General features: G+C 42.5%; 2 protein-coding genes and 1 pseudogene across 6 annotated transcripts in view; 1 reads left to right on the top strand and 2 right to left on the bottom strand.

The window, feature by feature from the left end:
• Positions 1-18,478: 18,478 nt before the first annotated feature.
• LOC128602546 (uncharacterized) lies at positions 18,479-18,575 on the top strand (annotated as a pseudogene).
• Positions 18,576-24,682: 6,107 nt separating this feature from the next.
• On the bottom strand, positions 24,683-40,393 carry LOC128602391 (FERM domain-containing protein 7). Its single transcript, XM_053616156.1, has 9 exons — positions 40,384-40,393; positions 39,435-39,549; positions 38,387-38,534; positions 38,189-38,284; positions 30,254-30,417; positions 29,053-29,121; positions 28,873-28,948; positions 27,800-28,801; positions 24,683-24,820 (listed from the first exon to the last, which is right to left on the bottom strand). Exons 1-9 carry the CDS (start codon positions 40,391-40,393, stop codon positions 24,683-24,685), a joined length of 1,818 nt encoding a protein of 605 aa, XP_053472131.1.
• A 20,334-nt stretch (positions 40,394-60,727) lies between these two features.
• The window catches only part of LOC128602194 (FERM, ARHGEF and pleckstrin domain-containing protein 2-like), a 22,098-nt gene continuing 10,736 nt past the window's right edge, over positions 60,728-72,089 (bottom strand). Inside the window, exons 4-7 of one of the 5 annotated variants that reach the window (XM_053615840.1) lie at positions 66,392-66,576; positions 65,114-66,276; positions 62,662-64,033; positions 60,728-61,947 (exon numbers count right to left, since the gene is read on the bottom strand). In XM_053615840.1, coding sequence (XP_053471815.1) covers positions 66,155-66,276; positions 66,392-66,576 — 307 coding nt within the window. In that variant the 3' untranslated portion in view covers positions 60,728-61,947; positions 62,662-64,033; positions 65,114-66,154. Of the gene's footprint in view, positions 64,034-65,113; positions 66,277-66,391; positions 66,577-72,089 lie in introns of those variants that run through there. The other 4 variants (XM_053615839.1, XM_053615837.1, XM_053615836.1 and 1 more) reach the window with 4 other exon arrangements.

Genomic DNA, 72,089 nt, shown 5'->3' with positions numbered 1-72,089 from the left:
GTTACTATTATGCTAGGGTTAGGGTTATGCTAGGATTACTATCATGCTAGGGTTAGGGTTGGACTAGGGTTACTATTATGCCAGTGTTAGGGTTGGGCAAGGGTTAATGTTATGCTAGTGTTAGCGTTGGGAATGGGTTACTATTATGCTAAGGGTTGGATAGGGCTAGGGTTACTATAAACCGATGGTTAGGGTTTGGCTAGGGTTATTATTGTGCTAGTGTTAGGATTGGACTATTGTTACAATTGTGATAGAGTTAGGGTTTGGCTAGGGTTAATATAATGCGAGTGTTAAGTTTTGGCTAGGGTTACTATTATGCTAGTGTTAGGATTTGGCTAGGGTTACTATAATGCGAGTGTGAGGGTTGGGCTAGGGTTACTATTATGCAAGTGTTAGGGTTGGGCTAGGGTTACTATTATGCTAGGGTTAGGGTTTGGCTAGGGTTACTATAATACGAGTGTTAGGGTTTGGCTAGGGTTACTATAATGCAAGTGTGTGGGTTTGGCTACGGTTACTATTATGCTAGTGTTAGGGTTGGGCTATGGTCACTATTATGCGGGTGTTAGGGTTGGGCTAGGGTTACTATTTTGCTAGTGTTAGGGTTGGGCAAGGGTTACTGTTATGCTGGCGTTAGCGTTGGGATAGGGCTACTATTATGTTAGTGTTGGGCTAGGGTTACTATTATGCTAGTGTTAGGGTTGGGCTAGATTTACTCTTTTGTTAGTGTTTGGGTTGGGCTTGGGTTATTGTTATGCTAGTGTTAGGGTTGGGCCTGGGTTACTATTATGCTAGGGTTAGGGTTATGCTAGGCTTACATTTGATGTAAGCCTAGCCCAAGCTTAACACTAGCATAAGCTAGTTTTAGGGTAGGGATAGGCTTGCATCAAATGTGCTCTGACAATCAACTGCGTGATGTGCTCCAGTATGAAATTTTTCATATGACATTTCTGACGTAAAGTGATACGTAAATATGATTATTATCATGTTATAGATTATAATGTAATCAAAGTTAGAAAAGGTGAAAAAAGTGAGAATTGAAGTGAAGAAAGGCAGTTTTCATCACATGTGCTCTGACAATAAATTGCCTGACATGCTCTAGTATGACATTTTTCACATTATGACATTATAAAATACTCTGATATGTTTCACATTTTCTGACATAAAATGATACTTACTATGATTGTTCACATTAAAATATAACATGATAATACAGTACGAAAAGGTGATAAAAGTGAGAATTGAAGTGAAGAAAGGCAGTTTTCATCACATGTGCTCTGACATTTGGTGTTATCATTTGTCCTGTGTGTGCATATACAAGGATGCGCTTCATGCACTGAAAACGCTATACAGCGATTTTCAAGCCGCTAGGCACAAACGAAAATGATTTTTCTAACAAACATATATATTGAATTGCGTGACGTACTCCAGTATAACATTTTTCACATTTTTATATAATAAGATACTGTAAGAAATAATGAAGAGGATGTCGAAGATCTCAAAGAAGAATAACTTTATTACAGCGTAGCAGTGACAAAGTACATGAAGCACTTCGGGTTCATCGGAGTCAAAGTGAACCCCGAATGATATCAACACACACATTTTTATACTGTTTCCAACCAGGTTTCTCTGTATGTAATGTAAATGAAGTTTCATTCTAAATGTATATCACGGATAGCATTTGATGTGATCACTTTCCACTCTCACAGTACGGATGTTGTTACAGGTGTGACCCCAAATGGTGAGGAGATGGGATTATCGAGACAGACATGCTAATTACGGTCACCTAGCCCTTTGTTCAGGGATGGTTCTTGATGTCCCATTGCCGCTCCCATGCTAACTGTGTGAAAGTCACTTTAGATGGTAAATATACACATATTGCTGTGACCCAGATAAATTGTCCCTTTGATAATTCAGCCTTTTTGGGGAACAAGCTTGTCCTAACTAGTTCGGGTTGGAATCCGCTGAGAGGCAGTCTGTAATTCTTACAATACTCTGACATGTTTCACATTTTCTGAGGTAAAGTGATACGTAATTTGATTGTCCATCCATCCATCCATCTTCTACCGCTTACTCCTTCTTCAGGGTCGCGGGGGAACCTGCGGCCTATCCCAGGGAACATCGGGCACAAGGCGGGGTACACCCTGGACAGGGTGCCAGTCATAATTTGATTGTTTACATTAAAATCTATAACATTATAATAAAGTGCGAAAAGGTGAAAAAAGTGAGAACTGATGTGAAGAAAGATAGTTTTCATCAAATGTGCTCTGACAATCAATTGCGTGACGTGCTCCAGTATGACATTTTCACGTTATGACATAAGATACTCTGACATGTTTCACATTCTCTGACATAAGATGATATGTAATATAATTGTTTACATTAAAATCTGAGGTCAGAGGGGGAGCAAAGTTCTCCGTGCGGCCAGAGGGGGAGCAGTGTCCTCCATGGAGCAAGAAGGGGGACCGACACATGGTGCAAAGCAGAGAAAAAGAGTGATGTCTTCAGAGGAGCATGGAGGCAGAATGACAACCTCAAAGTAGCAGGATGGCAGAGCGACGTCCTCAGCCGAGCAGGTTGGCGGAGCTATGTCCTCAGCTGAGCAAGAAGGCAGAGCGATATCTGAAGAGGAGCCTGGTATAGTCAAATCCGAGGCGGAGCAGGGAGGTGAAGCGGAGTCTTAGTTGAACCAGGAGGTGGAGCAACACCTTCAGCTGAACAGGGAGGCTGAGCAGCATCCTCAGTTGAACAGGGATGCTGAGTGAGATCTGCAGTAGGGGAGGGTGGGTGGGGAAAGATCTTATGCCTGGCTTGGGAGGCTGTCTTGTCAGCCTCAGGCCAACAGCCTCTAGAGTTGAGGTTGCCACGTTGACCTCTGGTTGGAGCTTGGCAGGAGAAACTAACTCATGGGTCTCAGGCTGGAGATCTGGAGATGAGGTCACCATATTGACCTCTGGCTGTAGTGCTACAGGAGAGACCACCTGGCCCTCCCCAAAACTTCCTCCAAATCAAACTGAAAGTCTGCGTTATCAAAAATTAACCTCATGAGGCACAAGAACTCAGCCATGCTACCCAGGCTGAAGTTGCCCGTGCGATTAGGAGCCCGCCCACTGGCGGGCTGTGCCCATGAAACAGGACAACATGAACCCCAGCTACTGCTTCTCTTTGGGCTTGGGGTTTAACAGGTTCTCAAAATAAATTTGGCACTTTAGAAAAAAATCCATTCAGAAATCTTTCAAAGCCCTCTAAGGGAGCCAGAACATCCAGGTGAGTCCACTGGGGAAATTGTACTGAATCAAATGCTGGCATGGTTATCTTGGTCTCCCTGGGGTGAAATCCCCTCTGTTTTCCTGCTGCATCCTGTCACGTCATGAGACGTGTAGAGTACGGAAGCAGGTGCAGGTAAGGACATTAACTAGTACTATAAACTGGGAGCCAAAAAACCAGCGTGGACTAATGAACTAATCTAAAGTGTAAACTAGCTCAATCTATCAAGGTAACTTAAACAGCGTATCTAACTATACTAACTATATCTAATACTCCGCCCGTGTACTGGGAGACGCACGGTATATAAGCCAATGACAGAACAGGGAGGAGACAGAACAGAAACAAAACAAATGCACATGTCCACAGTAAACAATGTCACAATTGTCAACATCCGAAGAGCATGCGCTTGCTGAGCACTCGTGCATGTAGCTCGTGCATGCGTGCGCCCTCTCATCTCTCCGAGCGCGCTGCCAGAAGGGGAGATCGTGACATAACCCCCCCCAAGGGCGCATCTCCCGGAGCACCTCAAAACACTCCTCTCCATTGGCAGTCCTGGCCCCCTGGGCAAAATGTCCCCAGCTGAACCAGGAGACTGCGCAGCATCCTCAGTGGAACAGAAAAGCAAAGCGACGTCCTCAGCAGAACCAAAAAGCAAAGCGATGTACTCAGCAGAACAGAAAAACAGAGCGACGCCATGAGCGGAGCAGGAAAGCAGAGCAACGTCCTCAGCGGAGCAGGAAAGCAAAGCGACGTCCTCAGCGGAGCAGGAAAGCAGAGCGACGTCCTCAGTGGACTCTGCAGGCTGAATTTGGTTGGCTGTGTCAGCAGATGTCGGCGTGAGCAGGACTTCATTGGTCGTATCTACAGACTTAGTTGTGAGCAGAACTTGGTTACCCGTGTCAGCAGACTCGGGTGTGAGCAGAACCTGGTTGTCCGTGTCAGCAGATTTGGGTGTGAGCAGGACTTGGTTGGTCGTATCTACAGACTCTGGCGTGGGCATAACTTGGTTGGTCATGTCAGCAGACTCGGTCGTGAGGGGAACTTGGTCGTCCGTGTCGTCGGTGTCAAGCGTGAGCAGAACCTGGTTGTCTGTATCAGCAGACTCCGGTGTGATCAGAGCTTGGTTGTTCGTGACCACAACTTCAGGCATGAGCAGAACCTGGTCGGTACTGACTTCGGCACCGACCTGGGACAGGAACTTGGCGTGAGCAGGGCCTGGGTTGGCCATCTCTTCAACCTGGGTCAAGAACTTGGCATGAGCAGAGCTTGGGTTGGTCGTCTCTTCGACCTGGGACACTAATGTGTCCTGGGAGGCCGTCTCTTTGACCTGGGACAGGAACTTGGCATGAGCAGAGCTTGAGTTGGCCGTCTCCTCAACCTGGGACAGGAACTTGGCATTACATTGGAATTCTGGGGCTGAGACCCCCTCATGGGTCTCAGGCTGAAACTCTGGGGATGAGGTCACCATGTTGACCTCTGGCTGAAGCTCTGAAACTGAGACCTCCTCATGGGTCTCAGGCTGCAACTCTGGGGTTGAGGTCACCATGTTGACCTCTGTCTAGAGCTCTGAGGTCATCATGTTGACCCCTGGCTGGAGCCCTGAGGTCGCCATGTTGACCTCTGGCTGGTGCTCAGCGTGTAAGACTTCCTCGTGGATCTCTGGCTGGAGCTCAGGTGCTGAGACCTCCTCGTGGGTCTCAAGCTGTAGCTCTGAGGTCGCCACATTGACCTCTGACTGTAGTTCAGGTGCTGAGACCTCCTCGTGGGTCTCAAGCTGGAGCTCTGAGGTCGCCACGTTGACCTCTGACTGGAACTCGGAGCTTGCCACATTGACCTCTGGCTGGAGCTCAGCATGCGAGACCACCTCGTGGGTCTCGAGCTGGAGCTCTGAGGTCACCGTGTTGACCTCTGGCTGATGCTCGGCGGGTGAGACCACCTCATGGGTCTCAGGTCTGGTTCTGAGGTCACCACATTGACCTCGGGCTGGAGCTCTGCAGGTGCTTTCTTATGTAGCCGTCTGTGTTTATGCCAACTGCTCTTGAAGCATTGCTGAGAGCAGAAAAATGATTCCTGGATACCTAGTTACGTGCATATAGGACACCGCAGCGGAGCCTCTTTCCAGCACCCCTCAGCCATACAGGTCGGTGCCACCTCCACCACGTTGGCCGGCACCTGAAACGAAGCTGCGGATTCTGCCATGTCCATCCACTTATAATATAGGTGAAATAGCGGGTCAGCCTGGGTCATCCCATTGATGCTCCACCCCAGTAAATCGAGGCCATGTAGCTGCCCTGGCTGCGTGAACTCCAGAAAAAGTTCCGCAAACCGAGTGTCATCATTGAGGACGGTGGAACCTGTACGTACCAGCTGATCCGCCCAGTCACAGGCCGGGCCGCAAAACCCGGACACTAAGAACCCAAGCCACTGTTTCTTGTCAGGCTTGGGATACGCCAGGCTACAGAAGTACACTTGGCAGTGGCACAGGAACATCATTGGGTAGCTCTCTAACCCATGTGTCTCAGGTGGGAGTTCAGGGGCAGTCCTCTGGGGAAACTGCACTGATAACAATCGTGGCCAGTAATCCGTATATTGACTGCCGTGATGCTCTCCTCGTTCTCCTGCTGCTTCCATGTTTTGGGCGGAGTATTCTGTCACGCCCGAGATGTAAGGGAGTAGAGTACAGAAGCAGGTGCAGGTAAGGACGTATTTATTTTAGGGCAGGCAGACAAATCCAAATCATAATCCCAAAAACGTAGTCAACACAGGCAAAGAGTCGGGTGATCGGCAAACAGGCATAAACGGGGCAAGGCAGGAATCAAAGTCGTGGTCTCTGAAAACAGGGTCAAAAACACAAAACAAGAAACATTAACTAGTACTATAAACTGGGAGCGGAAAAACCAGCGTGGACTAATGAACTAATCTAAAGTGTAAACTAACTAATCTATCAAGGTAACTTAAACAGCGTATCTAACTATACTAACTATATCTAATACTCCGCCCGTGTACTGGGAGGCGCGCGGTATATAAGCGAACATAATCATTGTTAAGTGCTGGAGACTGACACCAATCTAGACACACCCTCGAACAACAGCCAATGACAGAACGGGGAAGAGACAGAACGGAAACAAAACAAATGCACATGTCCACAGTAAGCAATGTCACAGTTCTCAACATCCGTAGAGCATGCGCTCGCTGAGCACTCGTGAATGTAGCTTGTGCATGCGCCCGCCCTCTCATCTCTCTGAGCGTGCTGCCAGAAGGGGAGATCATGACACATCCATTGTAGAGGTGAAGTAATCTGTCACGTGGTGGAAATTGCAGGTATGCATGCTAAAAACGGTGTTTATTAAATAATCCAGACAGAAAAATCCAAAGGGTTTATAAACAATAAACAGGCAGTGGTGAGGTCATGAACAATCAGGCTAAACTAGACAAGGCACAAAACCGAATCAAAGGGCAGAAACAAGGTTTAAAACAGTGAAAGGCAAAGACGAGAAAATCAAGGTTTGGTACCAACAGAACACAAGGTAACTGAGCCTATACTACACCCCAAACAAAGGCACACAAGGGTTTTAAATCCTAAACACAATCAAGGGGATAACACAAAACAGCTGAGACATTAGGAAAAAATCAATAGCATGACGGGGTGAAGACAGGACAGAAACCAAAACAAAACACACATGCCACAAGTAAACAAAGTTACTGTCATGACAACCAGTGTAACTCTACAAGTAACTTTACAAGTTACTCAAAAAAGTAATCCACTACATATTACTAATTACTTCTTTAAAATTGTAATCTGATTACATTACTAATTACAGCATGTAAAAAGTAATCCGATTACCAATTACTTTACTTTCACGTTACTTTCAAAGCCTATCAAACCTACTGTTACGCCACAGCCGGCAGAGGCACTGCAGCGCAGCTTCCAACAAGACACGTGACACTATTGTTTTGGTTTCGTTCTCTTCCTGCTTGGACATTGGCTGGATGTACGAGGTTGTAGCTTAATTTGAGCCAGGTGTTTATGTTTAGTGTAATTATGTTGGCTATTTAAACCCCTCATGTGGCTGCGCACTTCGCGCAGTATTATCGGTTGCAGCGTTAGTAACATTTGTAGTGTTTAGCACGTGTGTTAGTTCAGTAGTGAATGCGGGTAGCATGCTACCGGTCTCATGTCCCTGTTCCGTTCCCGAGTAATGCCTAGACCATAGTCCTGTTCAACCTAGACCGCATTTCTTGTGTTTGTTTGTTTGCTTCTTTGTTTATTAATAAAGACAGCGCTCCTGCACTTACTTCCTGTCCATCCCTGTGTTTCGTTACAGAATACTGCGCCCAGAAATGGAAGTAGCAGGAGAGCCCGGAGTCCGAAAATTTATTTATTTTTGGAACTTCCCGACAATGGAGGAGTACTACGCCTGGCAGCGCAAGCAGCAGGAGGAACACCAAGCTGCGCTATTGAGGCAGCAGGAGGATTTCCAGCGGAAGCAGCGGTTGGAAGAAGCAGATCGGCTGCTCCGGGGCGTGGAGGAAGCGCTTCGCTCCCGTCTCGTGGAGCGGAACAACTCGCCACCATGCTGCCCTGCTAAAGATCCAGTCACGCTGCCCAGTCCGGAATTGAAGGCTGGCCCAGAACTTTTTTGGGGGGGGCAACGACGACTGCAGAGCTCCAGCCTGAGACCTACGGGGAGGTCTCAGCCGTGGAGCTCCAGCCAGAGGTTAACATGGCAACCTCTGGCCCCCCGTCTGAGGTCAACTTGGTGGCCTCAGAGCTCCAGCGTGAGACCTGCGGGGAGGTCTCAGCTGTCGAGGAGGCCGTCCTGCTGTCCTGCCCAGCCGAGGAAGCTGTCCTGCTGTCCAGCCCAGCTGAGGAGGCCGTCCCGCTGCCCTGCACAGCTGTAGAAGCTGTGCTGCTGTCCAGCCCAGCTGAGGAGGCCATCCTGCTGCCCTGCACGGCCGAGGAAGCTGTCCTGCTGTCCAGCCCAGCCGAGGAAGCCGTCCCGCTGCCCTGCACAGCCGAGGAAGCTGTCCTGCTGTCCAGCCCAGCCGAGGAGGCCGTCCCGCTGCCCTGCCCGGCCGAGGCAGCTACCCTGAGCTCCAGCCCTGCTGAGGACGCCCCTCAGAGTTCCAGTCCCGCCAAGGGTGCCGCCCAGCCTTCCAGCATCGCCGGGGACATTGCCCATCATTCTCATACTGCCGGGGGCGGCACCCAGCATTCCAGTGCTGTCAGGGGCGGCGCCCAGCGTTCTCGTGCTGCCGGGGGCCGACGCCCAGCGTTTCAGTGCCGTCGGGGGCGGCGCCCAGCTTTCTCATGCCGCCGGGGGTGGTGCTCTGCCAGTCTGCTGCCCAGCGGAGGCCACCTCATTTTCTGTGGCAGTGAAAGACAGCTTTCCCAGGGGCCCAGGACCCCCGTTGGAGGGGGGTTTTTGGCAGTCCGGGAGTGGCGCCTTTGGAGGGGGGTTCTGTTACGTCACGGCCGGCAGAGGCACTGCGGCGCAGCTTCCAACAAGACACTTGACACTATTGTTTTGGTTTCGTTCTCTTCCTGCTTGGACATTGGCTGGATGTGCGAGGGTGTAGCTTAATTTGAGCCAGGTGTTTATGTTTAGTGTAATTATGTTGGCTATTTAAACCCCTCGTGTGGCTGCGCACTTCGCGCAGTATTATCGGTTGCAGCGTTAGTAACATTTGTAGTGTTTAGCACGTGTGTTAGTTCAGTAGTGAATGCGGGTAGCATGCTAGCGGTCTCATGTCCCTGTTCCGTTCCCGAGTAATGCCTAGACCATAGTCCTGTTCAACCTAGACCGCGTTTCTTGTGTTTGTCTGTTTGCTTCTTTGTTTATTAATAAAGACAGCGCTCCTGCGCTTACTTCCTGTCCATCCCTGTGTTTCGTTACACCTACAAAAATACACTACAAACTTATAGACATTTACACACCTTTTTTTCCTGCTCAGCATCAGAGGATGTCACTGTTTCCGTTTCAACCCGTTTACTGTTTAAAAAAAAAATCAGCATATATCCATTTTCCCTCGAACTGACTGTAAGGTAGCGTTTGGCAGAATTGAGAGCTGTCAGCCAATAAGACAAAAGTAATTTATTTCCTCGTATTTTCCTGTTACCCTGTCTGACTGGTCTCGACTGTTCACTGAAAAGATAAAATTACAGGCGGTCTTCATTTATTGACATTTGTTACGAAACACGACTGGGACAGGAAGTAAGCGCAGGAGTAAAGTCTTTATTTACCACTAAAGTCAAGGTACTATGAGGCAGGAAACAAGGTCTCAACATAAAACTAGAGCTGACACAAGAAACATGAACTTAACCAGGGCATGGAAACACTACCACTTTTAACTAACTTAAACTTCTATCAAAGAAGAAATGAGGCATGAAACACAAAACTTAGAACAAGACTATGACATGAAACTCTCGTTTAACTATGGCCTGCAACTTTATTTTTTTGAATTTAAATATAAAGAAAAACCTTGCAGAAGTTTTTTGTTTGTTTTGTCTAGCGGGATCCAGATGCACATACTTAGTGTGAAGCTGGCAAAAAAAGAAACAAATATTCATTTACAATTTAGGTTTGTATTTGTATTTGTTTTGGATGCATTATCTGTTCAATCCAAATAATGTATACAATTATGCCCCTAATATGAAATGGACACTGATTGTCACATCCATGTCATGTCATTTGCTCAGCACATCAGAACTCTGGCTCCAAGTGGTGTGTCTGAGTTCCCTCCCTCTCCTCTAGCTGCTTCAGTTGTAGCTTGTCATGCTCTTCTGTGTGGCTGATTTTCAGATGTTAGCAGTAATGATGGGAAGTTCGGATCATTTTACTAACTCAGCAAAAAGAACAAATCATTTTTCGAGTCATTTTATTGATTTCAGCAGCATATAATTAAAATGTTACATGCTAAATTTGCCAACACATCTAGTACTTACACAAATGTTGATCACATTTGGAATAAAAAATACACTATAGGCATATGCAGCCAAGACCAAATTATGAGAAACAGAAATGATTCATTAATAACTTAGCTGGGTCTTCAGACTATGCAGTCTGTTAGTTCACCTCAAGTCGTTCTTTTGTTACATCACATTTGTCATGTCTGTTCCTTGGAAACAGAAATGATAAGTTCACCTCTTGAGACTTCAGGTTCGAGTCATTCGTTCATCCCATGATCGTCCCATAGGCTGAATGCAGTGGGACTGTGAGGTGATGAACGAGCAACACGAACCCGAAGACTCGAGACATGAACTAATAATTTCTGTTTCCGGTATTGCATGGTGCATTGCCTATGGGGCGGTCACCGTAAGAATGAACGACTCGAACCTGAAGACTCGACACGTGAACTAATCATTTCTGTTTCCTGTACAGAACCTATGGGAATGTTGCAGCGCATGCATGGTCAAAAATGAACGAATCACTCTCTGAGACAAATCATTGTGTGTATGTTAAGGTATTAATCGTTTGGCATTAAGGTAAACAAATAATGTAGGATCACAATCATTTCAAAAGCTCAGGTTGGATAATGTGATCATGTCCCTGCCTTCATGTACTGATGAATGAGAGGATGATGTGACAATGTGACCTCAGATAACCTACTGTAACATGTTTATAGTGAACAACTATGACAATATACACACAAAGAATTCTTGTTAAAGAAACAAAAACAATCGAATTAAAATCAAACTCTTACCAGCTTTATCTTCCTTAAGAGACAGACATTTTATTTACCGGCTGTCGTTTTGTACCTTCTATGTCTGTTATTTTGCATTCATTTTGCACCATTATTTTGCAAAATCTTATAAGAATTGAACAGAAAATAAAATCCACTACTTGTGAATTTGACCCAATCTTTACTGCCTTTTTAAAAGAAAATTTTACTCTGTGTCTTGTATGATGTTTTAGATACTGTGAACTTCTTACTGTCTTCTGGTGACTTCCTGAATGCCCTGAAGATAGTTATGATTAGACCTTAACTTTAAAATCTGCTTCGGATACAGCTATTTTTAGTCATTTTAGAGCTATATCTAACCGACCATTTTTAATTAAAACTTTAGAAAAAGCTGTTTTTATTCAGCTTCATGATTTTCTTATTTTGAATAATGTCTGAAAAATTCCTATCAGCCTTTTGAGACCACCATTGTCAGAATTTTAAATGATGGGCTAAGTGCCAGTTCCAATCACATTTCCATTTCCACATTTCCTATTTGACCTGAGTACAGCTTTTGATACTGTAGACCATGATACTGTTCTACACAGACCTGAACATTGGGTAGGACTCTCAGAAGCCATACTAAGCTGGTTTAGGCCATACTTGTGTGGTAGACAGATTTAGCTTAAATAGGGAAGTCACACATGAAGACAATATGATTTCATTTGGAATTCCACAAGGATCCATTTTAGGACTTGCTTTTCTCACACGACATGTTACCTCTTGGTAGACATGAAGTTTTCATAGTTATGCAGATGACACAAAACTTTATATATCAATGTCAACGGGTAATTAAGAGCCAATTAACAAATTAGTTACATGCTTGAATGAAATATCTAACTGGATGTCACAGACCTATCTACAGTTAAACCAGGATAACTGTAGGAGATAAACAAAAAAGAGAATGCTTATTTAACAAGCTGAGTTCTCTCTCTTTATTGATCAAAACACGGGCTAGAAATCTGGGTGTAATAGTTGACTTTGATGTCAGATTTTTTCCTCACATTAACAATATCTCTAAGGTTGCATTTTATTATTTGAGGGACATTACAAAAGTTCATCCATTTTTTGTCTAAAGAAGATGCAGAAAAAGTCATCCATGTATGAATAAATTATATTAAATTACTGTAATGCTCTCTTTTATGGACTTCCCAAAAACACTATTTATTCATTACAGTTAGTACAAAATACAGCTGCTCAGCACCTAACACAAACTAAAAAGAGAGACCATATTACTCCTATTCTAAAGGAACTGTACTGGTAACCTGTGACATCCAGAATCGATTTTAAAGTGCTCTTATTTATTTTTAAAACTATTAATGGCTTTGCATCTGTGTATTTCGTAGAATGCCAGATGGATTACACCCCAAGTAATTTTTTAAACAAATATAAGATTAACAAATATAAGGTTCAAAAGGTTCCTTTTAGCAGAAGGCGCTTTGTGAAACTGCTTTTAGTATCCATGCTCCCAGGATGTGGAACTCACTCCCAGCCTATATCCATCAGTCACCGTCACTAAATATATTTAAAAAGCAGCTTAAAACACATTTATTTACCTTGGCTTTTAATTAGTCCTCTTGTTTTTATGCATAAACTGCTTATCTCTTAATGATTTTCATCGTATTTTATATTCTGTTTGATTACTTATTTTTTATTTCTTAAAGCCTTTTTAACTTTTAATATAACATTTTTATGTTGTCTTGCATTATTATTGTTTTATTATTATTTTATCATTTTATTATATCTTTTTGTCACGATTTCCCCTCGAGCTAGCGCTTTTGGGTCTTCAGTGACATTGATTACTTCAGTGACAGTGTTTACTTTCTACACGTGCTTTTGCTATGGTTTATGTCCTGTCTCCGCCTCTGAATTGTCATTGGTTGTTTCCCGTAGGTGTGCCATCATTGTTCTCAGCTGTCTTGTGTTTCACCCCTGATTACATTTGTCATTTAAACCCCTTGTGTCTCTTTACTAATGTTATCACAGTAACAAGCATTTATACGTTGTTCCTCGTTTTGTTTCATGGTTCTTGTTTCTCTGTCTCGATTCTTGCCTTGCCTAGTTTATGCCTGTTTGTAGATCGCCTGACCCATTGCCTGTTTTTTTTCGACCACGCTATTGTCTCATGATTTGGATTTGTCTGCCTGCCTCTCTTTATTAAAAGCTCTTTCTGCACTTGCATCCATACTAACCTTCATTACGAGGAATACATGACACTTTTCAATTGTGAATTACTTTGAGCTGCATTTTCTGTATGAAATATGCTATATAAACAAGAACAGCAACAACAACAAAAACAATATTAATAATAATAATAATAATTATTATTATTATTATTACTACTACTACTATTACAAAGCCTTAAAGATGTTGCTTTGTTTCCATTTGTGAGCCATTGTTTTTTGGCTTGATTCCTTGCCTCTTTGTTTACCTGTTTGGATTACCATCTGGATTTTGAAAACTGTCACTTATTGTATATCGATCTCTGCTAATAAAGAAAAAACATCTAGTTAGTTGCAGTTTCTGCTGACAGAAATGCCTTGTTGATGAGAGAGGTCAATGGAGAATGGCCAGACTGCTACGAGCTGGCAGAAAGGCTATAGTACCTTAGATAACCACTTTATACAATTGTGATAAGCAGAAAAGCATCTCAGAATGCACAACATGTCGAACCTTGAGATGGATGGGCTACAACAGCAGAAGGCCGGTTCCACTTCTGTCAGCCAGGAACAGAAAACTGAGGCTGCAGTGGGCACAGGTTCACTAAAGACCTGTTCACATGAAATACGGTCTGTTTAACGGCCCAGTGGCTGTCAGTGAGATTGTTCACATGCAGGCTTAAAATGCATGGTGTCAAAGCAGCAAATTGTTTCAACGTCAAGCGGTTCAGGTTTTTTGATATGCCGTGTCAAAAACTGGCCGACCAATGAGATTCGCACTTTTGTTCACGTGGCTGGAGCCGCTCAAGTTACATAAAATCACGACTTGATAGCGCTCAAATATAAAACTGTCTTACCGACGAAGAAGATGCCAGCACCCACCATTTTAGTGAGACTGTATAAGTTACATATAATGCTCACTGCTAATAAATGCTTCTGTTTACATACATAAACAAGGTATCATTTGAAAGCATCAGATTCAAATAAATAACTAAATAAGTGTATTTATTATGTTGAGGCTATTTTTGTTTTGATGACATTGAAATGCAAGCATATACAGTAAATATATTTCCAATGAGGCTATTAACATGAAATTTTCACCAGACATCAGTATTAACTCAAGAACTCTGCAAATGTAAACAGTAAATTCCATAAATAAAAATAGGTAGAATAATGTGGAATGACACAGGTAAAAAGTATTGAACATGCTAACTGAAATTTATTTAATACTTACTGGAGAAGCCTTTGTTTATAATGCCAGCTGGAAGATGCTTCCTGTATGAAGAAATTAATCGGCCGCAGTATTCAGGTGTGATTTTGGCCCATTCTTCTAAACATATTGTCTTTAAATCTTGTTCAGTTGGATTCAAGTCAGGTGATTGACACCTTGATTTTTTTTCTCTGAAACCAATTGAGAGTTTCCTTTACTGTATGCTTTGGATCGTTGTCCTGCTGGAAGGTCCACCCATGTCTCATCTTCATCCCACTGTATTCTAAATGATCCATTTAATTCTTTCAGTATTGCTTTCTACACCAAATAGCATTGTTTGTTTCTTTGTCTCTTCCCTGCACTGTAAAAAATGATTTTGAGTTTTAGTTGTTCCCAAGTAAATTTTTAAGTTGACACGACAAATTGTTTTTTTTAGTTTTTCAGTCAACTTAATATGTTAAACTTTCACTGTCGCAACTAGTTTGTAAATTGAATTAACAACAGTATCGGTCACCTCAACTTAAAAGCATGTGTTGAATCAATACAATAATGATGTCACGTTCTGAACATTTCATTGCGAGATCTCACGTGAAGCGCGAAGCAGAAGGAAGACTGTGTAGTGATGTGTCGTTCATGAACGATTCGTTCATTTTCAACGAATCTTTAATATGATTCGGGAACAACGAGTTGTCTCAGAGAGTGATTCGTTCATTTTTGACCGCGCATGCGCAGCAAAGTCCCCATAGGTTCTGTACCGGAAACAGAAATGATTAGTTCACCTCTGGAGTCTTTGGTTCAAGTAGTTCGTTCATCACTTCACAGCCCCACTGCATTCGGAAAAAGGGGGCCGTCACGTGATGAATGAAAATGAAAATGTCCAAATTGGGCCCAAAGTGTCAATATTTTGTGTGGCCACCATTATTTTCCAGCACTGCCTCAACCCTCTTGGGCATGGAGTTCACCAGAGCTTCACAGGTTGCCACTGGAGTCCTCTTCCACTCCTCCATGACAACATCACGGAGCTGGTGGATGTTAGAGACCTTGTGCTCCTCCACCTTCAGTTTGAGGATGCCCCACAGATGCTCAATAGGGTTTAGGTCTGGAGACATGCTTGGCCAATCCATCACCTTCACCCTCAGCTTCTTTAACAAGGCAGTGGTCGTTATCATCCTGGAATACTGTCCTGCGGCCCAGTCTCCGAAGGGAGGGGATCATTCTTCAGTATGTCACAGTACATGTTGGCATTCATGGTTCCCTCAATGAACTGTATTACCAGTGCCGGCATCACTCATGCAGCCCCAGACCATTACACTCCCACCACCATGCTTGACTGTAGGCAAGACACATTTGTCTTTGTACTCCTCACCTGGTTGCCGCCACACACGCTTGTCACCGTCTGAACCAAATAAGTTTATCTTGGTCTCATCAGACCACAGGACATGGTTCCAGTAATCCATGTCCTTAGTCTGCTTGTCTTCAGCAAACTGTTTGCGGGCTTTCTTGTGCATCATCTTTAAAAGAGGCTTCCTTCTGGGACGACGGCTGACTCCCCACCCCTTCAATCTCTGCAGCAATGCTGGCAGCACTCATACATCTATTTCCCAAAGACAACCTCTGGATATGACGCTGAGCATGTGCACTCAGCTTCTTTGGTGGACCATGGCGAGACCTGTTCTGAGTGGAACCTGTCCTGTTAAACCGCTGTATGGTCTTGGCCACCGTGCTGCAGCTCAGTGTCAGGGTCTTGGCAATCTGCTTATAGTCTAGGCTAACTTTATGTAGAGCTACAATTCTTTTTTTCAGATCCTCAGAGAGTTCTTTGCCATGAGGTGCCATGTTGAACTTCTATTGACCAGTATGAGGGAGTGTGAGAGAGATGACACCAAATTTAACACACCTGCTCCCCATTCACACCTGAGACCTTGTAACACTAGCAAGTCACATGACACCGGGGAGGGAAAATGGCTAATTGGGCCCAATTTGGACATTTTCACTTAGGGGTGTACTCACTTTTGTTGCCAACGGTTTTTTTTGTGTGTTGAGTTATTTTGAGGGGACAGCAAATTTACACTGTTATACAAGCTGTACACTCACTACTTTACATTGTAGCAAAGTGTCATTTCTTCAGTGTTGTCACATTAAAAGATATAATCAAATATTTACAAAAATGTGAGGGGTGTACTCACTTTTGTGAGATACTGTATATATATATATATATATATATATATATATATATATATATATATATATATATAAATTTGGTGAGAAACTATTACTTTGATCCTGATCTTGCTTGTGTACACTGTTTATTACATTTTTGAATGTCTTTTTTTTTCTTTTCTCCATAGAATTACTTCAGGCACTGAAGTAACTTTGTCTTTTTTGTCATATCCAATAAGGAAAAAATATTAAACTGCATTTTTTGTTCTTTTACCTAAAGTAAAGTGTAACTTTATGGACTTGGCTACATTGTACAGCAGTGCTGTAGTACTTTGGAATGGGACCTTATGACATTTGACCGGCACTGTGAAACTTCAAATGACTTTTTTTTTGCAGTGTTGTTTAACATGTTTCTCTTATGTTTGTTTGATGTTCTGTAATGACTGAAGATCAGCGCAGAATTCACCAGACTGGTGTCGATGGACCTGAGCAAGTCCTTTTATGAGGGTCTTGACAAACATGTCTCAAAGCTGCTGTATTTGTACCGCTCAAGGCGCTATGCAGACATCGCAGAAATGAGTGCCATACTGGAGAGCCTGGATAAAAATGTGAGTAGATTTATTTCAAGTGTACTTGTTTTGCAAACACTGTGGTCATTTCCTTTCTTGCTATTTCTCTTGTCCTGCATAATTTGAATATAATACATTTGTACTTTTGATGCATCAAATCATCAAATTGCAGAGGGTTGCAGTACTGCTGGGGATGCCACTGTACATGCATGGGGAATCCATCTCAGTTTCTTAAAGATCTGTGAGGTAAGTGTCTGTGAAAAAAGTAAGAAGGGATGTTGGAAGATATTCAGATAATGGAAGTCCATGTTTTGATATTTCCAACTATTTTGATGGAGTTTACCTTGTTTTATTTTCATGAGAGATTAAAAATTTCAGGAAGTTGTACTGTATTATTTACCACTTTCTAATATTAATTCCAAGATAGGAAAGCATGGAGAATGATGATCAATAAAGTGACCGAAAGTCGGCTTCGACTGAACGGATAACTCACTCAATATTAATTCATTTTGTGCTATAACTAGTAAAGTTAAGATCGGTTCACTCATGCTGTTCTTAAGTCGTTGAGCTTGTGAGGTTGTATGTGTGAAAGCACATTTTAAAGTTTGTCTTTGTTTATAATACAGCACACAGATTCTGAAGAAGATTTAATCAAGGGCATGACTGTTGGAATCATTACAGTTGTGGATGATGTGATGGACCCTATTCCATGTGACTGCAATGATGTAGCTCTTGTAATCGAAGAAGTTGTATGCAATCTTGGTGATGTACCAAATGCATTGTCAACTTGATGGGATTGCTTTAAGCACTTAACATAAACTACCCCAAAAACTTTATACACCTTTGAGGTCATTCAGAGGCTGTTCATGAACATTGGAGCTAATGCCTGCAGTGTACGAGTACATTCACTTAAAAATAAACTGCTGCAGTAGAGATGGGTGTTATGTATTTCTTGTAAGAGAGATTTCATGTGTTGTTGTGTTGTGTATGTTACAGTTTCTATGCCTCAACAGCATGACTTCAATTCTGTTTTATATTTTCACCTTTAAACATTGGGCAATTGAAATGTAATTTTGTTAGGCAAAAATAGATTTCTGCTTGCTTTTTCTGTTTATTTTGAGAAATTCATGTAATTTAATTTGTTTTTTACAATTGTAATAGATTTTTGTTTACTCAAATTGATCTTACCACAATATTACATTTTAAACCTTTTGCTTAAAGAGTTAAAAGAAACACTGGCTATTGTAGCTCTGGATATTTGAACCTGTTTGACTTGTTCTGTTTACATTTGTAAATTTATAAGGGGAACAATTGATGAAGTCTTTCATATGGAAAAATGGGTTATTTATTTGGTTGAACTTGCTAATGTAAGTTAGGAAAATAAGCCAGATTAAGTGCTACGGCAGCACATATATTAAAATTGGAACGATACAGAGAAGATTAGCAAGTTACATGAACTCGAATTTTAGTACAGACAACTTGAAAAAGTTAAGTTCACCTTACTTTTATAACAGTATTTCAATTGAACTTGGGAAGGCTGCATTACTTGAAATGAGTAGTTGAGTCAATTATTTAATTATGTCAACAAAACTTTTTAAGTTGAAATGACTTTTTTTTTTGTATTTTACATAAATACAATGTAACTGAGTCAAAGCAAAAAGACAACTCAATAAGTTAAGTTGAGTGAACAAATTTTTTTTTACAATGTGCAAAGGATAATCCGCTGATTGATAATCCATTGTGTTTATTTTGCATCTGGCATATACATGCATGTAAGTATTCTTGACCTCTTATTGAAATAGTTAAGTGCCCCATAACTGAGTTGTTGTATTATCATGTCAGAAACAGAAAATTGTGCAGCGTCACCTTATGTATTTCTGCTTTTCAATAAGCATCATCTACTGTCAAGACTGGAAAAACGTAGTCTGCTCTGATGGATCTCGATTTCTGCTGAGGCACATAGATGGTACAGTGGTGCTTGAAAGTTTGTGAAGCCTTTAGAATTTTCTATTTCTGCATTCACACAAGTACTAAAAGTAGATAAAGAGAACTCAATTAAACAAATGAGACAAAAACTGTTACACTTGGTCATTTATTTATTGAGATAAATGATCCAATATTACATACAGTGCTCTCCACTGATATTGGCAACCTTGGTAAATATTAAGGCTGTGAAAAATTAACCTTTGATCTGTTGTTCAAAAAATTCTCTCATGGATATCAAACAATTACAAACACAGCATAGGCTTATTAAAAAAAAAAAAAAAAAAAAAACATTGTCAAATATATGTGTGGCAGAATTATTGGTATCCCTATGAATTCATATCAGAAAATATATTTAAAGTATATTTCCATTGATATTTTATATTTTTTTGTACACCTGGTTGACTAGGAACAGGAAATTGTCAGGATCGGGTTCTGTGGTCAGATGAAACCAAAGTAGAGCTTTTTGACAATAAACATCAGAGGTGGGTTTGGTGCACACAGAGGTAGCCATATGGAAAAGTACCTCATGCCCACGGTTAAATATGTTTGTGGCTCATTTGGGGGCTGTTTTTCTGCCAGAAGACCTGGACATTTCATTAGGATATATGGCATCATGGACTCTATCAAATATCAACAGATATTAAATGAACACCTGACTGCCTCTGCCAGAAAGCTTAAAAAGGACCATGGTTTGATCTTCCAGCAGGACAATGATCCAAAATGTAAATCAAAATTAACACAAAATTTGTTTACTGACCACAAAATCAAGGTCCTGCCATGGCCATCTCAGTCCCCTGACTCCCACCAGTTTGGACCTCACTATTTGAAGGATCTGGAGAGATTCTGTATGACAGAGTAGTCTTAGATACTTTTCCATGTATTCTCCAAGCTCATCATTCATCATGCATTATAGGAGAATACTCAGAGCTGTTATTATGGCAAAGGGAAGTAGCACAAAGTATTGACTAAAAAGGTGCGAATAATTGTGCCACACAAATATTTAACAAAGTTGTTTTTTTTTAAATAAACTTGTGTTGTGTTTGCAACTGTTTGATATCCATGAGAGCAGAGTTTTTTTTTTTTTGTGATTTTTTGTACAAAAGATCAAAAGGTTAAACAATAAAGACAGCTTTTTCACAGCCTTCTTTGCTCATATTTACCAAGGGTGCCAATATTAGTGGGCACTGTATCTGCGAGTGGCAAAAGTATGTGAACTTTGGCTTTCAGTATCTGGTTTGACACCCTTGTGTATAACTGCAACTGAATGTTTCTGGTAGCTGTTGATCAGTCAACAGTCCATGCACATCTGCTTGGAGGAATTTTAGCCCATTCCTCACTACAGAACAGCTTCAACTCTGGAATGTTGGTGGATTTCTTCAATGAGAAAGTTCATGAAGTGTTTTAAATAATTTTCTGTTATGCTGCTTCATTATTGAAAGACATTAGTAAGGAAGAACATTGAAGAATTCAAAGATGCAATTATTACCAAAAGTAATACTGTTTCTGCTTCCAAGGCCTGTGAAAAAAAGCCAACCATGTAAATATATATGTTGTACATATTATTTATTACATATTGAACATATTATGCACCAGATGAAGACCAAATATTAAAAGAAAAATTTAAAAGCAAAGTGAAGTATTTGCTAAAGTGTTTTAAGTAACAATAATGTTCTTACTGTTTCCTTGTCTGATAAACTTTAGAATAAATAGTCTAGTGATCTAGATTCCCTATGGCTAAAAAAAAGAAAAGAAAAAAGGCAGACCTCTTCATGTAGATTTCATATCAGCTGAAGAATTGGCCCTGATCAATAATCAGTGATGTCCATAAGGGAGTAGCTGGGGGCACATCTGAAGACCCTGGCTGCTCCAACATACAGTATCATAGTCTTTTATGGTAGGTGAGAATGAGAAATTAAGACCACAATGGGCCCCTGGACATTGATCGCCCCAGTAATCTCACCAGATTCAAGCACACATGAGAAGCTACTGCAACTACTATGTGAGTAACTGTGGAATGTCTTGGGGTATTAAAAGTTTGAAAAAAAAAAATAAATAAATCAAAGTGTAGTTAACATCATGGGTTAACAAATAGGGTGTTTGAATTCTACATTAAATCACAATCAAATAATGTTAAACAGACATTTCTAAAAGTCCCGTAAAGCATGGAAACAATATACACTAACTGTTATAGGGTTGAATATTTGTAGCACTAATAAAGTAGCCTACAGCGATGACCAAAATGGTAGCAGTCTGGAAAGTCCTAACAGGAGCAGTAGCAAAAATTTTCCAGTTCACTGGAATTCTGATGGGCCATATGTCGCTGTCATTACTGTATATCTCATTAAAAGGAACTGGAAAGTTAACTATGGACTAGCCAATATTGGTGCCAGTACATGCAGCAAATATTACTTTTACATAATCTTTTATTTTAACAGCCACGATAAAGACCTGCCTTAGCTACACATACTGTAGGTATAACTTTGGGTGGTGCATTGGGTATAAAGTCCTCTCAATAAATCAGTCCTGGCTATGACCAGTCCTAGATTGAGACCTCTGGTGGCCAGGGCTGCTACTATAATGCATGGTTCAGAGGATCTCTTAAATAAATATTTGGTTTTTGAGTGCTCCGTCTGTTTAGTAATCTGCAAAGGACTTTAGTAATCTGAAAAGGACCTAAAGAAGATAAGATGATAAGTTATCGAGGCTCACAGGTCGAGTAGACGATTTGGTAGGAATTAAAATGTCCTTTTTAGTCATATTGACTAATGATCTTCAACAACAATTACACTCCTTGTCTCTATTTAAAACTATACTGCCTTAAATCCCAGAAAATGATCACAAATATAGCCTCTAAATACAGCACAACACTTTCAAATGGAAATGGAAAGAAACAGAAAAAATGAACTGCCAAATAAATGCAACAACACGTTATAACCAGCATCTCAAAACTACAGTAAATACCATATAAAGTCCTACATAAAACCCACATTACAACTTAACTAAACTGCACCACATGGAATTTAGCCACAGTAATGCAGTAATACAACTGTTTTTTAAACAGTTATGTTTATACTAGCTCTATTGATCTGTAAAGTGATTTTGGTCTCTGAAAAGGGGGCTGGTGTTGTGGTCAATGGATACTGACCCATGCTTATTAAAAAATCATCATCATCATGTTTTAGTCAACAAACCTTAAAACAGTTTATCTTGCTTTAATCAAATTTGGTCACAATTTAGTTCAATTATTTTATATTGTTATTTGATTCCTATTTACAGTGTTTACTCATTACTACATAAGAATAATGTCATGAATAAAAGACCATTCATTCCAAGTCATTTATTTTTGAAGGTTTCATATAAAAAACGCTTACCACATGTTTAAAGCAAAGTCAACTTTGAGAATGTGTTTAAGTCAATGAGACAATTAATCAATGAATATGTATAATTAAGGCCAAAGACTTTCAAACACAACTTTCAAACACAGACTCCACTTCCCACAGAACTCCTACACATCCATGCTCATAGTCACCTGACTTTTATATACACACACCTGTTTTCAATCACACACTCATCACTGTGCACCTTTATAAACCTCTTTTTTTTTTTACAGCCTCACCGCAACGGAATCTCAAAGTGGATTTAAGAGAGGAACGGGCACAATGGATGTAGTGTTGTGTTTAGAGGATGAAGTAAGGAAAGCCTAAGTAAATAAATAGTCTGCGGTGGCAATAGTTTTTGATGTGGAGAAGGCAAATGATATGTTATGGAGAGAGGGGCTAATGGTTAAACTTCACAAGATAGGAATAGGAGGGAAAGTATTTAACTGGATTATGGACTTTCTAAAAGGAAGATCCATACAAGTTAAAATATGAACAGAAATTTCAAGTATGCATGTGCTAGGAAATGAAAACACTGCAGGTGAGTGTTACAAGTCCCACACTATTTTCTGTTATGATGAATGATATATTTGTTATAGTACCAAAAGACATGAGAAGGTCACTGTTTGCAGATTATGGCACACTCTGGAAAAGGGGGGACATGTAAAATATGTAGTTAAGAAAATGCAAGAAGGAATACAAAAGGTTGAAATGAGAGGGATGGAATGGAGGTTTACGTTTTCTGTGGAAAAATCATAAATGATGATTTTCCCAAGAAAGAAAGACAGAGAAGATAATAATCTGATGTTATATGGGAAAAATTTTGAAAAAGTTGAAAGTTTGTTGGAGATGTGGTTTGACTCGGGATTAAAATGGAGAACTCACATTAGAATTGTGGAGGAAAAATATGCAAAAGTGTTAAACATTATGAGGTGCCTTGAAGGAGTAGAATGGGGGGCTGATTTTGAATCATTCAAATATATATATTGGCTAATAAGGTCAAGACTGGATTATAGTAATGTGGCATTTGGATCAGCAGCAAAATCTGTAATAGTGAGACTGGACAATATACAGGCCCAGGCTCTGAGATTGCATCTAGGAGCAATGAGAACATCACCAGTGTGCTTGTTACAGGTAGAGGCAGGAGAAATATCATTGAGTCTCTGCCAAAAGCAGCTACTTGTTAATTATTAGATTAGTTTGAGGGGGCATGGATATAGTCCCCCAACTAAAAGTGTATTGCAGGCCAGTTGGGAAAGAGGAAAAGTAGAAAAATTAAGCTTTGATTGGGCAGGGGATGAAGCAGCAAGTATACCTGGGAGTATATGAAAAGGAGTTTTGCCAAACTGTAATATGGCCTAACATCCCTATGTGGATGTTAGATGGATGGATCAGAAAGATCCAATTACAGGAAATACAGGCTCTGCAGTAGTAGTTCCCAGTCAGCGGAATAAGATATGCAGGCGGACCTCAAAAACCTTAAGTGTATATGCTGTATATGCCATCTTGATAGTGTTAGAATGGATTGAACAAAATAAATCAAATAAACCTTTAATTTGTAGTGATTCAGTATCTGCCCTCTGGAGTCTTAAATCAGGTATGGCCAGAAATCATCAGGAACTATTTTATGAAATAATGATTGTCCACTCAAGAATAAAGAAGCAAGATAATGAGGTTATATTCATGTGGATCCCAGCACATACTGGCATTATGGGAAATGAAAGGGTAGACAAAATAGCCAAGCAAACATTGAAAAAAAGAGATTATAGATACAGACATCAATCTTTCAAGATCAGAAGGGAAGAGCATTGTATAGGAAAGAATTATTAAACAATGGCAACAACAGTGGTATCAAGAATTAAAAGGAAGACATCTATATTCATTAAAAATTAAAGTTGACACTCTGGAAAGAAGGGGGGGGGGAGGGTAGTGCAACATCAAGGATGCAAGCTGCCGTTAAAATCCAAAGAAGAAGAAGTTGAAGCCTCACCGCAAAGTAATAGCTCAGTTTCCCTTGTGTTCTCCCATTACCAAGCGATTTATATTGCTCTGTTTTTAAAATATGTTTTGCCTGTGCTCATGTTGTGGATCACTGTTTTGCCTTTGATACATGTTTGCTGATCACTCAACCTTGGACTGTTTTTTGATCCTGATTTTGCCTTACCAAATAATACTCCATGTCCTTTGCAGCAGATGGCTTTTTCTTTGTGGCCAAGAAAGTGGGTGGCCTCAGACTCAGTCCTCATTGACTACTGGGGCCTCAACCAGTGTATGGTCCAGTACCCATATCCCCTCCACACTTGTCCCCTCAGCCCTGGAGCAGCTGAGAACAACTAAGTACTTCACCAAGCTGGACCTCTGCACCTGGAATGGCTACGGGAGGGGGATGAGTGGAAAATGGCTTTCAGTACTGCCACAGGCCACTATGAATACCTTGTCATGCCATATAGGCTCTCTAGCACCCCCTCAGTCTTCCAGTGTCACATAAACAATGCGCTGAGAGACATGCTGGGACAGTTTGTGATCGCATACATCGGTGACATTCTCATGTATTCCCCTACCAACTAGATCCATGTTACCTACGAGATCCATGTTAACCACGTTCGCCAAGTTCAGAAAAAGACGCCTGGACATCAGCTCGACATGAAAGGGGAGAAGTGTGAGTTCCACCAGCACAGCATTTCTTTTCTGGGGTATGTTATCAGTCCCGATGGGGTGTCAATGGATGAGACCAAGGTAGCAGCGGTGGCTCAATGTCCCACTCCCAACTCTGTCCTACAGTGTTCTAACAATCAAGGGCAAAAAGGCACTGGCTGCGTCCAAAATTGCGTACTACCCTACTACACCGTAGGTGAAAAGAAGTATCTCAGAGGGGCAGTATGTCCAAATTCTGAGTAGGCAAGAAACGGTAGGAGAGAAATACCCAGATGGCATACTGCTTCTGGTGAGATTCGTGAGTCAAAAATTCCCATAATGCAATAGGACTGGTGAGGACATGCTCAGAACAAAACCATGGAAGACAGCATGATGGCTCTTTTTAAGTATTGAACCTTGGTTGAACAGGACTTATTTAACAATATATTAATAAATTGTTAACTTGTTGAAGGTTTAAACAAGAAAACAGTTGTCACAGCATTTGAAACCTTTTTTTGTGATCGCCATCATCCATCGGCCAAGCTAATGGCAACGAATTTACCTCAGCCTGTTAACATTGTCCACATTAAATTACTAATTCAATTTATTTTCCTGATGTGCATTTTGCTGTTAGAGCGGTTGTTAATCTGGTGATTTAAGATTTGTGTGTTTATTGTGACATTGAAGGTCACACAACAATGCTAACATGGCAGATGTAGTATGTTCAGGATTGTATTCATACTACACACACATACTGATTAGTATGTACTGTTTCAATGGCCGTACAGTACGTACTCCATCGAATGCACTACATAGTGACACAGTATGTGATTTCGGACGCAACTACTGTTGGTAGGCCCTTAAATACAGCCACAGGTGCAGTGCCAATTAACTCTATTGTGGGCTATTATTAACTAATTATGACAGTTGACCAATCAGAAGCTTCTAAAAGTCATTACATTAATTTCTGGAATCTTCACAGCAAACCAGTGACTACACTTCCTATCCTGCACTGCGGCCTACAAACATCGCCGCCATGGACTGCAATTCCCAGAACACTCATTCATTCTAATCACGCACACCTGCATCCAATCTCACACACACAATCACACCACAGTTTAAAAGACTTTCTAGACATTCACTCTTTGGGAAGTATTGAGTGTATTCACCGTGCCAAGCCTTTGTTCATGTTTTGTTTCCTGGTTTTTGATCTTGCATCTAGTTTCTTGTTTTGTGTTTTAACTTGCCTTGTTTATGCCTGTTTGCCAATCACCTGACCTTTTCCTGTTTTTGTACCACACTTTTGATTACCGATTTGGATTTGTGTGCTTGCCTCACTTTATTAAAAGCTCTTATCTGCAATTCCATCCGTCCTAGTCTCCATTACATCCATTACGTGACACAGATCATGTAAAGATACAGTCAACTTGGTGTATGTAAACTTCTGACCTACTGATACAGTAAATTAAATGTTTCTAATCAATTGTTTTTAAATTACTTCTGATGTGAACAAAGTAGATTGCCATAATTGATTTTCCAAAAAAAATATATGGTACCATGAAATGCGTGGAGTTGTCAAAAACTGAGATTGAATGACTGCAGCCTAGGTGTATATAAACGTTTGGCATCAACTGTAGAATCTTCACTAGTTAAATGAGAAGGATGCCTTGAAGCAGCAGGATTTTGCAGACCAGAGTTATTATGCAAAGTTGTCCCTGCCTGCACTTGGATGTCTGTTCCTGAATTACTGTCATTTTCATATTATTTTTTCATTAAAAGAAAATATCTCATCACAGTTTTTATTTTCAAGACACTACATAAAAGAATTGTCAATTAATATTTATCACCACAATTTCCACTGACAAAATGAATTCTGCTGTCTTCATTTTTGAGCACTCAAATCCCATACTAAAGGCAAGTGGTATTTTGTGTAATATCCCTTGTCCTGTCCATGTTTGTTTCCTGGTTCCACTCTTCTGTCACATATGCTCCTTCTTCCAGTTCCAGCTTCTATCTAGTCATGATGACTTAAGTGGAACCTGATGTGGTGGAGAACCCCTTGTGTTTCCTCTCACCCTTTTGTCTGGCTGTGCTCCAGGTCCTGACGTGGTTATTGTCATGACTCCCACAGTCTCTATGCTCCTGGCTGCTTCATATTCCATGATTCAATTTTAGGTCCTTCCAGTCAGAACCACGTATAGGATCGCTTTCAGAAGAAAAGCAACTGCAGCACCTTTGGTCATACTTCACCCATACTGACCCTATAGCTATCAAAGCAGAAGGTAGTAATCTTGGAAAGTATTGACATTCTCAGTGATCTTTATAGTCCTTTCTCCATGAATGGTATGTGAAACAAACAAGATTCATTCAGCTTAGTTATATTGGGAAATTATACAGAGTGATCATTGTGGAAAACATTCTGACTGGACTCATCAATACCTGTCTAGTAAAACAGCAATTGTCTATTTGCCAGTAGGTGTATGTATAAATTTATAATTTGTTATTAATCCATCCAATCCATCAGTCCGTCCATTTTCCTTCCTTATTCTACACAGGGTCGCAGGGAGCTGAAGCCAATCCAGGGGACTCAGGGTACAAGGCCAGCAACAGATATGCCATATTGTTAAAAAAACTTTAGTACGTCTGAAATAAATATTTTCCACTTGTTTATTTTGTGTTTCCGAAGTTTTAGCAAGAGTAATGCTACAGTTTCATTACCTTGGCTGATGTAAGAGCAGTATTTTCACTCTGGTTGCACACATCCTCCTCCTCCCCCTCTTCCTCATCTAGTTGGAGGCTTCCAGAAGAAAAACGCATACGTGCTAGTGGACCAGAATGTACCACTTTCCCTACAGCAGGACAATAACATGGATAAAAGAGTTCAGAATCTGAATCACTGTAACTGCCTGTGCCGAGTACACATAAAGATGTGGGCCTTTCTGGCAAAGGGGCAGGGCTTAGTGGAAGGTAGGTTGGCCTAGTAGGAACCCGGTGTTGTGACAGGTGGGGATAATAACCCAGAGGCCGATACTCTGAAGCATACGCAGCAGCTGAAGATGCTAGTGCGGGTCTCTGGAACTTCACATCTGGTTGGCTTGAGGCTCGGAAAGGTAATGCACTCTGAAAGGAAGAGTCATCACTGTAGTGCCCTGCTTCTATTTTTCCTATATTGTGTCTTCTGTTTAACCCCAGCCCCAGTGGTCCTCCTGATAGGGGGCACAGTCTAGATCCAGCCAATCCAATTTCGGAGTGTTGAAGCCTTTCTAGACGCTGCTGTTGTCGTGGTGGTGACAAAGAGGAAGCAGGTGAAAAGGAGTGGCCTGTTTGCCTAGGCAAATACTTCATAGGCTTAAAACTCTGGTGAGCTTCTGTAAGACAATCTAAAGAAGATGATGTGGAGTCTTGTAGCAAAAAAGGGTAAGATGCAAGAGGGAATGTTGGCAGCACTGGATGGAATTGAAGGTGGGAGCTGTTGGGATATAGAAGGACCAGGTGCTGAGAGCTAGGGGACTGATGTCTCCTTGCCCCAGGCCTTTGAGAGCTTCTGCCTTGACGCTCTGCGTCTGATGTGGACATGGAATGCAGTTTTGAAGATGCAGCCCTGCTTGATTTGGCAGGCAGCCTTGACAAGGGACAGGACCGGTCAAGCCCCTCAGCAAAAACATTTGTGCCATGCTTTGAAACATCAAGGTGGGGGAATTGATAGGCTTGCTCATAAAGCTGCAGAAACACATACATTTTTTAGGTATAGACATGCAAAAAAATTTCAACCAATTTCTTTCAATCTCTACCTGTCTGGATACATCAGTGAGCAAATCTGGGGATGACTTGCATTGCCGAGATTTATGGGCAAGCTTGCAGTTTGACCTTAAAATAACATACAGACATAAGGCACAAATTTTTATTATTATACAGAACTAACAAGTGTTTTGCTTAAAATTGCTTTTCTCAAACTAAACTACATTTCTTACCTCTCAAATGGTAAATGTTTGTGCTCCCCAGTGCCAACACACTCTAGGAGTTGCTTTTGTGTCCTGCCACTAAATAAAGATAAGACACACACCAGTGTTGGGTAAGTTACTCAAAAAAGGTAATGCACTACAGATTACGAATTACTATTTGAAAATTGTAATCTGATTACTTTACTGATTACTGAATGCTAATTACTTTACTTTCACATTACTTTCAAAACCTATCAAACCTACAAAAATACATTACAAAGTGAAACTCATGGTTTTTTCAGTAATTTTAGCGCATAAATGTATGACATGAACGGAAAAAGTTGGATTTATCATAAAACTTGCCTCGGGTGCTGTCAGTGTTGTTAGACTACCAGACTGATAAAATATAATTTTCTAACTAGGCTCATTTGGTGTCACTAGCCAAGGGGAGGCACAGCTAAGCTATCACTGTATTGGTTACAAAGTATATTATCTTTCCTTATTCTCTGTTCATATCGCTGTCACGTAAACTGAAACTCATAGACATTTACACACCTTGTTTTCCTGCTTCAGAGGATGTTACTGTTTCAGTTTCCCCTGTACTGTTTTTTTTTTTTTAAATTAAATAAATGAAAAAATCAGCATAAATCCATTTTTCCTCACACTGACTGTGAGCTAGTGTTTGGCAGAATTGAGAGCTGTCAGCCAATAAGACACAAGTGATTCCTGTAAACCCTGTCTGATTAGTCTAGCCTCTGTTCATTGAAGATATAAAATTACAGGCGGTCTTCTTTTACTGACGTTCAGTTACGTAGTGACAAACTGTTCCAAGTGGAGAATTATTTGGGGCTAAAGAAAAAATCTTTGAGGCAAAAGGTGATTTCTTTTAAAAATGAATTTTACTTAATATTGTTTTCTTAACAATAAATTTGTAATGCAAGTAACGTAATTTTATTATCAGTAACTGTAATCAAGTTACATAAATTTAAAATGTAATGCATGACATTACTGTGTTATCAGAAAAAGTAATTAGATTGCAGTAACGCGTCGTGTTACACCCAACTCTGACACACACCACTATGTACTTCAATACAATGAAAAACATTTTTGTAATGGCCAGGTTACCAACACCTCACTTGACATTAGGAGATAGCTTCCTATCTCCTAATTACCAAATGTGTTCTCACTTGTTTTTTTTCCCACTGTCTCTGTCTGACTCTTTTGACTGTACCTGTATCTGAAGCTGGATCCCTTGCTGGAAAACAATGATTTATGATATGGCTTGGGCTCCTCAGCTAGACGGAAGAAGGCATGATACTCCACACACATCTTCCAGAAAGTTTTACAAATATCTCTGCTTGCCATGGTGAACTCAACCATGTCCCTCCGTGAAGGCTGTTGCACACAGACAGATGCATGCATCAAAAGAGCAAAATTTTAAACAATTACATCATTTTAATTTTGCAAACAAACATACACAAACACAGAGAGAGTTTGAGACCGAGAGAGAGAGAGAGGACAGAAATATAATTCTACTGTAACTGTTAAGCTTTTACAATGTAAGTAAAGGAATGTACAGTGCAATATGTCTTTGTTTCTTTCACAACTTGTTACCTTGTTCTCCTAGATCTACTCTTTTAATCAACTAGGGCTTTTACGTTTGTGTGTTGGTCAATAATTTCAGTATAAATAAATAGTATAGCATAATATAGTAGAGTATAGATAGATAGAAAGTTATTTTAGAAGTGTCCTATAATGGCATTTTTCTTTATACAGCATTATTCAGTATTTCCTGAATAATCCTGCTTTCCATTTCCTGCTTTCATTGTTTAAAAATGATGTTTTCAAACCACTGGAATGTATAGATTTGTTAGCTGGAACCTCAAAACCTGCTGCAGCTTCCACAGGTTACTGATCTGCAGTTTATAATTTTGACCAGACGATGCCACTAGTGTGCAACTTTTAAGCGTTCACTATGTATGTATGTATGTATGTATGTATGTATGTATGCATGCATGCATGCATGCATGTATGCATGCATGCATGCATGCATGTATGTATGTATGTATGCATACATACATACATACATACATACATACATAGTTCACTATGTTCACTACATACATAGTTCACTATGTATGTATGTATGTATGTATGTATGTATGTATGTATGTATGTATAAAGTTGGGGTGAAAAAGCTTATTGATTCAGAAAGCTTACTTTTTGCCATCACTAGCTCCCCCATGCTTGACATGCTGGAGCACACCATTAACTGCCTAGAGGTGTGTACTGCTGTATTTCTCAATTTCTTTTTTTCATCACTTTCCTCTGAGGTATTACCCAGCTTTGTATTAGTTGTTTGCCTTCTCTAAATGTCATGTGTGTGACCCTATACTAATGGGTTCTCTTATAGGTTTTTTGTATTATATTTCCATTTTGCATTATGAGCATGCTTTTGAAAATCTTTTACACAGACTAAAGATATTCAATCTCAGTTAAATATTCATACATTTCATGTTGCCATACATTTATTTTGGGATGTCAGTTAGGACTTAGATGTATTACTATGTATTACTAGAGCTTCTAAAGTGGTGTTTATATACTTTTTTTTGTTTGTTTGTTTAATAGACTGAAATAAATGACTCACATAAGTAATATATTTAAAATGTCAGATTTTGAACAAAAGAGATGTTTCAAACATCCAAAAAAACTTAGTTACTAACTTACGATCCAGTGGGCATTACAAACAAGTAAGCCAAAGCTAATGAAGATAGCGGTGCATTTAATGTCATGTAAACTGCTCTGTTATAGCACATTTTTGCTTTTTCTAGTGTACAGTAATGGTTTTATGGATAAATATATTGACATGATCCTTGTTTCTCCAAATAAATCTGTCTGTCTGTGTGAAAACCGCTACCTCCAACTGAGTCGAATTCAAACAGTCCGTGCTGATTTGACCCAAGGAGCTGGGCTGATGCATCAGGTTGGAGAAGGAGTGCAGTGATTCAAACCCAGCGGTTGTGTTACACAGAACTACCCAAGACTGAGAAAATAACCCAATTAAAGGCTCAACCCAGCATTTGGATTAGTTTAGTGAAAATTGCTGCATAAGTAATAAATCTATTAGGCAATGTATTAAGCATGTAAGAGTGCCATGTGTCATCATGCCCCAAATGACTCCAAATAAGCCATAATAATTATAATAAACTTTATTTTATATAGCGCTTTAAAAGTAGCTTCTCAAGGCACATTACATAAAAAACGTCTGGGTTACGCATGTAACCCTGTTCCCTGAGAAGGGAACGAGATGTTGCGCTTAACATAACAGTATGGGAGTGCCCTTGCATGCGTAACCGGTATGCGTAACATGCGTAACCGGTATGCGTAACATGCGTAACAAGGCCTGCCATGATCAAGGTGACGTGGCAATTAAGCGTGTCGCATGATATATATATATATATATATATATATATATATATATATATATATATATATATATATATATATATATATATATATATATGGCACCTGTGAACCACGCCGCCAGCCTCTATTATCTGAAGTGAAGACGCAATTCACAGGCCTGCCCTAGTATGACAAAGCTACGCAATGTCTCGTTCCCTTCTCAGGGAACAGGTTTACATGCCTAACCCAGACGTTCCGTTTCAAAGGGAACTTCGACGTTGCACTTAGAGTAACAGTATAGGAACAAGAATACCCACTCCGTCATACCGAGGGTATGGCCTGTTCAAAAAGACCCAAGCCCGAGGGTCACTGCAAGACACTCGAGCCCGGGGTGGAATGAATATCCAGGCTGTAATAACAAATGAATATGTGTGGCGTAGACCATCCTGCAGCAGCACACACATCCTGAAAGGATACCCCTTTGGACAAAGACTTTGAGGAGGCCACCGCCCTAGTGGAATGAGCCCTTATGCCCAGAGGCGTGGTGAGACCACGCGCCTCGTAAGCCATAGAGATTGCTTCTACTATCCAGTTAGAGATGCGCTGCGTTGACACAGCATCACCTCTACTGTCGCTGCCAAAGCAGACCAGCAGCTGTGCATCCTCTCTTGTTCCGGTGTGAAGAACGGAGGAGGGCAGAAAGCCTGCAACACCACAGGTGGGCAGCCGATGTAGGCACCTTAGGAATATAATCCGGCCTAGGATACAGGAAGGCCTTGGCTAATCCAGGGGCAAAGTCAAGGCAGGAAGGGGCAACAGAGAGAGCATGTAGATCTCCCACTCGCTTGAGAGATGTCAGGGCCAGCAGAAGAGCTACCTTTAGAGTCAGAAGCTTCTCAGAGGCTGACTCTAAGGGCTCAAATGGGGCCCCTGACAGACCTTCCTAGACCACAGAAAGGTCCCAAGAAGGTATGCGCAGCCTGCAGTCAGGCCTCAGCCACCTGACACCACGCATGAACCTAGAAGTTAGAGGATGTTGCCCCACAGAGGCTCCATCAAGAGGGGCATGGCTGGCCAAAACGGCGACCATGTAAACCCTGATTGTAGAAGAAGCCAACCCTGCTGAGAAACGTTCTTGTAAGAACTCCAGGACTGTAGCTATTGCGCAGTTCACTGGGTCTAGCTGACATTCCTCACACCACAAGACAAAAAGCCGCCACTTGAGCACATACAATTTCCTTGTGGTTGGTGCGCTAGCGTTTAACATGGTCTCTACAACCTCAGTTGTGAGACCAGAATCTATGAGCTGGTGCCCCTCAGGGGCCAGACCCACAGTTTCCATAGTTCTGGCTGAGGGTGATAAATGAGCCCTCTGGCTTGAGACAGTAGATCCCTGCGGATAGGAATCTTCCAAGGAGTACCGTTGAGCAGGGAAATTATCTCCGAGAACCATATTTGAGCCAGCCAATAAGGTGCTACTAGCAGCAGACGTAGACAGTCATGGCGAACTCTCGCTAGAACTTGTGGGAGCAGAGTGATTGGGGAAAAGCATATAGACTTGACCTCGGCCACTTGTGCACCATGGCGTCCAGCCCTAATGGTGCGGGGGGAGTGAGGGCAAACCACAGCGGGCAGTGTGTTGTCTCCTCGTAGGCAAACACATCCACTTCCGCTTGTTCGAACCTCCGCCATATGGACTCCACCACTTGTGGATGGAGCCTCCACCCCCCGGGCCGCAGCCCCTGCCTTGACAGGATGTCTGCCCCTACATTCCGGCTGCCCGGAATGTACATTTCACTCACTGACAAGAACTTTCCATCTGCCCAGAGAAGGATTAGTTGTGCCTGCCTGAACAGGGGGCGTGAACGTAACCCTCCCTGGCGGTTGATATATGAGACCAATGCTGTGTTGTCTGACACAACTAGCACATGGTGACCTCTCAACTGAGGAAGAAAGAATTTCAGTGCTAGGAATACGGCCCACATCTCTAGGCGATTTATATGCCACTCCAGATGAGGGCCGCTCCAAAGACCGTGAGCTGGACAGCCATCTAAGACTGCACCCCAGCCCATGAGGGACGCGTCTGTCATTACCGTCTTGCGATAAGGAGACACCCCTAGAGTGTGACCCAAGGCTAGAAACTTTGGACACCTCCAAATGCTCAGAGCACGTAGGCATCGCTGCTTTACACTGATTACTCTCAGAGGTATCTCTGAGCCTAAAGCTCCTCATGTGGGCGAGAACAACATCTTGACGTTGAACCACCAGTTCCCTGGATCGTGCTAGAATTAACCAATCATCCAGGTAGTTTAGTACACGGATGCCCTGGAGTCTCAAGGGAGCCAGAGCAGCATCCATGCACTTTGTGAAAGTGCGAGGAGATAAAGCTAGCCCGAAAGGAAGAACCCGAAATTGGTATGCGTTGTCTCCAAACGCAAACCTCAGGAACTTCCTGTGACTGGGTGATATTCCTATGTGGAAATATGCATCTTTCAGATCTATCATCACAATCCAGTCCTTGAACTGAATCTGTGGCACGATAAGTTTGAGCGTCAGCGTCTTGAACCTGTATGTCCGAAGAGTACAGTTCAAATGACACAGATCTAAAATTGGCCGCATACTTCCATCTTTTTTGTGGACCAGGACATTGGTCAGGACATCCTGCGCTAACACTGGGCTCTGCTCTGTGCTGACAACTGTGGTGAGCACACCTCTGAACCGGGGAGTTCGAGCTCTGAACTGGACCTTTTCTATGGTAGACAGAACCCATGGAGACACATTTGGCATTAGTTTCCACGCTGCCAAATGGTCTTTCAGTGATGTTAGCTTTTCCACAGTCTGTTGGAGGGAAAGCATTAGAGTTCCGTTGCCCTGTGGCAGCTCGCTGACCAGAGAAGGCTGAAAACGTGGGAAGGCCTTGGCCAGGGCAGGCCCTACAGTAGCACTGGGGGCTACCTGCCCTAACAACCTCATGTCCCCTGATATGTCCCTCCATGGCCCATCAGGACCGTTCCTTCCTTGCCTGCTTTGCCTTTATGATCATTCTTAGAACAGGCCTGTTAGCAGGCTGTGGCCGCCCGGTCCCCCTGGCTCTCTACGGGGGGAGGCGGGCCACCACACTCTCCTTCTGTGCCTCCCTCGCACTAGCGCTGGCCCGGGCTCCACTCATGGATGCCCGGGCGAACTCGACACGACAGGGAAGGAACTGGCTGAATGCCACCATTTGCTATTTTGCTTCGCGAAACCTGTCGGCGATGGCATTAACCGCGCTGCCAAACAGGCCGTGTCCAGCAGGGGTGTCCAGCAAGGAGACCTTATCTTTGTCCCCCATCCCTGAGAGGTTGAGCCATAGGTGCCTCTCTGCCACAATCAAGCTACCCATTGAATGGCCGATATGACGGGCCGTTTGTTTGGTCACCTGGAGAGATAAATCTGTGGCATGGCGCAGCTCTGCCACTGCCTCAGGCCCAATTCCCTCCCCAGTATCGAGCTCACTCAGCAGGTCTGCTTGGTAGGCCTGCAACACTGCCATTATATGCATTGACCCACAAGCAAGACCCGCTGCCACATAGGCTTTGCCCACCAACGCCAAGGTGGCCTTACATGGCTTAGAGGGTAAAGTTGGCCTCCCTAAATTACCTGCCGTTGATGGAGAGAGATGGCTCGCAAGTGCCTCCTCCACCTTCGGCATCGCTAAATAGCCGTGCTGCTCACTCCCCATGACGGCTGAATAATCAGACGTCACGTAGTTATAAACACGGCCAGTGTATGTTTTTCTCCAGAAGCGTGATATCTCATCATGCACTTCTAGAAAAAAGGGGAGTTTTCTGCGGTGTGAGGCCTCAAGCAGTAATCACCTCAAGCAGCTCTTTATAGGATTTATATTTATTTTCACTGGAGAGGAAGCGCTCATCCAGCCTGCTACGAGCCACTTCCTCTTCCCCGGGCCAGTCTATATTCAACTTTTCAACTGCCTTAGTAATCACCTCAAGCAGCTCTTTATAGGCTTGAGAACTGCTGTCGCTTTTTGGTGCAATGGCACCCTCTACCGATTCCTCGGAGTCAGCGAAGGTCTTTTGGCTTTCAATAGCGGAAGGAGGAGTCGTGATGCAAGCTCCAAAGTCAGGGGAAGAGCCGGACCCAGAAGACAGAGCAAGAGATAGAGCAGTGCTCGTCTCCGGCTCCTCTTCCAATTGCATACGAGAACCCCATGACCATAGATCCGCGAGGCTCTGAAACCCAACTCCCTTCGGACGAGAAGACGGCGAGCCAAGAGCGGAGCTGCCTAATTGTGAAATGTTCACAATGCTTACAGACAGGCCCTCAAGGGCTGCTGTCGCATGCTCCACGCCCAAACACTTCACACAGAAACCGTGTCCGTCTCCTCCAGTGATGAAACGGGAGCAAGGCGTAACACACATCCTTTCTCGCTCATTCTTTCTTTCTCTTTTCTTTTCTTTTTAAAAAGGGATAGAAAAGTTTAGAGATTTTGAGAAAATAAGAGTATAAATGAAGCGTCTTTTGTCGCACAAACAACAGACATGCAGTCTTGCTAAAGATAATAAGACTGGCGGCGTGGTTCACAGGTGCCATATATAAATCATGTGACGCACTTAATTGCCACCTCACCTGATCATGGTAGGCCTATAAGTAGAGGCACGATTTTACACAAGCTTCAGATACCGGTCACGCGCGCAAGGGTGCTCCCATACTGTTATGCTAAGTGCAATGTCAAAGTTCCCTTTGAAAGGGAAAACAATGATGTACAAATCATAAAAAATATGCAGAAATACCAACAGTCAAAAAATTATTCAAAATTCAAGTAAAAGCTAACCTTAAAAAAAGTAAGTTACTCAGATAAGTAATGTTATGATGATGGACTCCATTGTGCTGTGCGAGAGCACTGTTCTTCCTGTTTTGTTCTAAAGAAAAAGCTGTATCATAATGTTGTAAGCGCTCTCAGGCCCAGAACATTAAGTGCAATCTGAGTGCAGGCCAGCGGTGGAGTGGGCATGGTACAAGTCAACTGAATGTAGTGTGACTATGCCCTAGGAAGCCTGTGCCAGAGAAAGTTGCTGTAACAAGAGATATGTGGCCAAAATGAGGCCATGTATAGAGGAAAAAAGGTGAACTGTGAAGCATGGGGGTAGAAGTTTTGGGGGTGTTTTGCTGGAAAAGGGACTGGTGCACTTCAAGAAAATAGATGGGATCATGAGGAAGGAGGATTATCTGAGTTACACCAGTTCTGTCAGGAGAAATGAGCAAAAAGTCCAAGAAAATATTGTAAGAAGCATCTGGAAGGCTATCCCAAGCATTTAATTCAAGTTAAGCAGTTAAAATGCAATGCCACAAAATACTAAGAAAAAAACTGATATACTAAATAAAAGCTTAAATAAATGTGTCTCTTAACTATTATTTTTTAAATTGCCTCTTATGGAAATAAAGCAGATACCCCAATTAACACAGGAAAGGTATGGTAACATGAAATGTTTGAAGTTGTTAAAAGTTTAGTTTGAAAGTCTTTTGCCTAGGTGTATGCAAACTTTTGGTCTCAACTGTAAGAAGCTCTTGATTATCACAACCTTTCTTCACATATCCCAGCTTGCTAGGAAGTTGGGGTCAGACCACCACTGGAGCAGAGTTGCTGCTTGGAGGTACTGGGGCTTGAACTCATGACCTTCTGATCAGTAAATAAACATAACTTGCAATAAATGACTTTCAAGCAATATAGCAAGCATGTGAATAATATTTTGAAGCTTACCCCAGCCTCTGTGTGTAGTTTGATAAGGAAATTCCTCCTCTTGAAACTCAATTTGCGGATCTTGGCCCAGCTGAAGGTGTTGATTTTTGTGTTACCCTTGGAATAAGGACGAGTCATGTTTCATGTTAAAGCAATAATAACAGCACTTGCAAAGAAATTAATCTATATTAGTGATATGCACTGATTTGTGCATGTTACCTGAAATACCAGTACACCCATGTGGGTAACAGCCAAATTGATCCTCATGCCTTCACCATCATGAGCTGGATGTGGTCGAATGCCATACATGTCCAATTTACGGGCAACCTCCAGCAAATGCACGTCTGACAGGGCTGGAGTGTGACCTCTGCTCACAAAGAATAAAGGATTTAAAAAAAATTAAAGCAAAAGAAAAAATAAGGTTTTTCTGGTTTGTTTCTACACAGTTATTCCTATATCCATGCTATATTTGCAGGAATCTTTCATTGCTGGTGTCAGCCTTAGCTTGGGGTCTTGTCTTAGGTTCTGTAAAGCTGGTGTGTACTGTTAAATGTTTGATGCAAATACAATTGTTTGTGAGACTACCTATAAATATTGTTGGGCTTCTATGACATTTCCATCTTTGTAATTCAAGTTTAAGCTGTGTTACATCCAATAATGATGGAATAAAAACTTGATCTTAAACTGTGTTATATATTATTTTGATCGTTTCTGACCTTAAACAAAAGAAAGGTTAAGCTTATTTTACTAGAAATTGGATTTCTGCATTTGAGTTCTCAATGGTACTATAGGTGTTCACAGTTAGACTTTCCTTAGAATAGGGCTGTGAGTAAGAAGCCTTTGCCAGAGAAAGATGCTGTACTAAGAGATATGTGGAGTAAAGGGTAAAACTGAACACCCCTGCCTTCATCTTATGGCCTTCTCAGGATATCATAGTCAAAGACTTTTCTGCTCTTAATTGCTGTAGAGGGCACAAACACAGCAGACTTTATAAAGTTTGTGGCAGGTTAGACCTAATTTCCCAGGCTGAGTGAGATGGATATAGCAGCAGGGGCCTTGTAGAGAGTCAGCTGCAGAATTTGGCTGTGGTCTTAGAACAACATACTTTATGTCAGCCTACTTGCCTGTGTTCCTATTCTGTGTTTACTTCAGCCCATTTTCATGTGATCTCATTCTGTGATATTTAATTGAGTCCAAGTGTCTGCCTTGTTTTTATTATATCTGCACATGGATATGAATGATCTGTGCTGCAAGTGAGGAAATGCACCTGTGTTTCTTATGAAAGCGAATAATCTTGTGGTCCAGGTACTCCTGATTTGGCACATACTGCTTATTCTCTAGATGGTGTGCATCCAACTCTTCATTGTAATCCCCAAGTTCTGCTGCAGAAAAAATAGGCAACATATTAAGTGAAAATTGAATGTTTATTTTATAATAACCTGCACTTATGTTGTGTTTTGTAACATATGTCACTTTAAAATACAACTCCACTATGATTTACAGTGCTGTGAAAAGTATTTGCCTGATTTCTTCTGTTTTTGTGTATATTTCATACTAAATAGTTTTAGCGCTTCAAATGAGCTACCACATGCCAGGGCTATATCTCCCTGCAGTTCTTGCCTGGTTTCTTGCTGAAGCTAAACAGGGTTGAACTTGACCAGTACCTGGATGGGAAACCTCCTTGGGGGAAACAAAGGTTGCTGAAGGAAGTGGTAATAGTGAGGCCAGCGGGAGGTGCTTACCCTGTGGTCTGTGTGAGGTCGAATGACCCAGTATAGTGATGGGGACACTATACTGTAAAAACAGCACAGTCTTTTGGATGAGACAATAAACTATGGTTCTGACTTTCTGTGGTCATTAAAAATCCCAGGACACTTATTGTAATAGAGTAGGGGTATCCCCTGGTGTCCTGGCGAAATTCCCCCATTGGCCTTTCTCTAACATGGCCCCCTAAAAATCCCCATCTCTGAATTGGCTACATCAGTCTCACCTCTCCAGTAATAGCTGGTGTGTGGTGTGTGTTCTGGCACGCTATGGCTGTCGTAGCATCATCCAGGTGGATGCTACACACTAGTGGTGCTTGAGGAGATTCCCCCAATACTATGTAAAACACTTTGAGTGTCTAGAAAAGTGCTATATAAATGTAACTGTAACAACATAAAACAAAGGCATGATGCCATGATCTATCCAGGAGCCCGTGTGTTTCCCTGTTTTACCCTTCCCCATGTTTCTAGTATTTTCTCTCCCTCATGTTTCTGTTGCTGTGTGTGTGTATGTTTGTGTGGGTGTGTGTGTGTGCGCACGCATGTGCGTGTGTGTCTCTGGGCATGGTGCTCTACTTCTCTGGCTTCTCTGGTGTATATAAACCCCTTTGGCCACTCATCGCCAGATTGTTCCGGCTTCCAATGCGGAACACTTCCGGCCCTACTCATGTTTTCTTTCTGTTATTGTGAATGTTTTTCCTTGTTCCATTCTCCTGTGCTCATCATGTGTTTTTTCTCCTCATGTTCCAGGTCCACTGCTCACGCTGCCTGTCTGCTCACTCTCGGCTACAGCGTTTCCTAGGGTTTGCCAACTTTTAACACCGCTTTTTCAGGGATAACAGCCAGGTAGCGGCACTCTTCACCCAGCTCACCTCCACCTCCACTTCTTTCGTATAGACCCCCGAGGCAGAGGCTGCCTTCACCATGCTCAAGGGGCTGCTCACCTCTGCCCCCATGCTCATCCAACCTGATCCCTCAAGGCAATTCATCGTAGAGGTGGACACCTTCAACTTGGGTGTGGGTGCAGTGCTTTCTCAGCATTCCTTCCACCCGCCTTCTGTGACCCCTGCCTGTTCCCAGCCGCCCCTGTTCACACATGGCCTTGGAGTTTGTCAGCGGTCTACCCCCTCCCAAGGTAACACCGTCATCCTGACCATAGCTGACTGATTTTCCAAGGTCGTACATTTTGTAGCCCACCCCAAGCTCCCCACTGCCTGTGAAACCATTGACCTCCTCATCGGCCAAGTCTTCCAACTGCACGGCATCCCCAGGACATTGTCTCTGACTGTGGACTGCAGTTCCTTTCCCAAGTGGGGAAGGCATTCTGTAATGCTCTCGGGGCTTCAGCAAGTTTGTCTTCTGGGTTTCACCCCTAGACCAATGGCCAGGTGGAGCAGGCCAATCAGGATTTGGAAGTTGCAATGTGATGTATTAAGGCTGATAAGCCCGCCACCTGGAGCACCCACTTACCCTGGGTTGAATATGCCCACAACCTCCTGACCAGCAACGCCACCGGCAGGTCCCCCTTTGAGTGTTCCCTGGGTTATCATCGTACTGAAGAGGGAAGCCAAGAAACTCTCAGAAACCTAGGCCCCTTCACCATTGAGAGCATTATCAATCCTTCCATAATTAAGCTCAAGCTCCCTAGATCCCTGTGCATCCACCCTACCTTTCATGTCTCCCAGCTCAAGCCTGTTCATATCAGCCCCCTGACTCACCTGCTCCTCATCAGCTCATCAATCAGCAGGGTATACAGTATAAACCCCGGTTCTTCAGCCACTCATCGCCAGATTGTTCCAGTTTCCAGTGCAGTATACTTCCAGCCCTACTCATGTTTTCTTTCCGTTATTGTGAATGTTTTTCCTCTTTGCATTGTCCTGTGTTCATCGTGTGTTTTCTCTCCTCGTGTTCCAGGTCCACTACTCACACTGCCTGTCTGCTCATGCTTGGCTATACCCAGCCCCTCCTCATGCTCACCAGCTCTGCCCTTGGCTTTTACAAGCCAACCCGAGTTCAAGCCCCAGCCTCGACAACACTTAAGCCTGCTCTTGCTTGATGCGTTGGCTCAGCATCCAACCCTCATGCTGCAGACCAGAGTTCAAATCTTGACTTTGAGCACTCTATTAAACTCACCTCTCTCACACACTCTCATGTTCTTTAATAAAACCCATTTTCACCTTGGATCCCGGTGTCTGCCTTCTGTATTTGGATCCCCTCTGTGTCCATATCAATTGAAGCAGAACATTTATCCAACACCTATTACCAATGTGAAAAACTAATTGCCCCATTAAACTTCAAATCTGGTTGTGCCCCTTTTAGCAGCAATAACTGCAACCAAACGCTTCCAATAACTGGTGATCAGTCTTTCACTTACTTCTAGGACTAGGACTTACTCCTATGCTTTTTATGATTTGTCGCTGCAGTTGCACTTGAGTTTCAACTTACAGAATGAAGACTGGACATTCTCCTTTGGGATTTTCTGGTAGAGAGCAGAATTTATGTTTCCCTCAATTATTGCAAGTTGCCCAGGTCCTGAAGCAGCAAAGCGGATGGAGATCCACACCATCACACTTCCACTTCAGGTTTCTTTCATTTTCAGGACATTCCAAATTGTTGAACTGGCTATGCCCACTGTTTATGCCATGGCAATTATTGATTTTCCTTCTTTTCTCAGCTTCAAAATGGCTTGCTTTTCTCCTATAGACAGCTCTCTGATCTTCATGTTGGCTTATGTTTTTTTAAACATAACAAATAAAAGTTTAACAAATACAGTCTTCACTGGAGAAACTGAAGGCTAAACCCTAGAGTGGATGTTCAGAGCTATTTATTGCTTAAACAATCAATCTAACAGGACACACCTGGGTAACAAGAAACACATGTCAGTCACATTTTCCAATATTTTTGCTTGCCTACAAATTGGGTGGTCGGATAAAACGTGCTATGTTCTGTGTTGCTTAACACATCTATATATATAAATACCAGGAAACAAAAGCTGAAATAGTAAACTCTCTTCTCATATTCCTCTTTTGATCTCAAACCCAAATGTCTCCAGTCTACAAAAAAAAGAACTGGCCTTGCCATTCCTATTATTTCGGAGGAGACTGTATGAAAAGAGTCAATAACTGATAATTTATCAAATATATTGTATATACATTATACAATCAATATGTTGGATGATAATGCACAGTATTATCATAAAAGGACTGTATTATGCTCCAAGTTATCCTCTATAGCCCAAAACATGATTTAGTGCAAGGAGGTTCTAGGCCATGTTTATGGATTTGGCCTGTGAGAGAAAAGGACTTACCCTGCAATATATGAGAGACCAAAAGCGCAGCACTGTTGTCATTACACGTGAGGCTTCCATTTGACAAATCCTGTTTTATTTGCAGGGCAAATAGATACCTGAAAACATAAAATATGAATTGGTAGTGGACTGTGTCCTTAAAATCTGCAGCCTAATAATAACTATTCATTCATCTTTAGTCATGCTAGTTATGAATATAGTCGTGTTTCTATGAACATCAGGCAGCCACCAGTAAAGTCAATAAGGATGAAACACTCCTTGAATAATGGCCTGTCATGATTGCATTGGGCATCTTGCCCAGTGGTAATGGCCTCTAACCCTGTGGCCCAAAACTCAATGTATTAACAATCATTGTGCAGATGAATAGCTTAGTTATTTAGTTATATGACTAAATAGCCATTGTGTTGTTCAAATATCACTGTATCACAAGGTATGTTCAAAACATGGTAGGGAATGTTCGGCAGATTGACCCTTTTAACACACTGCAAAATCAAGTGTTCTCAGGTTTGAGACACAGGACCTTATCTAGGACACCTCATAAGCACATGCAGGGCAAGCTTATCACTAAGCTTTTATGCAGTTTTCTCAGCCTTTTGCTGAGGTAATTGTAAGCAAAAAAGACTGTCTACAATAAAGGATATGAAATTGTCTTTAATGGTATGTACTTTTCATGACATAAACTAAACAGATTAACTAATATAAACAAATTCTAATGTGGAGAAAAACTTTAACCTTCCTGTTGCACTGTATGCAATGTCCCTAATTTAAACAGAAGACCCTGCTGCAGTGAGAAATTAATGTTTTGCAAATGAGGCACAAAGAAACAGATCAAGACTGGTACAGTAAAATAAGTTAAGCCAGAAAAGTTGGCCACTACAACAGGCTTGACCACTTTCTATAAAATGGAAATTTCCAAACTATTTATTATATACTTTATTTTGATGCTGAATTTATAAAGACTATTAAAAATCAGTACAATTAGCACTAGAACATGAAGTGTCAATAAAATGGCTCTATAGCACGGGCAATGCCAAAGACCATAAGACAATGATGTAGCTGGGGCAAATAAAGTGTTTCTAACACATGCACTCACAACCCAGCTTAAGCTACCGCATCACAAAATACTTACACCACTGGTCACAGGAAATATACACCCCCATTACACCAAAATACATACACTCAAACCTGAAAGCAAAAGACCCAATTATTCTACAGCAAACACAAGAAAATGCAAGTTTTCAGACCTATGTGGCCAAAGCCAGGTCTAGACTGGTGATGGACACCCACTTTTCTTCAAGTTAAAAAGTTAATAACCATGACATTTGCACAATTATACACTTTCAAAGGGATTGGACACCCAGACTGCTATACTGCTAACACTTTGGAATACACCTTGAAAAAAAAAAATAGAGGCAAGAAAAAACAGTCGCTATTATCAATGTAGGTTTAGCTTGGTCTGAAATGCATACACTTTGTTAGACCATGTGAACTTAAACTGGTCATCCAAACTATGTTTAATTACAATATTCCTCAGGGCATGTTTGATATTAATTTAGTCCATATATGATGGTGAACAATGTGGTGACATTATAAATATTATACAGGTTTAGGTAACAACATTTACAGTATATGTTGCAATGTGTTTTCTTGCCCCCCCCCCCACACCACACCACCACACACAGCCCTACACCCACATATTAGTCATGGGACTAACATGGGAGATTTTTTGCTTCCACTCATTCTTAGGAACTTAACCCTCAAAGACCGAAACCACCACCTGTGGCTAAAAATAACTGTTGTTCTAAAATGTTTAATAACTTTTGATCCAATCTGCATGCTTTAAAAAGTCCTGTAAATTGATTCTCAGCTTTTCAGTGGTATCACATGTCTCAGCTGGACATTCAGATCCTCCATAGTGAATGTAGTTACATCATGGTTACGCTATCACATGGGTCAAGGAAACCCATGCAGTTTGTTCCTCTGAGCCAAACAGGAACAGCTGTTGCTGCTAAGTCCGTTCATTTGAAAGGCTAAACCATCCAGGTTTAACGTTCTAAAAAAAATCCCAAACTTCAGGAGGTTTTGTTTGAGTTCACAGTAAAAATAAATAAATAAATAAATAAATAAATAAATAAATAAATAAATTTCAAATAAACCCTAGCAAATTGTTTCTGGCATTTTTCTAAAAATTCTGGACAATTCATCCATTCTCAGACAAAAATGTTTTAATTGGGACTTTAAATGAGCTACATTGAAAAATAAAGTTCTCCTGTTTAGAATGATAGATGATTTGATGCTAACTTCTAGAATAGGTTAGAAAAAAAAAATACAGGAGAATCAGAGTTCCCAAAAATCGATCTAGGTCTTTAGGGGTTAATTAACATACAGTTCCTTAGGGTGAGCTAATCAGCTGAGGGTCCATCCTGCCGTAAAACATACAGTTTCTTTTCCATTTGGTATCCTGGTTACTGTACATTTCAATGACTGTACATGACTGTATCATCAGAGGCTACCTTGTACCATCAGAGGGGCTTTTTGCTATCAAATGCTTTTCCATCATGCATTCTATGTCCGTGACGCTGACTATAACTTTGTAAGTTGCATTTGTTTCTATTTTATGTACAACTTCATTTATGATTTTTGTAATAAATTCATTTGCTCTTCTATCTCGACATACTCAGTAGTTCTTCTGAAAGAAAGTATGATTAAGAGTACATGATTTACATGATTTGTATGGCTACTACAAATAGTTTCCTAAGCTAAAGTTTTAGTACATTAGACACATTTGAAATCTACCTTTGACAAGCTAAATGAAAAGGCTTATACATGCAAGTTTAAACAGAATGTCACTTTATTAAATGTAATGGAGGTAGGATGGATGCAAATGCAGATAAGAGCTTTATTATATAAGAAACAGGCAGACAAATCCAAATTGTGAAACACAGACGAGGTCATAAACTGGCAATAGGTCAGGCGATTGGCATATGGCAAAACAACAATCGAGAATGAGGGCGAGAACAAGATCAAAACAGTAACACATGAATCAAGAAACAAATGCTTGGTATACAGAAACTCAAGTAATACTTTGCGCCGTACAAGATACACGAGGGTTTTAAATAACAAACGTAATCAGGGGTGAAACACAAAATAGCTGAGACTAATGATGACACATACAGGAAACAACCAATGACAATACAGGGGCGGAGACAGGACATAAACCTCAACAAATGCACATGTCAAAAGTAAACAAAGTCAGTGTCACTGAAAACCAAAAAAACGTGCACTCACTTAGAGCTTGTGCTTCGGGTTTCCGAGCATACTGCATGCTACAGTGCTAGCTCGAGGGGAAATTGTGACACAGAACCTCTGACAAGTAAAATAGGAAAGGCCTAGGCTTGCACATTGATAGAAACCTCTGAGCTAACAACAACATAATGGTTTAATAAAGAAGCTACTTTATATAAAAGCCTCTGGCATAGGAACGTCATTTTAATGAAAACTTTGCTTGAAGCTGCTTTAGAGTAAGTACTATTAGAATACTGAGATTTTATACTTCTAGCACTAACTAGAAGATTATTATCACATCGCGGCGAACTCGCAACTGCAGTTCCCAGAATGTGGTACCGCCTACAAACATGGCCCATGAGAACTACACTTCCCAGCCATGCACGTGCTCAAGTTCGCCGGAGTACTGAGTGCAAACACCTGTGCTTCATCATAGGTTATAAAAGGCCTTGTTAACTTCAGCGCCTCACGAAGTAAATGCTCAGCTGTTGTAACTCTGTCATTGTCTGTATTCTGGATTGTCCTGGTTATCGGATATACTGCCTGTTTCTAGTTTACGATTCCCTGGCTTGCCTAGTTTGGATTGTTTGCCTGATTGCCTGACCTTCGTCTATTCATCTTCCGTCTGATCTACACACACTAAACCTGTCAATCCGTGCTTGTCTCCAACAAGTATCGTAACAGATTACTTCGCCGACTATGGAGGCAGCAGACGCCCCAGAGTGGCAACACTGCATCCTGGAGCAAAACCACGCGATAGCTGTACAGCAGGCTCAGATAACCTGTTTGAATGAGCAAGTGTCACGCCTAAACTCCTCCGTGCTTCCGACCGTGACTCCTGCTACTTACACGCCTCCTCTGTCGTTTTCCCCCGCGTATGCCCAAGCAGCGCTGGCTGCGTGTATTCCGGCCACACCAGTTGTGCACACTCGAGCTATGCCGGTTGTGCACCACCCACCACTGCCTACACCGGAGACATATGCTGGAGAGCCGGAACGATGCAAGGGCTTCCTGCTACAGTGCACGTTGTTCTTCGAGAGCCACCCGGATATGCCGAAGCTTACTCACTTCATGGAGTTACTCACCAGCCGCACCCTGACATGGGCTATGGCGGAGTGGGAGCGAGGAGGCGGTACCAGACCCTCGTTAGCGGACCTCCTCTCCTGCTTCCAACAGGACCTCTTCTCCTGCTCCCAACAGGAGTATTCCAACAGGAGCTTCCAACTTGATCATTCTCCTGATGGCTGGGAGACCGGCCAGGAACTCCTGAAGATGTCGCAAGGCTCACGTGATGCGGTAGACTACACTCTGGAGTGCCGCACCATCGCTGCATGGAGTGGGTGGAATGAGCCGGCACTGAAGACCGTGTTCCGTCAGGGGCTAAACCCTGAGTTAGCTTGAGAGTTGGCATGTCGGGGCGAGCAGCTTACCCTCGATGACCTCATAAACCTGGCAATACGGTTGGACCGTCTGCGCCATACAAACCGTCCCGCACTGTGTAGTCCTCTACCACCAGAACCAGCCCCACCAGCTGAACCCATGCAGCTCGGTCGTACCCGGATCCGCAAGGAGGAGAGGGAGAGGCGTCTTCGCGAGTCACGGTGCTTCTATTGCGGCAAGGGCACCCACGTCATTCACCAGTGCCCCATAAGACGCCACATTCGGATGAGGGGGGCGCGGACAGCCACAGGGTGAGTTCAATCCAATCACACACCATAGACGGGTCCCCCATAGGAGGGGGAGTCATATACCACTGCACGCTGCCAATAAACCTACAAGTTAGTGCTCTCCACCATGAAACCATCGTCTTGTACATCACGGTCTCTACCAGGCACCCCGTCATTCTCGGCCTACCTTAGCTAGAGCATCACAACCCCCCAGGTCTCTTGGACAGACAAACAAGTTACCTAATGGTCCCTGTACTGTCTGCACAACTGCTTGAGGGGCCCCGTGGTCCCTGTGGCCACCACGACAGTGGAGAGTCCTATGTCTCATGTTCCTGTTGCGGTCCCTCCCGAATATCATGACCTTTGCGAGGTGTTCAGCAAGGAAAGAGCAAGCGGTTTACCACCACACCGACCCTATGACTGCGCCATAGACCTCCTACCTGGAGCCAGCCCACCTCGGGGTCGTGCGTACCCTCTGTCCCAAGCTGAACATCGAGCCATGGAAGAGTGCATTCAGGAGGCCCTCCAACAAGGTTAGATTCGACCCTCCACGTCCCCTGCATCCGCCGGATTCTTCTTTGTAGAAAAGAAAGGAGGGGGCCTTTGACCATGTATTGATTACCGGGGCCTCAACCAGGTGACAGTTAAGTACCAGTATCCTCTGACACTAGTTCCTGCAGCCCTTGAACAGCTAAGGTCTGCAAGTATTTTCACGAAGCTAGACCTACGTAGCGCATACAACCTGGTCCGCATCAGGGAGGGGGATGAGTGGAAGACAGCCTTTAGTACCACCTCCGGGCACTATGAGTACTCGGTCATGCCGTATGGGCTCGCTAACGCCCCCTCAGTGTTCCAGAACTTAATCAACGACATCCTGAGGGACATGCTGGGGAAGAGCGTCATCGCATACATTGACGATATCCTAGTATATTCGACATCCCTGGAAGAGCACATTAATCATGTCTGGCAAGCGTTGCGCCGCCTGCTGCAACATCAGCTTTATGTAAAGGCCAAGAAGTGGGAGTTCCACCAACACACGATTTCATTCCAAGGGTATATCATTAGTCAGAAGGGGGTCGCCATGGACCAGCGCAAAATTCAAGCGGTGATGGAATGGCCCACTCCCCGCACCGTCAGGGAGTTGCAATGGTTCCTTGGTTTCACAAACTTTTACTGACGGTTCATTCAAGACTTCAGTAAAATAGCACAACCCCTGATGTCCCTCCTGCGTGGTAAGCCCAGGCGACTCCTTTGGACCCCAAACGCCCAGGAGGCTCTGAATAAGCTTAAGCGGGCCTTCACCCCATCCTTAGACACCCGGATCCCTCCAGACCGTTCGTCGTGGAGATTGATGCCTCTGAGGCGGGGGTGGGGGCCATTCTATCTCAGAGGTTCGGAGACAAAGTATCTGGTGGACTGGGAGGGGTATGGCCCAGAGGAGCAGTGCTGGATCCCATTCCAGGACATTCTGGACTCAAACTTGCACAGAGACTTCCATGCTGCTCATCCAGATAAACCGAGACCCCAGAGGAGAGGGAGGCCTCGGAAGGATTCGGCTCCCGGAGTGAGCCTTTTGGGGGGGGGCTCGGTCACGTTGTGGCGAACTCGCAACTGCAGTTCCCAGAATGCGGTGCCGCCTACAAACATGGCCCATGAGAACTACACTTCCCAGCCATGCACGTGCTCAAGTTCGCCGGAGTACTGAGTGTGAACACCTGTGCTTCATCATAGGTTATATAAGGCCTTGTTAACTTCAGTGCCTCGCGAAGTAAATGCTCAGCTGTCGTAACTCTGTCATTTTCCAAGCTGTTGTCTGTATTCTGGATTTTCCTGGTTATCGGATATACTGCCTGTTTCTAGTTTACAATTCCCTGCCTTGCCTAGTTTGGATTGTTCGCCTGATCGCCTGACCTTCATCTATTTTCCATGATTCATCTTCCGTCTGATCTACGCACTCTAAACCTGTCCATCCGCGCTTGTCTCCAACAAGTATCATAACAATTATTCTATGGAGTCAGATAAACAAGTTAACAGTTATTATTAATTGGAGTCAGATAATTAAATAAATATATTGGAATAAGATATTTATATTGTAAACTAAAACATGCATTTAACCTTCGGCTGCACCTATTTCTGTCTTTGGTTATAGGAGAGCAGTGGGCTAAGTAATTAATCCTTTATATTTAACCCCTACAACAGACACATAATTAATCAACAGAGAATGGCTTTGCATAGATAATATGCTTAAAATGGACACAAGTGGATTTGTACCTTCACAATAGCAGCAGCAATGTTATACAGCTTGATACTGGAGTCCTCAACCTTACTCTAAAATAGTGGTTGTCGATCCTGGTCCTGGGGACCCACAGCTTGGCACATTTTGCATGACTCTCATATCTGACACACTCAGCTCAGTTCATGAATCTCTCTTCTAACAAGATAATGATTTGAATCAGGTGTGTTTAATTAAAAGAGACATACAAAATGTGCCGAGGATTGAAAATACCTGCTCTAAAAACATACTTTAGGCTTTTGACTATTAATGTACAAAATACTTTAAATACTAGCAATAAACTTTACATACCAGTATGCTACTAGCCTCAACTTTGCATGATATACCCCAATGGAAATTACACCAACTGCAAAACACAATATCCACTTAAATAGCCTAGTATTAAATTATTTTTTGAATGCTAATAGAAGTAGAACATAGGTCTACCAGTATGTAGATTGCAAAACAACACTACCAGCACTACATGTGGGAACTCAAGCCCTGAAGCGTGAGTAGAATTTAAACTCAAGTATGATTACTCCTGGCACAGTCAGTGTTGTGGATAAAAAATGTCATAAAATAAACATAAGGGAGACATAGCATCCAGCAAAGGGGAGAGGAAGGACTGACGACGGGCACCTAGACACATAGAAGCGGGATTAGGCGGACATTGACAAATTGGAATTACACTTTAAAGATCTTTAAGAGCAGTAGTAGTCAAAAAAGTCAAAAAGAGATATACGAGCTGAGCTGAGGAGTGCTAATACACACACACACACACACACGCTCGTACAGTCAAGGGCGGGCAAGTAGACATAACACACACACACACACACACTCTCCCTCTCACACACTTACTACAATAACTTTATAAGAATAATAAAAAGGAATATTAAGATATTTTAAGGGTAATATCTTATAATAATAATATATATACTCTTTATAAAAACCAGAATAATAGGATATGTGGGACAGTAGAAGGGTAATATAATGATATTATGAAGTAGGAAGTACAGTAAACCGTGTTTTCAAGCAGTATAACTATATATAAAATAGAGATATAGAGCTAATATGAAAATAAATTATAAACTAGAAATGCAGGCTCGCAAGGAAGGCCTTAAATTTAAGAAAGAACCATGAGGAGCCATTTATAAGGGTGGCTGAGTCAAGCTGCCCCCCCGCGAGATAACAATAAGACCAAGGTCACTCTAGATTGTTTAGTCTTGTCCACTTTCTATTTTACGGGTTATTCAAATTCTCTGGTTTCGATTCTCTGGGTAATTCAAAACTCTGGTTTCTGATTCTCTGTGTAATTCAAAACTCTGGTTTCTGATTCTCTGTGTAATTCAAAACTCTGGGTTTTTATTTTCTGGGTTATTAGAAATGCCTGGGTTCTGATTTTATGTGTAAATTAAAACCCCTGGTTTCAATTCTATGTGTAAGTGAAATAGCCCTTTTCTGGAACATAAGAGTAAGGTAAATGAGCTCTTTTTTAACCCTATTGGTAGTGAGATCGTAGTCTTCTTGAAACATATGGGTTATTTAGTGTGTAAGTACAGTATAAATACTGGAGCTTAAGCTCAGGGTATTGGGATCACCTCTGAGAATTCTCATCGGTGTGGATCTCGTGTGGTGGAACGGAACAATAAAGCTGGACCCTTGCTTCTTCTCACTCACGGCTGGTGTATTTTTTTCTATCTCCAACTGGGCTCAGAGGTAGATGTGAGTATTGGCTTCTAAGTTGAATTTTAAATGTTTTTGGGTAATAGGCTAAATTTGAGCCAACATTTGGCACCCCAGATGGGACTGGGCTAAGATCTATATGTCTGGAATCTCTCCCGTGGGACTTCGCTCTCTAAGCAACAGACAGGCCGTATAGGAAAAAGGCATTGCAGACGCCTGTTATTTCAAAGCTCTGTTTTAGTGGTCTGTTGTTACGATTGGGAAGCCCCGGGGTGGGAAGAAAGACTAAGTGGGTCTCCAAAAGAACCTTGAGTGAGTGAGAAGAGGTAAGAGAAGTGTAGATTGTAGAAGATCTTTTTGTAATTGTATAAGGTTCATAAGACTGTGTAAGGAAATGGTATATGTGTTGTGTGAGTGAAAGTCCTGCAATACCGCTGGAGGAAGGGAAAAAAGGTAGGAAAAAGGTAGAAAAAAGAGAAGAGAAATAGAGAAATACTCCAGGGCTGGGATAGGAAGCAGGTGGAAAATGAGGCCTCAGACCCCAGATACCGGCTACTAGACTAGACTAGCAGACTAGTGGCGGCTGCATTGGTGGGGACCCCTAATACCGCTGGAAAAAGATAGATAAAAAGATAGATAGATAGATTAGATTCCAGGGCTGGATAGAGAGGGGAAATAAATCCTGGGGCCCAGGTCCGGGTCGTGCTATACAGCGTGCCCGGTGTATGAATGGAATGTGTACTAACAAATGTGTGTGCTTATAATATATGTGCTTGTAATATGAGTGCGGTGTGAGAGCGTGTAAGTTTTGGAGACAGGGAAAAATGTATTTATTAGTGCTCTGAACATGAGCTCCATACATAAAGAGATATGTGTGTTGGATAAGTTGGATAAGATTTAGAGAAAAGAACAAATTTTTCGGGGGAAAGTTGGATTTAATTTGTATGACTGTAAGCTTCATGCATACGGAGCTGGTATGGAGGTGCTTTATACTTTGAAAACTTCATGTAGTAACATAAATAAGTGTAATAATGTGGAATACAATGTGTGTATGTGAGCTTGCCGGCGTTGTTGATAGAAAGGGGTGTATGTGTGTGTTCCTATCTGTTCTTATCTGCGCAAGCAGGCCTGCCGTCTGTGTGGAAAGGAAAAAAGGAAAAGAAGAATAATGTGTGTGTGTGCGCACTTCAGATTGAGCTGAGTAACATAGAACAGTGTGAGATTTTTTTAAAATTTGTTTTAATGTTTTGAATCTGGTACGGACTTTCTGTGAGTTGGGTGTGGCTGTGTGTATTATAATTTTATTGGTATCAATAACTGCTGTGTGAGTGTTTTAAAAATTGGGGGAGCATGCAAGAACATTGTAAATATTTTAGGCATCTGTCAGACTGCCCATTGTGTGAATAAGAACTTCTAGACCAGTAATATATAACAAAATTGTTGAGAAATCAGTGAGTCAGTCCATTGGGACCTTTCCTTTATATTCCATAAATTATGAAGGTGTTGTTCAGTTAAATGACAGATAATAATACAATTTAATTTTTGTTTAATTACCCAAAATTGGGTAATATTGAATAGGTAAATATTATGTCTAAGAATATTGTAAACATGTAAGAATTGCCGGACTGGCCGTTGTGTGAAGCTGTGTGAAACAGTTAAACTTAAGATTTATAAGATTAATTGAAGCATTTACTTAATTAATTAATCGTCATAAATAAATTGATTGAATGTATGTACTCTGAGTGTATGTGAGTCCCTAGGGAGGCTGGCTGGGCCGAGTACGGACGGAAGGGAAAAGCGGGCATAAATCGGTACGAGATAGGCTAAGCAGGCTGGAACAGCAGGACAAGGTAGGAGGAAAACATTTGGCTGTGAGGGATAACTTAGTGGATTTAAGGGGCATGTACAACAGACTCTAAGGGCTGAGAGGTATGAGACACGGCCAGAGTTATGGCTGAATGTAAGAAAAAGATGAGACCGATAGAGAGGGTGATAAGCAAACACTGTACAGATGAGAAGGACATTAGGCATTATTGTAAAAAATGGAGTGAGAAGACTAGTGGTGAGTGGAAATGGCCCGAGGAAGGTACTTTTGATGAACAGCTATGCCAGATAATGAAAGAGAGATTAGCTGTATGGAATCAACAGGAAAAAGGCGTGAGATTGAGGGAGAAATATGTGAAGACAGAGAAGATAGTGGACTGGTTTGTGGAGGCAGGGAAAGAGGAGAAGGAGAAGGATAGACGGCAGAGAGAACGAGCAGAGGCGGTGATACGGAAGAAAGAAGAAAAGGAAGCAAGCCTAGGAAAAAAGATAAAAGAGGCCGTTCAGAAGGAATGGGCCGAGGCCCCGCCCTCATATAACCCTCAGTACCATCCTCCAGCGAGGCCTGTCGGAAGTGCCCCACCTGCCGGGCTCTACATGATGCAAGACCTGGAAGACAGAGAAGATGAATGGAAGGAAACTGAGGTGGACATACAGGGAACATTCACCGGATACCAAAGAATGAGGCATCGCATGCGGGAGGATGGAGAACCTATCAAAATGGAAGAAGGAGCTGCCGAATACGAGGATAGAACCCCGGTCGAGAGCGAAAGCCCACGGCTGGACCTCCCACAGGTAGGCAACAAGGAGAGGGACAGGGAACTACAGGAGTATATGAAAAACTGGACCCGCACTCCGGGGTGGCCGGAGCACGGGGAGATTCCCCCCAGCACTAGCACCCCGAGGCCAGGGTCACTGCCGAGGGTGCACAAGCAAAAAGACAAGAGACTGGGGGAAATACAGGAGCAGGAGGGGCATGGGACCAGGGGCAATCAAGAAGGTCGTAGGAGCGAGAGAGGGAGAGAGCGCGGGCGAGAGATTTGTTTTTCTTCCCCTTTTAGTTATCTCACGCCCTACACTAAAGTCAAGGTGATTCAACATATATATATACATATACGTAAATATATTCCTGTAAAAAAAAAACAAAAAAAAACAACAAAAAAACAAAAACAAACAAAAAAAATTAATCAGTATTTCTTGAAGTTATCAGTCCGGAGAGAACTTTACTAACAGTTTATGTGTTGTGCGGTGTGCCACATAGTTTCTTCAGCATTCAAAATCCATTCTGGAATAAGTCAAAGTATAATCTTAATTTTTTCAAACAAGAGTCAATCTAAAGATGCAGGTGAATAATTTAGTCTTGGAGAATAAACAAAGTCTTGATTCAGAGCTCCCCATGAGTTGCCAGCCGATAGAAACAAGACCAAACAACACTTTGATGGTGTATTGTGAGACTATACGTATCCTGGTAGCTACTGTCTTGACAACCCAACCATCAAAATAAAATTCCCCTCTACTGAAACTACGAGCTGCCAGCTACATCTACCCTCACTTTGGAATGTCCCGATTATATACACCTTAAAAATTTTGCCATGGTCTAAAAAAATAGTACTACACTATGTTAAGTGTCAGGTGAACTGCAGCCCCCAATGACCCATCCTGAGGGACTCCTGGGCTAGGAAGATTATGAGGATTCAGTTGCTTGCTGGGTGATGATTATGGGGATTTAAGGGGTGAAAGCAACAACTCTGACCCTTGACTTTGTGAACATACCCTGGGGTCTGAAGTTGCACAATCATCTGCTAGATTCATCTTCCTCCTTTCCACTGCTAGAGTGTTGCCATGGCTGCTCACATATTTCTGTAGAACTCCCAGGGTAATTTGGAACATCCCCAGGAAGAATAGCTGCCTGTCCCTGGACTATTCACTATTCCGTCCTATGGTAATTTCTTTCATTACCTTGGCCCTCTATGGGACAGATTGTGTATATTGTGAAAACGTTAAGAAAACACCTGTGACCACTAGAACATTTTTGCAAACATCAGTTGCCCCTTCAAGCATAGTAAAATCGATTGCGGCAATCTCTAGTGCCAGCGAGCTGCCTGGGAATATCCTCACTTTGGGTTGCACTGCCTTTGCCATCACACAACAGGAACATTGTTGACACCACTGATCAATATCTCTTATTTGGGGCCAATAGTATCTCTGCTGATCCAGGTACAGTGCTGTGAAAATGTATTTGCCCCATCTTGATTTCTTCTGTTTTTGTGTGTATATCATACTAAATGGTTTCAGAAATTAAAACAAAATCTATGAAAAAGGCTAAAAACAGAGGCAACCTGAGTAAACCCAAAATACAGTTTAGCTGGACTAAATGCAACCAGGCCTGATTATTGCAAACCCTGTTCAATCAAATCAACAATTAAATAGAACTTTTTCAACATCATGAAGCTGGTTAAAAGGTCTTATCCAGTAACACACTATGCCAAAATTGGAAGAATTTCCAGAAATGATGAGGAAGAAGGTGAGTGAAATACATCAGTCTGGGAATGGTTGCAAAGCTATTTCAAAGGCTCTGGGACTCCAATAGACCACAGTGAGAGCTAGTGAACCTTCCTAAAAGTGGCCGACCTTTCAAAATTCCTCCAAGAGCACATCAACTACTCATCCAGGAAGTCACAAAAGAGCCAAGGACAGCATCAAAGGACCTACAGGCCACCCTTGCATTAACAAAGTTCATTGTTCATGACTCCACTATCAGAAAGACACTGGGCAAAAAAGACATCCATGGAAGAATGGTGAGGCAAAAACCACTGCTAACCCAGAAGAACGTTAAGGCTCGTCTGAATAACTCCAGTTATTGGATGCAGTTGGTTGCAATTTTTGCTGTTAAAGGTGGCACAACCAGATTTTAAATTTAAGATGGCAATTAATTTTTCACATTGGTGATAGGTGCTGAATAACTTTTTTTTTAAATATTCAATTAAAAAAATAAAAACTTGTGTGTTTAGTCAGGTTGCCTTTGTTTTATGTTGTATTTTGTTTGAAGAGCTAAAACTATTTAGTATGAGATATGCAAAAAGAAGAAATCAGGATGGGGCAAATACTTTTTCACAGACTGTATGTTGTCCGTTCACATCCTTGATTGTCACGGAGTGCAGTTAACACTTCTGACTTTAAAGCCTTGGGCAGCAGCAACTGTAGTGAGTCTTTCTTCTCACCTGGCTTATTGGTCAGCTGATATAGCACATCACATTCATATATATTTTTTTTCAATTTCTTGACTAATACTAAAACGTCCAGAATTTTTTTTTTTTGTTAATTGCTCACTACAAGCCAAGAAGCTCGACTTTAATCAAATTATAATTAGACATGATCTGTAGGGTGAAGCACTCTATTATATTTGACTGGCCACTTCCTTCCCTCATGTTCCTGGAAGAGTATCCAAGCCCAGTATGACTATGCCAATTTCCAGAATAAAAGGCTTTGTGAAGTCAGAATAAGCAAGCACTGGTGTCCAGCTACCTTCCATCAAAGACAATCATCACAAACACTGCCTATGGAGGGTGAGATGTATAATCAAAGACACCTCTCACCCAAACCATGGTCTGTTTACTCCTCTACCATCTGGGAAATACTACAGGTGTCTTCGATGTCACACTAGCAGACTCAGAACTGCAAAAAAGGAATTTTAAGAACGTAAAAAACATCCCCTGACCCTACTAAGTACTGTTGCCACTATGCATTCCAGTAGGTAGCATTCTCCTGGCATCTGCCAAACCCAAATTTATTCAGCATTTCTTACTATATGATTACAGTAAACTAAATATAAGATCATTAAACCAATTGCTATTATTATATATTATTACTCATTTCAGGGTTATAATGTTCTTATTCTATTGGCAGATAATTTTGCTTCTTTCTAGATGTCATGTAATGGAAAATCAGACAGATGCAAGTGCAGTATCAGCTTTTATTTAAAGAGAGGCAGGCAGACAAATCGAAATCAATAGGCAAATAATGGGATCTCAAAAGAGGCGAGTGGTCAGGTGATCAGCAAACAGACATGAACTGGGCTTAAACGAGAATCCGAAAACACAAGGACAAAACAGGATAAAAACCATGAAATAAGAACAAAAAAAACAAGGCTTTGTAACACACTTGTGACAAAACACAGAAAGAATACTTCGCACTAAACAAAGACACATGAGGGGTTTAGATGCTAAATGTAATCAAGGTGATAACACAAAACAGCTGAGACAGTAGGAAATGAGCAATAACATAACAAGGGCAGAGATACCAAAACAGGACAGAAACCAAAACAAAACACGTGTCAAAAGTAAACAAAGTCAATGAAAACCCAGAAGCATATGCCATCACGTTTCTGGCAGTTCATGCACGTCGAATGCTTCGGCACTCAGTGTGAGGGGAAATTTGTGACACTAGAAATGCTTAAGAGGAGTCAATTTATCTGCCAATGGAACAAGACTATTTCAAGCTAAAAGTGAGTATAAATGGCTTGAAATAGGTTTAATAATCTTATTTTTGGTTTATTGTAATCTTATAAGATATAGAAATATGTGGCAATATTCCAATATGAAGGGAAAACGTCTACCCTGCCGACCACACCAGAATGTGGCAATATTCCCAATTGGAGGGAGACGTTTATCCCAAATACAGTAAATCCAACTACGCCACCCTGGGGGAGAACCAAGGAAATACTCCCAAACAAAAGGCACACAGATAAGTTTCACCAATCGGGGCAAGGAACATGAGAGTGAGACATGAGTACGAATATAAAAAATTATATTTTATTGACACTTCAGCATCATTTAAAACTTAACATGAAAATATAAAAATCACCTTCCCATGAAACACAATAAGGGTTTTAAAACTAAGAACTTCTCCAGGCCCAGGCTTGGCAGGGACAAGGTAGGCCAGCTACAACTCGGGAGGTCATCCAAACCCACTGCAAGTCACACCAAAAAAATCACACTACCTGCACCATAAGGAAGTTGTGTTGGCACACTGAGCACACTGTGAAGCACACCACCGACTAAATGCAGCTAGCCTCCCCTGTCCCACCAAGACTCACTGGCTCCTGGAGAGAAAGAAGACACCAGTTAACCCAAAATTATACAAACACTAAACAAAACACAGAAAGACAAATATTAGACACTGTGGTATGGTAGCTATAACACCCAGGCCCACTGACACCACCACAAGTAATGGAGGCAGTGGATAGCACCCAAGCAGAACCAGAATTATGGCAAACAGTACAAATGACAATTATGGCCACTATAGCATGGAGACAGTAAGGCTCAACATACACCCTCTCAGTAGTAAAGTGGTTAGATGGAATAACAAACCTGAAACAGGTTTGAGGCTAGGAAACACTAATTTTACCACTCTCAGATTACTCACGCTTACTATGTGGTTACAAAGCAAACCAGACCTACATCCAAAACAATAAGTAAAAGCAAAATACATGAAACCATGAAGCAAAACAGTCCACTAAGCAACAGTCACTGAAGCAAAACAATTGTTGAAAAAAAAAATCAAACGAAGAAAATAACTGTTAAACAAAAACCCGGTAAAGCAAAACAGCAGCGGCGTCACATGTAGCGTCTTCGGCTAGGAGTTCGTCTTAGAGAAGACTTAGCTCAACTCCGCACTCTTACCTTAACACAAAGATCAGAGTGTCAACCTAAACCTGCCAAGTCCCAATGTGAAAAAGGGAGAGATACACTTACCCTTAGATTGAACAAACACCAGACACGAAGTTGTATAATTACTCACAGGCACCGTGGCTCGACATACACACTCATCATTCAGCCACCGGCTAAATGTTGCGATCACTTTACGTGATCTCTGGCGCCAATTCGCCACCAGTGCCACCAGCGCCGCTCTAAAACTATAAAAACAAGCAAATTAGCATTGAGGTGTTCACCTCATTACGCCGTGACAAAGCCTGAACATACCCCAACGGAAGTGGGAGCCCGGAAATGCCAGGGGCGCGAGGGACTCAGAATCACCAAGACACCTATCTGCTTACCAAAATAAGGGTCCTGAAATAATCGGGTAGCTCTCATCCTATTGGTCTGCCGAAACCATATCCCAAGCAGAACCAATAGGACAGCCAAATCACTTACCCTGCCACAAATAGTAGATAAATTTGACAAGATTCACTTGCTATGATGTCATTTTTTGCAGTGCAAAAAGCTACTCTGCTTTATAAATTAACAGCTGATTATTCACTATTTTACATATTATGTAAAATTATGCTATTATGTGATTAGGTATGATACAGATCTCTAGTTAGCATGAGTGATAATCAGGGAAGTCACTAGAGATTTATGAATGGGGGCTAAGCCTCTTTTAGGGGAGTCTGGGCATATTCCACCCAAAAAATGTTAAAGCCACCAAAACATCTTTCTAGTCATGTATATTTTAGAGTGACAATGGGTGTAAAATCTATAGAAATAAAGTTATTTTTGGTCAAGGTATACCAGTCTCATAATTTGTGTTAGAGACTGATTTAATATGACTTAAATTATATCAAAATAAAGAAAACTTCCAGTTTGTCCCCATCTATCCAACACCAACAAAAGGCAAAAATGGCTGTACTATGTAGCCAAATTACTTTTTTGTATTTTATTTAGAGAGAGACTGAATGAGTGAGTGAGAAAGATGGCAGTCAACACTACATTACTGCACATTATCTTTGTTAATTACATTGACTATGTTTACATGGGCAGTTATAATCGAGCTACTGTGTAGTCAAACTACAGTCTTATTTGTCTGTCCGAGTATACATGACACGATGTATAATTCAATGATTGATTCGGTTTGGTGCGATCTCTTGTGTTGCACATCGCCTCTTGTAATGATCTGGGAGTATTTCCCTTTAAAACCAGGAGGGGCACGTGACCGCGTCATGATGTGATCTCGCTGTCTGTGTGTGAGTCTGCAGCAAGTGTGTGAGTGAGTAGCAGAACTGTAACCGCGATAATGGTCAGCGTAATTAATAAAACCAATGTAAAATGTTTAAACAGTAAACTGTGATGAGTGTGGATCACTCCCCCAGGTCCTATTGCCCACCCAGGCACAGGTTTAAGATGCGATGGAATCGAACCATTGATTAAAAAAAAAAAAAAAAGCAAACAAAAAGAAAATATATTGGCTGATATATTTATTTGCTTTGATTTGCTTGGGGGGGGAGCGAAGTCTTCCGTCATGTCTGAATCCTCTAGAAGAAACACAAAACATAACATTAGTCGCGTTTTCGGGAACCCTCTCTCTGACCTGGTTCAGCTTCTGGAAGTCATTGAAGAGATGAATACTTCTGTTGGGCTTCGGCACAACCACGATGGGGCTGGACCAGGGGCTGGCGGACTGCTCTATGATGTTGTCCCGCAGAATCCGGCCAACCTCCTCCTCGATAGCCTTGCGCGGGGGCCTCCAGAACACGATAGGGCCGCTGTCTCACCACCACTCCCAGACAGGTCTTAATCTCATGGTGGACCAGCTGCATCATCCCTGGGTAAGTAGAAAAGACATCAGTGAACTGGTCCAACAGCTCCGTCAGCTCCTGTCTTTGTGTGGGGGTGAGATCTTCAACCTGCTGGACCAAGGCGGCTTCTTTGTGATCTGTGTCTAGGGTAGCAAACACAGACATCCTGCATCACCTGTACGAATTTGATGATCGAGCGGAATGGTGAGGGCTGTTCTTCCCAAGCTTCCCGGGCCACGTCCAGTAGTCCCCAAGGTCGCCATCCGAAGAGGAGCTTGAAGGGTGTGAAGCCCGTGGATGCTTGTGGGCAAACCCGGACGGCGAAGAGGACGTATGGCAGGAGGAGGTCCCAGTTCCACCCTTCCTCATCTACCACCTGGCGCAGCATCCGTTTCAGGGTTTGATTAAACCGCTCAACGAGCCCATCAGTCTGTGGGTGGTAGACGGATGCCTTCAGGTGTTTTACCTGCAACAGCATACACAGATCAGACATTAGTTTCGATATAAATGGCGTACCTTGGTCTGTCCTTCGGGATCCCCACAAGGCTGAACAGGAGCACCAGTTCTTTAGCAATGTTGCAGGAGGTGGCTTTGCGTAGCAGCACCACCTCGGGGTACTTGGTGGCATAGTCCATGATGACCAGGATGTATTCATGACCACGGGCAGATTTCGGGAGTGGCCCCACGAGGTCCATGCTAATCCTCTTGAAGGGGATGCCTATGATGGGGAGAGGGATAAGGAGTGTTGGTGGGGGTTTCCTCTGGGCAGTGCGTTGGCACTGGGGGCACTGCTGGCAGAAGCCCCAGACCTCTGCATCCATTCCTGGCCAGATAAAGCAGTCCTTCAGTTTCTCCAGGGTGTTTCGTGCCCCCAGGTGGCCCCAGAGTGGATGGACATAGGCCAGGTGTATCAGTATTTGGGTCCTTGTCTTGGGGACCACCAGGAGGTCACCAGCTTCCCCTCTGTGGCTGGTTCTGTAATAAGGCCGGCCTCCCCTGACCAGGATGTAGGTTGTGGGGAGTCCCTGGTCTGGATTCTGGTCGACCCCTTCGATCTGACGCGCCTCTGCCCAGCAACGTTTCAGACGGTCGTCCTGCTTATGCTTCCACCCAAAGTTCCCCTGTCGTTTCACCTGCTGGAACACAGATGATATCGGGTTAGTACATGCATGCTGCTCACCTTCTGCCATGGTGTCCCCCTCATCTTGGGCCATGTAGGCCTGCCGGACCCATGCCTCCTTCGCTCGTCGTGGTGCCCTTCTGGTCTTGGGAACTGGGCTGGTCGGAAACCCTGGCCAGTCATTTCCCAGAAGCAGCGGCACTGGGAGGTCTGGAATTACGCCCAGCAAGAGTGGCCAGGTGCCTATTCTGCCTTGTATTTGTACCTCGGCTGTGGGGACTTCCCATGCATCTCCATGTACACAGGTCACTGTGATGGTTCCATTCCTGCTGATCTTTTTTGCAGAATCGTCGGTCTGGCCAGGGTCACAACAGGGCTGTGACCAGGTTTCTCTCTACCCGTACTGTTAGGGTGGATGTTTTGGGTGGGTTCGGCATATGGAGGGCACACCCTGCCAGCCAGGTTTCTGGGCTTTTTCCAGCATTCCCAGGTCCTCGTCCCTGGGTGTCTCGTAGGCGGGGCAACTTCGGCCGCTCCTTCTCTCCCCGGCATAGTTCTGGTGTTCTGGCTGGTGTGGTGGGAACTTTCTAGGAGGGCTGAGTGTTTGTCGTCCTTCCCTGCCAAGTTCCAGGGTGGCCAAGGCTCATTCTAGGGCAGTTATTAGCTCTTTGTTTTTTCTGGGAGCCTGCATCCCTACGACCTGGTGTTCTGTGGGCAGCAGAGTTCTCAGGAACCATGGCTACCTTCTCTGCAACCTCGGTGGCGGTGTATTGGTCTGGCTGGAGCCACCTCTTGCTGATGCACAGGAGGGCATCCATCTGTCCGTGTGGATTGGCTCCGGGCCTGTAGCTCCATTGGTGGAACTCTCCGTAGTCCGCTATTTCCTCCGGTGAGAGCATGTAGTACGCTGTGCGCGCTTCTCCCGAGAGTAGCAGGCTGATGATGTGAGGCCACTCTTTGACACCCCAGTCTTCATGGTGGGTTACCCATTCAAAGGCCTCCAAATAGGCCTCGATGTTGTCCTCCTTGGTTAGGCAGGGAAGGAGGCGCGGGGCTTCTCAACCAGGGTCAGGGAGAGGTGTGGCGGCCACAGGGGTCATCATATGTGTTTTTTTATTTTTTAGTTTTTTAGGTGGGTTGGTCTGTGCTCATGCCCGCAGCCTCCACCAGTGTAGCAAGCTTAGACAACGATGAGCTGAGCACAGACACACAGGAGGCCGTTTAAGTGTTGCACGTGGAAAGTTTTATTCAATACTGTGAGCATGTGGGTGGAAAAGAGGTGCAGTGGGGTGAAGTGCTCAGGGACTGGTGTCATCCTCGGGGCTGCAGAGGGCGTGCTGGGGTCATCCAGGGCAACTGAGATCCCATTCGGCGCATAGGGAGCTCTGTGGATGCAGCCAGGGAGCGAAGTCTTCCATCGTGTCTGAATCCTCTAGAAGAAACACAAAACATAACATTAATCGTGTTTCGGGAACCCTCTCTCCATTTGCTAGAGGAGGTTGGCCCTTTTATACGCTCCCGCCGGCTGCTAGACGGTGGAGAGTGGCCGCGCTGATAATTAGCCACCAGCCGTGTGTGTCTGCGGCCCCGCCTCGCAGCCACGAGCTCTCCGGCTGTCCAAAACATTGCTGGTGCTGAAGCGGAGCTGTCCTTTCAGCACCCTAGCGGCAGTCGCGGGAGGAGCGCTCCTTCTCTTTTGTGCGCCGGCCATCGGCTTTTCGTCACAGTATATATGCATATAGTTTCTGTTGATGTGTTTTGTAATGGAAAATATGAACCTGCCTGATTTTGATGCTAGGATGCAACTTCCCTTTTGATGTATCGTATGTGGACCGATTAATAGCAGAAAATCATATTTTATCAAAATGTTGTTGGAAAACTGTCTGGTGTTATACGTGTTGGCAACCTCTGTACGATGAACTGATGACCAGAATAAATATAAAATTTCTGCAAGGAATCTTTGATTCTTTGTCTGATGGCAAACTATTTCCTCCCAATAAAATAAACTTATTGGTAATCGACGACTTGATGGAATCTAAGTAGAAAAGGCTTTTACAAAATACACCCACCACAGAAATCTGAGCATCATCTATCTCGTTCAAAACTTGTTTTTTCAAGGCAAGACTAGCAGAACAATCAACCTGAACACCAACTCCATGGTTCTTTTTAAAAACCCTAGAGACAAATTACAGATCAGCATACTGGCTCGTCAAATGTATCCGGGTAACAGCAAGCATTTTTCAGAATGCTTTCTCTATGCTGTCTCTAGACCTTACGGATATTTATTTGTTGACCTGAAAGCACAAACACCAGAAGAACTTCGTCTCCAGTCAGGGTTGTTTCCAGGAGAGAATCTGATTGTATATGTTCTGAAGAAGAAGAAAAAACTTTAAAGTATTAACAACAAATGTCCGGTCTGTGTCTAGGGCCACAAACGCAGACAGTACGGGTTCGGGCTCTATCCACCTCTTCAGCAGGTTTATGTGGTACGTTTTTGTGTCTGCTCGCTTACCGGTCTGCTGCAGGCGATAGTTCACGGCACCTCTCCTCTCAAGGACTGTATATGGGCCCTGCCACCGAGCTAGGAATTTGCAGGAGCTGCTGGCTACTAGCAGGAGTACCCGATCACCAGGTCGGAACTTGCAAGGTTGTGCTGGATGGTTGTTCACTCGTTTCTGTTCCTCCTGAGCAGCTCTCATATGTTCCTGGACAATCAGGGCCACTCGACCGATCTTCTCCTGCATCTCCTGTACATACTCGATGACCGAGCAGAACGGGGACGGCTGTTCTTCCCATGCTTCCCGTGCCACGTCCAGCAGTCCATGAGGTCGCCGTCCAAAGAGGAGCTCGAAGGGTGTGAAGCCTGTGGATGCCTGGGGGCACTCTCGGATGGTGAAGAGGACGTACGGGATGAGGAGGTCCCAGTTCCTCCCTTCCTCATCTACCACCTGGCGCAACATCTGCTTTAAGGTCCAGTTGAACCGTTCGACCAGCCCATCTGTTTGTGGGTGGTAGACAGACGCCTTTAGGTGTTTCACCTACGACAGCCGACACAGATCGGTAAGCACCTCTCCAGAAAGCAGCGGGCTGAGGATGCGCGGCCACTCTTCAATACCCCAGCTCTCCTGGCGCGCAACCCATTCGAAGGCTTCCAGGTAGGCCTTGATATCGTCCTCTGGGGACAAGTGGGGAAGCAGGTCCTGGGCTTCTCGGCTGGGATCAGGGTGAGGAGTGGCGGTCACAGAGGTCGTGGCTTTCAGGGCCAGCAGCTCCCGAGTTGTGACCTGTAGGCTCTCGGCAAGCTGCTGTGTTATGGTCTGCTTGCTGCAGCAGGGACTCCATCTATGGAAAGGGATTTTTTTTTATTATAGGGGCGGGTCTGTGCTTATGCCTGCATCCTCCACCTAGGGAATTTAGTCAGCAGTGGGCAGAACACAGACACGCAGGAGGCTGCTTCTGGTGAACACGTGGGGAATTTTATTTACAAAAGTCCGAGAGAGTGTGTGTGTATGCGTGTGTGTGCACAAGGGTGACCGTGAGATTAAGTGCTCAGTCATCGAGGGGCTGCCGGCGTTGTGCTGGGGTTTTTCCCGAGTGGTGGGGATCCTTTTTTTTCCGTCAGGCAGCGCTGCGGGTGCAGGCAGGGGGTGGAGTCTCCGATCACATCGGTCTCATCTGAAAAAAACACAACACGGATTAGTACACGTGCCCGGAGAGCCTTCTCTCTCGTGCGAGCGGAGTATCGCCACTTTTATACTCTCCCATCGCCTGCTGGATGGTGGTATTTTACCGTGCCGCCCGCCATTCAGCAGCCGTGTGTGTGTTGGCGGCCCCGCCCCGCCGTCACGCGCTCTCCGGCTGTCCAAAACATTGGTGGTGCTGAAGCAGAGCTGTCGCTTCAGCATCACAGCAGCAGTCGCGGGAGGAGCGATCTCTGTTTCATGTGCGTCGGCCGTGGGCCTATTGCCACAATATCTAGAGAGTTAACACATTGTACACAAGTAAATTAATGCTTTTTATTTACTCTAGGGTAAATAAAAGAAATTTTTTAAAAAAAAGACACAACAGCATTATCATTTCTATTTAAATCTTTGCTGTACATAGACATAATACGGTTAAACGAATTACCTTTTTGTCACACAGAAAAACACACAGTGTTGCCAGCAGAAAACTAAAGTAAAGTTTTGAACTTGTACAGGGTTATATTTTATTTAGCAACAGTTCTTTGTCAAAAAATAATTAATCAAGCGAGGAAAGAGTTCGTAGTCTGGAGGGTTTCCGTACGAGTCAAAAAAATTCTCTGGTGGTTTTGTTATTAAGGCATAAAGCTAGCCAGTGCTAACCCGACATGTGTCTCGGATGTGTGCTTATGATGAACAAAGCAGCAAACTTTCTCAGTGTACTCGTAGGTAGCTCATCACAGACCATCACACCGTGAAATATTTTATCTATTTCAGGACAACTTCTCATAACTTCCATTAGTTCTCTGGTATCCATGCGTTACTGGTAACTGATGAGCACGTTTCTTCGATTTTTTATTTCTAGAATACTGTTGAAACTGGCGTGCACGATTAGACTTACTGTTCTTGGAAGCGGTTATCGAAATCTGAGTTCCAAATGCATATTTCCCGACCTTATTAATGACAAATGTTGCCCACAATCGTCGTCAGGATTCAGTTTGAATGCAAATAAAGTATCTGTTCAGGTACTCTTCTCTGTTTATTGCCAAAGCCTGATCTTTTAGCTGCGTTCCTAATGCTAAAATTAAAGAATGAAATTCACGGACCACGTTAGATGATCCCCGAGCATGACATCCACTTGTGAAAAAAGTGAGGCTATAGCATAGTTAACGACCCCAATCTTTGCATCATTAGCTATGTTGGAACCATCGGGGTTCACAATTTTACAGGCTAGATGTAAAAAATTGTTGTTCAAATCGAGGTAATTATTTCCAGCCCCATAGAACTCCAGTGACCCATTGTCCGTACGAGCAGAAAGTGGAGGTATTTCAACATAATTGTACTTTTTGATACTCGTTTGGGTATAAGGTAATGTGAAAATATACAATTCTGTCTTAGTACACTCCGAGGATAGACTGTGTAAGAAAGCCATGATGTTAGAAAATGTTCAGCTGCTTCCTTTTGTGAGAGATGGAAGGATGCCCGTTACCTCTCTGCTCGGGTTTTGCAATAGCAAAACCCCTTTTGAGGAATGGAACTACCATTCTAAAAAGGCCCTTAAACAGAGCTCCTAGTCCCGACCCATTCATGGTGGGGGCACCTTGAAAACTCGGAAGGCCATTTCCAGCCTGGTGGACATAATAATCCACGTAGGACTGCGGATGAACGTAGCCCCTATCCATCATTTTTGATCCATCATCCATCATACAGAATGAATGTTTAGCGTGTCTAAAGTGTAGTTTAGCTATAAATTTCCTGTAACTAAAAGGCATATGCTTGTTCTGATGCGTTTTGATTCGATTACCATATGGGTAATGTGGTTCTTGTTGAGAGGTACGTAATGCAGCTTATCATATGTAATTGTGATGACTTTATTGTTTTCACCCATTATATGTATGCATCTCAGAAACGGGACAAAACTGTCACGAACTCGTTGATACTCAATAATGTCTGTATATACATAGATCGTGCAAAAGCCTGCATGAATATCAGCGGGATTATGCGCTTCTGGTTCTCGGGCCGTTAACGGACCACCAGGGTTCATACCGAGCATAAATGCTAAATTTCCATTAGCTTTGAAAGGAAAATGTTTTTGGAACACAATGCATATTTTATTTTTCATAGGGTTATAGGTTATCTGCATTCCAAGATCCATTTTCGTCATTGTTTTGTTGATTTCACTAACCAGTTCTTCGATACTTTTATAATATCCTTGAGTGATATTAAAGTAACTGTTTAGTGTTTTCTTTCCATCCCTCAGGATAATATGACAGACAGTCTTGCTCTCTTAATGAGTACCAACTCTGGATATATTGAGCGAGCGCGACTTCCCATAATCCATTCAAATCGATTGGTTTGGTGAATTTAGTAGTTTAGTGAGCGATCTTATTATTAGGGTAAATATCCAACGACGCATTGCTTGGAAGGGTCACAAAGAATCCACACTCTTCCATGGTTTAATGATGATAGATTTCAGTTTTGTTCATGACGATCCTTTTGTTATGTTAACTAAGTCTTAGACCCAGGAATTACATTTATCGGCCCACCCCACCCATTTCACCAGGCAAATGTTTGTCCGGTTTCGGGTCTTTTCAGACAAGATTTTCTCAATTTTAAATGCCTTGTCCTTCCCAATAATGATCTTTTGTAATTCAGGTTCATATAATGTTCCCTCAATTTTTTTACCATCATAGTCTTGTAATTTATATACCGGTGGATCTCTCGGTATCTGTTCGGAGATTGTAAAATATTCATCCGTAAAGTTTTGCTCGTATCCTTTTTCAAACTGTCTTTTTAAACTGGAAATTCTAACAATATCACTGACTATAAACTTGAATGTTAGTTTCTTTAATTTAGGTGAGAACAGTCCGTAGAGTACTCTGAAGGAATTGGCTTCATTGACCTCGGCAGGTTTCATTTTGATGCTGGAATGGTAATTGTAATTGTACGCTTGAACCAAATCCTGGACTATGTCAGTGTATTTTCTCGTGTTAAAAGCTGTAAAAAAAAAAAAAAAAAAAAGAAAGAAAAAAAAAAAAGAAAAGAAAAAAAAAAGCTGAATCTACCTTCCTTTAGAATGGAATCAAAGGCTTTAGTCACCTCAAGTCCGGTCTTGTTTCGTAGCACACGTACCCAGGCATATTAGGATAAAACATAATAATAATAAAAAACTTTATTTTATAAAGCGCCTTTAAAAGTAGCTTCTCAAAGCGCTGTACACAGAATAAGCAGTACACAGAAAAATAAAACATGTAAAAGTTAATAAGAATAACAAAGTTAATAATAATAATAAATAATAATAATAATAAAAGTAGACATCAGCAGTCAAATGCAAGTTTAAAAAAGTGTGTCTTAAGTTGAGCTTAAAAAATGCCAAAGGTCTGAGCTTCCCTGAGTTCAGGAGGAAGAGAGTTCTAAAAGGAAGTAGCATAGACAGAAAAAGCCCTGTCACCCATAGATTTTACACTGTGAGGAGTGCAGTCTGTGATTTGGGGTGTAAGGGATTAATAAACCAGATAAGTAATGAGGAGCCAAGCCATGTAATGCCTTGTATGTCAACATCATGATCTTAAAATCAACACGGAACCTGACTGGGAGCCAGTGCAAGGACTCCAAAACAGGAGTAATATATTTCCTGGTTCCCGTCAGGATCCTGGCAGCAGAGTTTTGTACATATTGCAGTTTGTTGATTGTGGATTTAGAAACTCAGGCTAAAACGGCATTACAGTAATCCAACCGAACGACAACAAATGAGTTAATCAGCTTTTCAGCTACAGAGACTTTTAGCATAGGGCGCAGTCTAGCTATATTTCTGAGCTGAAAAAGGATGCTTTAACAGTGCTCTGAACAAAATAATCAAATGTAAGGCTGATACATACAAAAAATTACTCCACGGTTCCTCATTTTACTTTGAGTCTCTAGAACAGAACCATCAACAAACAGAGACAATGGACCAACTTTGAGAATTTGCTGACGGGAACCTATAAGCACTTCAGTCTTCCTGCTATTCAGGCACAGAAAGTTATTATTCATCCATGTTTTTATCTCAGAAATGCAGTCAGAAAGAAAACAAACATCTGGTTGCACCAGATTTTGAGTGAATATAGATTTGGCTATCATCAGCGTAAAAGTGATAATGGAGGCCGAGCGCTCGCAGCAGATGCACAAGTGGAGATAGATAAATATTGAAGAGTAGAGGGCCTAAAAGTGAACCCTGAGGAACACCAGTGAGCACAGAGCTAGTGTCAGACCAGTATCCACCCATAGAAATAAACAGGGAACGGTCAGTAAAATATGATTTAAACCAGTTTAAAACTGTCCCAGACATACCAAAAACACTTTCAAGGCAGGTAAGTAAAAGACCATGATCCACGGTATCGAAAGCAGCTCTAAGATCAAGAAGAATAAGCATGGAAGTAGCTCTAGAATCAGAGGCCATCAACAAGTCATTGGTAACTTTGACCAACGCCGTTTCAATACTGTGAAATTTACGAAAACCTGACTGAAGGGGTTCAAAGAGGTTATTAATTGTAAGATGATTACACAATTGAGAGGCAACAACAGGATCAAGCATTTTTGCCAAAAATGGAAGATTTGAGAAGGGACGAAAATTGTTAAAAACAGCCACGGCAACATTTTTCTTTCTTTGGTACAGGTGTAACAGCAGCAGTCTTTATTACTGCTGGAACGACCCCAGTCTCCAATGATTCATTTATTATACCGAAGATAGCAGGGCACCAAACACCGTAGCAAGATTTAAATAGGTTTGTGGGAATTGGATCCAGCAAGAAAGTAGTTGATTTCATGCTGGATACCTCCCTTGTGAGAGCCTCAGAATCAAGCAGTGAGAATTGAGTGAAAGAAACACCAGTGAACCCAGATGGATGAAGGAGTGAAGAGGCACAGTCAGGTGTAACAGAAATTTCTTTGCGAACATTATCAGTCTTAGAATTAAAAAACTGAAGAAAAGAATTACATAGCTGCTGAGAAACAGGCAAAGTGGTAACAGCATTAACTTGAAGCAATCTGTTTATGGTTTGGAACAAGTGTCTGGGATTATTTTGATTGTTTACAATAGCCTGAGAGAAGTAAGATGAACTTTCAGTCTCCACTAATGCTCGGTATTCAACCAGATCCTTCCACGCTTGATAGTAGACATTCAAGCTGGTAAGACACCATTTGTACTCCATTTTCCGACACACAGCCTTTCTAGTGCGCAGATTGTCCTTATACTAGGGAGCAGAGCAGGCGAATGTGACCTTACGTGACCTTAGGGGAGCAAAAGAGTCTAGGTTAGTAGCAAGAGCAGAATTTAACTGCAGAACTTTTTCCTCCAGTAATGAGGGATGCAGATCGCTCAAGGTGAAAACAACCGAATTGGAGAAAACTGTCTGATCAATAGACTTCCACTTCCGGAAGGTTACTGTTCAGATGGTAGGCTCACTTGGATGATACAGTTCCAGATTAAAAAAGACAGCTGAATGATCTGACAGTCCAATGTTAACAGATGAAAACTGCGATTCAAACGAGCCATTTTCAATCACAAGATCCAGGGTATGGCCCTTGTTATGAGTCAGGTCAGGTACAAACTGTGTGAAGTTAAAACAATCAAGTAATAACAGAAATTCCTTAACTGCCACACAGTCACTCTGGTCCACATGAATGTTAAAGTCTCCTACAATTAGAATTCTTTCAACGTCATTCTCAAGATTGACAGGAAGTCAGCAAACTCTGACATAAAAGCTGCATGCGTCTTAGCCTTAGGTGGTTTATAGACTGTAGCAATGATGTTAGATATAGGAGCAGAAA

This window comes from Ictalurus furcatus, chromosome 26 (genome assembly GCF_023375685.1).
Source record: "Ictalurus furcatus strain D&B chromosome 26, Billie_1.0, whole genome shotgun sequence".
In the NCBI taxonomy this organism is placed as follows: Eukaryota; Metazoa; Chordata; class Actinopteri; order Siluriformes; family Ictaluridae; genus Ictalurus; species Ictalurus furcatus.
The sequence above is the reverse complement of the archived record's forward strand: the minus strand, read 5'-3'. Positions and strand labels throughout refer to the sequence as shown.

Coding starts and splice junctions, on each gene's coding strand:
- LOC128602391 (XM_053616156.1), bottom strand. Junction 38,535..39,434: donor CGCTTTCATAAGAAACACAG/GTGCATTTCCTC, acceptor CTTTGTGAGCAG/AGGTCACACTCCAGCCCTGT. Junction 28,949..29,052: donor AAACATTTACCATTTGAGAG/GTAAGAAATGTA, acceptor TGTTATTTTAAG/GTCAAACTGCAAGCTTGCCC.